The sequence below is a fragment of the Triticum urartu genome, chromosome 5A, assembly GCF_056163025.1.
Source record: "Triticum urartu cultivar PI428250 chromosome 5A, HENAU_Tu73, whole genome shotgun sequence".
Taxonomy (NCBI): Eukaryota; Viridiplantae; Streptophyta; class Magnoliopsida; order Poales; family Poaceae; genus Triticum; species Triticum urartu.
In genome coordinates this window covers 632,318,150-632,390,067 of record NC_141877.1, presented here as the reverse complement: position 1 = coordinate 632,390,067, position 71,918 = coordinate 632,318,150, and the positions used below count along the sequence as shown (strand labels likewise).

The 71,918-nt window shown below is 47.2% G+C and overlaps 3 protein-coding genes and 1 pseudogene across 3 annotated transcripts; 2 read left to right on the top strand and 2 right to left on the bottom strand.

The window, feature by feature from the left end:
• Positions 1-21,013: 21,013 nt before the first annotated feature.
• On the bottom strand, positions 21,014-22,434 carry LOC147973565 (uncharacterized). Its single transcript, XM_087525041.1, has 2 exons — positions 21,885-22,434; positions 21,014-21,647 (listed from the first exon to the last, which is right to left on the bottom strand). The coding sequence occupies exons 1-2, from the start codon at positions 22,080-22,082 to the stop codon at positions 21,216-21,218; spliced, it is 630 nt and encodes a 209-aa protein (XP_087381167.1). The 5' UTR covers positions 22,083-22,434; the 3' UTR covers positions 21,014-21,215.
• A 12,227-nt stretch (positions 22,435-34,661) lies between these two features.
• On the bottom strand, positions 34,662-37,139 carry LOC147973564 (protein FAR1-RELATED SEQUENCE 5-like; annotated as a pseudogene).
• A 1,002-nt stretch (positions 37,140-38,141) lies between these two features.
• On the top strand, positions 38,142-39,642 carry LOC147973563 (uncharacterized). Its single transcript, XM_087525040.1, has 2 exons — positions 38,142-38,753; positions 38,978-39,642. The coding sequence occupies exons 1-2, from the start codon at positions 38,517-38,519 to the stop codon at positions 39,407-39,409; spliced, it is 669 nt and encodes a 222-aa protein (XP_087381166.1). The 5' UTR covers positions 38,142-38,516; the 3' UTR covers positions 39,410-39,642.
• A 21,216-nt stretch (positions 39,643-60,858) lies between these two features.
• LOC125507533 (uncharacterized) lies at positions 60,859-62,309 on the top strand. The gene is made up of 2 exons (XM_087525039.1): positions 60,859-61,432; positions 61,686-62,309. Exons 1-2 carry the CDS (start codon positions 60,989-60,991, stop codon positions 62,109-62,111), a joined length of 870 nt encoding a protein of 289 aa, XP_087381165.1. The 5' UTR covers positions 60,859-60,988; the 3' UTR covers positions 62,112-62,309.
• The last annotated feature ends 9,609 nt before the right edge of the window (positions 62,310-71,918 follow it).

Here is a 71,918-nt window from a genome sequence, read left to right as displayed (position 1 = left end):
CTCTAAACCCAATCAGCGGAAAAAGCCATTCAAACGAAGCACTCCAGGCCTGTCCAGTTTGGACCGCATACTCGATCGCTCGTGTCAAATACATGGCACCCCCGACAAGCCAGCCAACCACACCAATAGGGATTGTTGGGTATTCAAGCAGGCCAACAAGTTAATTGCCGAAAACAAAGATAAGGGGCCACATAGCGACGACGAGGAAGAGCCCCGGCAGCCGAACATCGGAGGACAGAAGAGGTTCCCCCCGCAAGTGCGGACGGTGAACATGATATATGCAACCCACATCCACAAGAGGGAGCGGAAGCGTGCGCTCAGGGATGTATATGCGTTGGAGCCAGTCGCCCCAAAGTTCAACCCATGGTCCTCCTATCCGATCACCTTCGATCGCAGGGACCACCCCACTAGTATCCGTCATGGCGGATTCGCCGCACTGGTCCTAGACCCAATCATCGACGGATTTCACCTCACTCGAGTCCTTATGGATGGCGGGAGCAGCTTGAACCTGCTTTACCAGGACACAGTGTGCAAAATGGGTATAGACCCCTCAAGGATCAAACCCACAAAAACGACCTTTAAAGGCGTCATTCCAGGTGTAGAGGCCCATTGCACATGCTCAATTACAATGGAAGTGGTCTTCGGATCCCCGGATAACTTCCGAAGCGAAGAATTAATCTTCGATATAGTCCTGTTCCGCAGCGGCTATCATGCACTACTCGGACGAACCGCATTTGCGAGATTCAATGTGGTACCGCATTATGCATACCTCAAGCTCAAGATGCCAGGACCTCGGGGGGTCATCACAGTTAATGGAAACACAGAGCGCTCTCTCCACACGGAGAAGCACACTGCGGCCCTCGCAGCAGAAGTGCAAAGCAGCCTCTCAAGGCAATCCACCAGTTTGGTGTTTCAACACCCGGACACCTTCAAGCGCGCTCGGAGTAATCGGCAACTAGACCGCCTGGCACGATCTGAGCTCGCATAGCAATGCGCCCCCACCCCGGCCCAAGCCAAACGACGAAATTCGTGCCACGCGTACATAATTACGCATTAAAAATACCATGGGCACAGGCGGGGAGGGGGGCACAAGTACGACACACCCCAATACGCGGCTTAAACCGCACTAGGGGCTTCCCGCTTTGTTATTTTTCTCTCTTTCAGGACATTAATCTCTGGAAACCCTGTCCGGCAGCATGATTGCCGAACACATGATGCAGCAACCAAGGAGGCAGAAAGCTACATCACACCATGGAACTCCCAGGTGGATTACGATAACGAGTGAAATACTTGCTTCCTCAGCTTGCCCTTGGAGGGGACATAGTCCTACTTTTTGCTTATTGCACCACATGTATCATTTTGCTTTAACGCACCTTTTTGAATAAACAATAGATAGCATTAAGACTATTATTGCATTCTTCCCTTTTTTATATATATCTGTTCATTAATGATACCTTGCAGCCGTACACTTTGGTACGGTCAATACACCAGGGGCTTAAGTACCCCATAATATGGTGTGAGAAGTCCGAACACTTTCACAAGTGCGGCACCCCCAAACTTATAGCATTATATGCATCAGCTCTGAATCATGTCTTTGGTCAAATGTTGGGTTTGCTCGGCTCCTATGTTTTGGTACCTTACGTTCCGCTCTATCGGCTAAGGTAGCACTAGGAGAACTACTGCGATTTTGCCCCGGTTTTGCTGGGCTAAGCACCTCAGTAGAGAAAGCTAAAACTGACTGTCATGATAAGGCGAGAGACTGGTCGCTGTTCGGCGAGGTTTTGAGTCCCTAAAGACTTATGCCGCTTAGAGCGAGGAGCCGGTTCTGTCCGGCTTAAAGGCGTGTATCGCACCCTGAATTCGGCCTTCCGAATACCAGGGGCTTCACCGAAATTTAAAATTATAGAATTCTATGGCTAAGTGAGAGTGATAAAGCATTATTAGTCCGGTTGCCTTGTTCGCTGTGCTGAGCACCTCCCTCGAAGGACCCAAAAATGGGAACAAGAGTGCTCAGGCTTATCCCGAACACCCCAGCACTCGCGGCATGGGGGAATAAGCCGAGGACTAGCCATCTCTCAGATTGGATAAACAGCCAAACAAAAGGTAATATTTTAAATTCAAACAAGCGTAGCATAGCGCATATGAAACAACTTTTCATCTTACAGGATCACACGAGCAAGTTTACTCAAATATTACATCCTTTGGACATTCGTCCGCTACAAGACAGGCACCCTTCAGGACACTCTCATAATAAATTTCGGGGGTGCGATGCTCCTTGCCCTGCGGCGGTCCTTCCTTGATCAGCTTCACGGCGTCTAGCTTGGCCCATTGCACCTTCACACAGGCGAAAGCCCGGCGTGCACCTTTGATGCAGACGGACCGCTTGACGACTTCCAGCCGTGGGCAGGCATCCACAAGCCGCCTCCCCAGGCTGAAGTAGCTGTTCGGAAGGGCGTCGCCAGGCCACAGCCGGACTATAAGGCCCTTCATGGCCTGTTCGGCCACCTTGTGTAGCTCGACCAGCTGCTTGAGCTGGTCACTCAGAGGCATCGGGTGTTCGGTCCCAGTATACTAAGACCAGAACAGCTTCTCCGTTGAGCTTCCCTCCTCGGCCTAGTAAAACTGTGCGGCATCCGACACGCTGCGGGGCAAATCTGCGAATGCTCCTGGAGAGCTCTGGATCCGGGTAAGTAATAGGTAAATTACTCTCACATGCTTGCTTTGCATATAGAATGCCTTACCCGCCGCTATTTTCTTCATCATGTCAATCTCTTGGAGGGCCTTTTGGGCTTCGGCCTTGGCACTCTTTGCGCTCTTGAGGGCCGCGGCAAGCTCAAACTCTCGCGTCTTCGAGTCAAGCTCCAACGCCTCGTGCTTCGTCACAAGAGCCTGGAGCTCTTGCTGCACCTCGCCCACCCGAGCCTCTTGCCTTTCCCGCTCGGTGCGCTCCTTGGCCACTTTATCTTCGGCCTCAAACAATGCTTGCTTTAGGGTCGCCACTTCGGTCGTGGCCCCTGGCAAATTCATGATGATCCTGTCATTTTACAATCGCATTCTTTTTATACATATCCATAGACTAGGTACTACTTACCTTTGTTCTCCTCGAGCTGCCTCTTGGCAAGGCCGAGCTCGTCCTTGGACCCTTTAAGGTCCTGCTTCAGTGCGGCGACCTCCGCAGTCAGTGCGGCAGATGCCAGCAGCGAAGCCTGCATACGCATATTGACATACTTATATTAGACTCCTGCGATATTGTTTGATCCTCTGTTCGGCTTTTCTTTTTGAACACCGAACAGAGCATCAGGGGCTACTGTCTATGCGGTAATATTTTTCCTATATTTTAAACACTTACCTCAAAGCCTGTTAGAAGGCTAGCACAGGCTTCAGTCAATCCGCTCTTGGCGGACTGAACCTTCTGGACCACCGCACTCATAATAGTACGGTGCTCCTTGTCGATGGAAGCGCTGCGAAGCGCTCCCAGCAGATTGTTCAGCGCCTCTGGATAGACAGAGGTCACCGGCATAGGCGTCTTGCCCCTCTTGGAAGGAGGCCGCCTGCCCAAGTCCGGAACCACTGGAGGTTCCGGCGCAGTGTTCGGCTGAGGGCCGAACTCGGAGCCCTCAGGGGCCTTGTTCCCTCTGCTCCCGGAGTCCGAAAGGTCGCCTTGAGGCGCATCCGGGACTGTCTCCCCTCGACCTGGTGCCTCTTGAGACAATACCTCGGCGTCGTCCGCAAGGCAAGGGAAGGTGGCGGTCGGAAGTGGATTGCTATCCATATCCGACGAGCCCAGGGAGCCGTCCGATGATACATCGATACGGGCTCGTGGCGGCCTGCATAATCATATTCGGCGTTAGGGGAAGCAGTGCGACAAAGGAATGCTATGAGTTACTCTGGTATCCAAATACTTACGACTTCGCCAGGGGCTTGGCCCTGAGCAGCCACTCGTCTTCGCCTTCGGCGGCGGTGGTGGAACTGTCCGGAAGGAGAGTCGTTCCCTTCTTGGACCCTTTGGCCTCCCCAGTTGGGGCGGTCTTCCTTTTCTTGTCTCCCCCAACTGAAGGGGGAGCATCTTCTTCTTCCTCCTCGTCATCGGGGGAGGAGTGTGTCGCAGAGTTATCGGACGATGAGTCTGATGACGCCTGGCATCGGGAACTCTTTCGGGTTCCCTTGGCCTTCTTGGTCTTCTCCGGCACCTTATAAGGGCCCGGAGTCAGCATCTTCGTAAGGAGAGCGTCCGCAGTGTCTTCGGGCAGAGGGGCCGGACAGTTAATCTTCCCCGACGTCTCCACCCAGTCCTGTCACAGGCATGGATATTAGACCCCGCGCATAATTAAGCTAGGGGAAATAAAATATCCTACTGGATGTATAGAACTCATCGAATGCGCTCGGCGCTTCACGCTTAGCCCGCGGTCCTCGGTGAGGGAGGGAGGGACCTCGGCGCCCTTGAATAGCACCTTCCAGGCATCCTCGTGTGTTGTGTTGAAGAGCCTGTTCAGAGTTTGGTGCTGGGCTGGGTCGAACTCCCACAAGTTGAAAGCCCATCATTGACACGGGAGGATCCGGCGGATGAGCATGACCTGGACTATGTTGACGAGTTTGAGCTTCTTGCTCACCATGTTTTGGATACATGTTTGGAGTCCGGTCAGCTCTACCGAACTACCCCAGGACAGGCCCTTCTCTTGCTAGGAGGTGAACCGCGTGGGGATGCCAGATTGGAACTCGGGGGCCGCTGCCCATTCGGGGTCACGCGGCTCGGTGATATAGAACCACCCCGATTGCCACCCCTTTATGGTCTCCACGAAGGAGCCCTCGAGCTAGGTGACGTTGGGCATCTTGCCCAACATGGCGCCTCCGCACTCCGCCTGGCGGCCGCTCACTACCTTCGGCTTGACATTAAAGGTCTTCAACCATAAGCAGAAGTGGGGTTGGATGCGGAGGAAGGCCTCGCACACGACGATAAACACCGAGATATTGAGGATGAAGTTCGGGGCCAGATCGTGGAAATCCAGGCCGTAGTAGAACATGAGCCCCCAGACGAATGGGTGGAGAGGGAATCCCAGTCCACGGAGGAAATGGGTAAGGAACACTACCCTCTCATGGGGCCTAGGGGTGGGGATGAGCTGCCCCTCATCTGGGAGCCGGTGCGCGATGTCGTCGGACAGGTATCCGGCTCTCCTCAGCTTCTTGACGTGTCCCTCCGTAACGGATGAGACCATCCACCTGCCTCCCGCTCCGTACATGGTTGGAGAGGGTTGAGGGGGGAAGTGCGGACTTGGGCGCTGGAGCTCGAGTGTGCGAAAATGGATGAGCAAATGAGGAAGAAGGCGTGGATGAAAAGGTGAATCCTTATCCCTTTATATGGGCGGACGAAACTATGCGTCCCCACTAGCCTGGTAAAACTCGCTTATCCCCCAAGCGCCATAATCGATGGTCGATGGCGCGGTTGGGTTACCCACGCCCGTATTGATGAGAATCCCGTGATAAGGGGACACGATCTCTGCTTTGACGAGACGTGTCAAAAACCTGCCTCACGTTATGTGCGGGGCTAGTTAAAGGAAATGGTTTGAATAATCACCGGTCCATGACATAATGTCGTGTTGCCAAAACAAGTCAGCAAATTAGATTTTTGGAAATATTATTCTCTCTACGGTGGTATGTGGAACTTATTTTGCAGGGTCGGACACTATCCTTGTATTGAAATTCTTCCGTGATGTATTCGGAGGAGGAACCCGCCTTGCAATGCCGAAGACAACACTGCGCGCCAGACTCATCGTCATTGAAGCTTAGTTCAGGGGCTACTGAGGGAGTCCTGGATTAGGGGGTCTCCGGACAGCCAGATTATATCATTTGGCCGGACTGTTGGACTATGAAGATACAAGATTAAAGACTTCGTCTCGTGTCCGGATGGGACTCTACTTGGCGTGGAAGGCAAGCTAGGCAATACGGATATGTATATCTCCTCCTTTGTAACCGACCTTGTGTAACCCTAGCCCTTTCCGGTGTCTATATAAACCAGAGGGTTTTAGTCTGTAGGACAACAGACAATCATACCATAGGCTAGCTTCTAGGGTTTAGCCTCTCCGATCTCGTGGTAGATCAACTCTTGTAATACTCATATCATCAAGAATAAATCAAGCAGGACGTAGGGTTTTACCTCCATCAAGAGGGCCCGAACCTGGGTAAAACATCGTGTTCCCTGCCTCCTGTTACCATCCGCCTTAGACGCATAGTTCGGGACCCCCTACCCGAGATCCGCCGGTTTTGACACCGACAATTTCCCTTCAAAACATTTGCGTTAGTGCGACTCAGGTGAGTCCTCTTTCTATATGAAGCCTTTGGACCATATGAAGCCCGTGGTTTGGGGTTTGTCTTCTTCACTTGTGGTGTCATGACGACATACACAGGAAGATTTTCCAGACACTTTTTCGGCACCCAGACTTTCTTCATAGGTGGCCCATTCCTGCAGTTAGTACCAATATACCTGGAAAACACGTCACCATTCTGATTCTTAAACAGTTTATAGTTCGCATCAAAGGATTCATCAATAACAATGGGATTAGCACAAGTGAAGCCAGATAGGGTGGATGGATCCACTGAAGGTTCCTTTGCAGCAACCCATGTGGTTTTGGGGTACTGCTCAGGTTTTCAGTAAGATCCATTAGCATTCATTTTCCTTTCGAACCCAACACCCTCTTTCCTAGGGTTTCGGTTTAGGATCTGCCTTTTGAGGACATCACATAGTGTCTGATGCCCTTTGAGACTTTTGTACATCCCTGTTTCAAGCAGTGTCTTCAACCTAGCATTTTCATTAGCAATAGCAGTGGCATCCTCAGCAGAGGGGTTAGTTACCACATCAACAATTGAAGATATTGCAACAGTAGCAGCAGTAGAACATCTAGCAACAGAAGTAGCGTTGTCATGCTCAATGCATTTAAGACATGGTGGTTCAAATCCTTCCTGAGCGGAACTGATCTGTTTGGCGCTAAGTGACTCGTTTTCCTTTTGAAGATCTTCATGAGCCGCTCTCAATTTCTCAAGATCTTGCTTCCTTTGAAGATAATCATAGGAAAGCTTTTCATGAGTTGTTGAGAGCGTTTCATGACGACTTTCAAGTTCCTCATACTTAACATGAAGATTTTTTATGTCTTCAATTAAGGACTGAGATCGAGTCATTTCAGCGTCTAACATGTTATCGCTTTTGTCTAACAGTTTTTGAATATGTTCCATAGCTTTCTGTTGTTCAGTTGCAATTTTGGCAAGTGTTTTGTAGCTGGGTTTGGAATCACAATCAGAGTCATCTTCACTGGATGTTTGATAGTGAGTAATGCGTGAGTTTACCTTGGCACCGCGTGCCATGAAGTAGTAGGTGGGAGCGGAGTTGTCCTTGTCATTAGCATCAGCGTCGGTGATGAAGTCATTGTCTTCAATGCTGAAGATGGACTTGGCAACGTAGGATGTAGCCAGACTTGCAACGCCAGAATCGGACTCCTTCTCAGACTCCACCTCCGCCTCCTCAGAAGCAAACTCCTCCTTTGAATCCATTTCCTTGCCAACAAATGCACGAGCCTTGCCAGATGAGCTCTTCTTGTGTGATGAAGACTTTGATGAAGACTTTGAGTATTTCTTCTTCTTGTTGTTGTCAGAATCATATTCCTTGCTCTTCTTCTTCTTCTTGTTCTCATTGTCCCATTGCGGACACTCAGAGATGTAGTGACCAGGTTTCTTGCACTTGTGCCATGTTCTCTTCTTGTAGTCATGAGCAGAAGCTTCATCATTCCTTGAGCTGGATCGTGAGGACTTTTTGAAGCCTTTCTTCTTGGTGAATTTCTGAAACTTCTTCACAAGCATAGCAAGCTCCTTTCCAATCTCTTCAGGATCATCAGAACTGCAATCAGATTCTTCTTCAGATGAGGAAATAACTTTTGCCTTCAAAGCACGAGTTCGCCCATAGTTGGGACCGTAGATGTCTCTTTTCTCAGAAAGCTGAAACTCATGTGTGTTGAGCCTTTCAAGTATGTCAGACAGATCGAGTGTCTTGAAGTCAGGGCGTTCTTGAATCATCAGGGCTAGGGTGTCAAATGAGCTGTCAAGTGATCTCAGGAGTGACTTGACGACTTCATGCTTGGTGAACTCAGTAGCGCCGAGGGCTTGAAGCTCATTTGTGATGTCAGTGAGTCGATCAAACGTGAGCTGAACATTCTCATTGTTGTTTTTCTTGAAGCGGTTGAAGAGGTTGCAAAGGACACTGATTCTTTGATCTCTCTGGGTTGAGACGCCTTTGTTGACCTTGGAGAGCCAGTCCCAGACTAGTTTGGATGTTTCCAGAGCACTCAGACAACCATACTGTCCTTTGGTCAGATGACCACAGATGATGTTCTTGGCAGTGGAATCCAGTTGAACGAACTTCTTGACATCAGCAGCGGTGACACCTTCACCAGCCTTGGGGATGCCATTCTTGACGACATACCAGAGGTCGACATCAATGGTTTCCAGATGCATGCGCATCTTATTCTTCCAGTAGGGATATTCAGTTCCATCAAAGACTAGGCACGCAGCGGAGACTTTGATTATCCCTGCAGTCGACATAGCTAAAACTCTAGGTGGTTAAACCGAATCACACGGAACAAGGGAGTACCTTGCTCTGATACCAATTGAAAGTACTAGTGATCGACTAAAGGGGGGTGAATAGGCAATTTTTATGAAAGTCTTTAAAACATGGAAGTTTCGAAGACAAACGATAGAAATAAACCTATTACCATGCAGCGGAAGGTAGACTACACTAAGCAAGCCATAGTCAAGTATTCAATGAAATGAAAGCACAAAGACTAATAGCAGCTAGGCAGTATAGATCAGGATGGAAGATAGTATGAAGCCAATCAGAACAAACAGTCACACAGTGAAGACAAATAGATAATGCAAACAGGCAATGACTTCACAAGGACTGACGGTGTCCTGGACTAGGGGGTACTCACCACGTCGTCTCCCGATCTATTAGATTGGGCCGAGGACCCCCGTGGCCGTATACTCATGGGCCAGTTCGGACGGCTGCCGCATACAAGGAAGATTTCACAAGACTTGGCGATCAAGACAAGGACTTCTCCCCACCGGCGTATTCGGCTAGGACTCTTGTTATCCTAGGCCTCCGGTGCATTATATAAACCGAGGCCAGGCTAGTCGATAGAGATACAATATATACATACAATCATACCATAGGCTAGCTTCTAGGGTTTAGCCTCTCCGATCTCGTAGTAGATCTACTCTTATACTACCCATATCATCAATATTAATCGAGCAGGACGTAGGGTTTTACCTCCATCAAGAGGGCCCGAACCTGGGTAAAACATCGTGTCCCCTGCCTCCTATTACCATCCACCTTAGATGCACAGTTCGGGACCTCCTACCCGAGATCCGCCGGTTTTGACACCGACATTGGTGCTTTCATTGAGAATTCCGCTGTGTGATCGACAAAAGGATCGATGGCTCGCCTGTAGATCAACTGCGATTTCGGCATCTTCATCACCAGCTCGACTGGTCACCTTGGTTCGACCAAGAATTGCGCTCCGTGTTCGGATCACCATGTCCGGACGAGGGCCTTCATCAAACATCAACTCCGATCTCTATCAAGATCATGGAGGAATCATCTATGGAGCTCGGGGGCTCAATGTCAACATTGCTCTCAAGCGACCGTGCTGTTTTTCTGGACAGCGAACTCGTATCTGCCACCACCACCTCCTCGAGTATCGCTTTGACGATCGCTTTGGTGGAATTGTGCGGAATTGAGTCTACAACAACCCTGGAAAATTTTGTCGAATTCCGATGGAGGAATCTCTGGCAATCCACGATATATCGGAGCCCTGTCAAATCTGGACGGGAATTTGGATGAGTTTAGGGCGTGGTGTCCAGCTTCTAGCTCAAACGTCCTTTCGAAGATCCAACCGTTGATCGGCTGCGGAATTCCTATATCTACCACTTCTCAAAATTTCAGCTCGATCCGACCGTCCAAACTCCGGGAACCTTCCGATTAGTGCATCACTTTTCGGATCTGTTTTCTGCACGAAAACGAATCCGACCCGAGTTCATCTTTTTCATGAACGGGATTTTGAACATCCCTTTTGAAGGAAGTTTTGTATGGGGTATTTTTTTTGTTCCCGAACACATCCCACTAATTTTAAGATCTTTTGAACATGATCTTCAACATCATGCTGGTGTCAAACCAGTCCGGCAATATTACTCCACGGCTACCGACCTGCGCTAGACACGTCGTCACTTTAACCGAGCTCAACTTCTTCGGATCATTATCTCGGCAAGTCGAACAAGACTCCGGCATCGTGAAGGATAAATCATCATCAACATCGCCGCCCCACGGATTACACGGAGCGGGCATACCGGCATCGCCGCACGGTCGCTTCATCAAGCCGGCATCGACCACGTCACGACCTGCATCGACAGGGCCGCACTATTGCTTCTTCAAGCTGGTGTCCATCACGCCGACCTACTTCGACTCATCGGCTGACGTCGAGGCTTCGACATCTCGGCTGGACCGGGGGCTTCGCCATCTCTTCATCAACCTACTTCGGACACTTCGGCGTGACTAGCCGACCAGCTCCGTCACGTTAGCTGGGCCGAGGGCTTTGCCTCGGTGAGTCAACCTTTACCACCATTGCCATGCCGTCGTTTTATCGCCCATCAGGCAATGGGTGTGCGGAGCGAGTCCCTATTTTGGGAATCACCTTCCTTCGGATTGCTACAACAAATAAACCAGGTGCTATTAATCCTAGTATTTTTTGCTTGTTTGGGTTTATTTTTTTCCAAGGAATTATTACTCTGATTTGTCCATGATATGTACACAGGTCTATCAAATGGTGACCGCATTAACGACGGTCGCGTGGTGGTTCGATCAGTTTCCGTACATAGTCCGGCGAACGCCGCATCCGGAGCTCAGACCGACCTGTGAATTCAGGCTTTGCCACACCTTTACTGCATCACGCCGACGCCCTGCATCGACATTGACTTCGGCGCCAGGCCATATTTCTTCTATTCCTCACTTTGCATAAATTATTTATTATGCAACATTTTTTTAATTATCATTATTACTATTATCTCCGGTTTGCACTAGTTTTTGTGCACAGGAAAATGATCCGGGGACTTCGGCGTCACTCTGCCGGTCTGCATACCGTGCTATGTCACCACTTCGGCGTGTCGAGCTCTCCGCTCCGCCACCTCGGGACCAGCTTGGGGGATGGAACCTTGCCCCGCATCAAGCTCGGACCATGTCATCAATACCGCACACATTAACCAGCTAAGTCACTTTCATGCTCAAAGCTTTAATTTCTAACTTGTGTTCGGTTCGACCAAGTATTATACTTTTTTGGAAAAAAGTTGCTTGTAAAAAAATTTCCTTGTCCAAACTTTGTTTGTGACGCATAAATTCAAATACCCCGTTTACTTGGGGGCTTCTTTTATGAAGCTTTTCCTGTTGCATATGATTATACTTGTACGGCTTCGTTCCTTGTTCGTGTATTACGCCACAATATGCACCACATTGACTTAAGCGATTTGCAAGCTGGGTTGCCTCGCTCCTGTGTTTACCCCTATGTTCCCGATTGTTCGGCTAGGGAGTAAAGGGAGCACCTCTGCGATTGTCACGATCGGGTCACCCGAGCCGGACCTCAGACTGGGTGAAGCCGAAAGCTAGCACTCTTATAGTTATTCAATGATGGTCGGCACACAACGGAACTCATGAGTACAAAAAATCTATTGCACAAGTCTCATAATAACAATGAGCACCGAAGAAAGGTATCGGTGGGGGTACTATTTTCTCCGAAGATGCTTCTTACTCTTCGTAGTAATATAGCATAAGTTCCCTGAGCGCGCTTTGTCTGTTACAGCCTTATGGCCTGATTGCCTGGTTATTGGAAACACCATCGATATTCTCGACCGATGAAGTACATAACACTTTTTGGTCCTTAACCAAAGAGGGAGAAGCCGACGGTCGGTTAAGACGCGTTTAAAGTTCGGTTGAACATAGATATGATATAAGTACTTCGGTACATGCAATCATTCTTCTACCCAAGTCACTTGGGGGCTCTTAAGTTTATTCGAGCCGTTTTATAATAAGTGTTCTTCTTCTCAGTCGTTGCAAAGTTCTATTATTATTATTTATCACTCCTTTTTTCCACGCGAGCGTGCGGTCACTAGACGGGGAGCCTAATTTCTCTCTCAAAGCCGCTAGAGTTTAGTTTGCTAAACTGGCCTAATGAGAAGTACTCCGCCCTCGAGATAGGAGGTTGAAGCCGTAGGCTGACCCGCTCGAAGTCTTGAGATAGGATGTGTCATGTTAAAGGACGACAGAAGCACTTCTTTTTTCTAAGACCAATTTTTGGATTGGCACCGAACACTTGATCTTATTCGGACGTCATGTTTTTACTGACGTTTCTTGGTTTTCCAAGCTTTTTGGCACTTTTAAACTATTTGTGCTTTTCCAGCATTAGTCTCGCAGTGCAACGCCGGACACCTTTAGGGATTCGGCAAAAACATTCTCAGATATTGCTATATATGCATCGGTTTCGAATTGTGTCTTCGGTCAATAGTTGGGTTGCCCGGCTCCTGCACTTGCTTCCTACGTTTCGTTTTGTTCAGCTAGGCGTGCAAAGGGAGAACCACTGCGATTGTGCTTCCAGCTCACATGGTTAAGCACCTTAGTAGAGAAAGCCGAAAACTGACTGTCACAATAAGCGTAAACTGGTCAGCGATCCGATGACTATGACGGGCCATTCATAACATTGGCCGAAGTGTTTACGGCTTGACCTCGACTGTCGCCGAACACTACCGGGGGCTATTAACTGGCCTCCCAAACTAAATCCTCGATATTTTGCTCTTACATTCGAGCTGAGGTTTCATGATCATGCTTAGCATGACAACCCAAAGAAAGGAACCGATAGCGGGACTATTTTCTTTGGAATACATTTCTTCTGTTAAACAGTAATATAACATATCTCTCTGTGTACCTTTGTTTATAAAACCGTGTGGCCAGATTGCCTTGTTTGTCGTAAATCTTTGCCCTCATAAAGGCTTTATAAAGTAGGACAAACACTCCTCGGCTACTGGCCAAGGAGGTGGAAGCCGATGGTCGGTCAACAAAGTTTTGTACAATGCGGATCCGAGCATTAATGACGTAAAGTACTTGGATACATAGAGTCATTACACATAATTTGTGATTTTACTATGGATATTGATCCTTAATTCGCCCACCCGTGTCCGCATTAAGGCTCGGGGGCTACTGGGCTTCGGGCTTATTATTTACAAATATTAAAGGGGCACATCAATCCCCTGATCTGGTGTTGCCACCCGACCAGTGACTCGGGGGCTATTGCATTGCTTGTCTAATGCAGAAAATTTTATGTGCAATATAGTTTCCGAGGAGATTTTGATCCTCAGGTTGGTCAGCCGCACCCAACCTGAGTCTTGAGGACTGAGCACACCGCTTTTGTGTCCCAAAGTATTCTGCCGAGCTAGGACTTGATCCTCAGGCCGATTTTGCAAATCAACCTGAGTCTCAGCGGCTATTGGGATCAGCGGTCTTATGTCATCCTTCATGTGCATCTCGGGTTTCAGACTGATACACACCTTGAGGGCTACTGGCTATATATCTCGGCAGAGAATAAATTGCACCAATAAAAAATATTGACAAAAAATCGGCCCATAGTCGGGGTGGTGCACCACCTCGGAAGCAGTCCGGCATAAAACTCGGGCGCTAGTGGCTGGCTCCATAGAGGGCATTTCCAGCATTAAGCTCGGCTGAACTCCTTCAACTTTTTTGAACCAAGGTGATATGACACCTCGGATATAGTCCAGCATTGGAGCCTGGACACAGTCCGGCGTTGGAGCTCGGATATACAGTCCGGCGTTGGAGCTCGGATACATAGTCCGGCGTTGGAGCTCGGATACATTCCGGCGCTAGAGCTGGGAAGCGGTCCGGCGTTGGTGCTCGGCTGCAAAAGATACCTCGAATGCAGTCCGGCGTTGGAGCTCGGACGCAAGAGGACCCTGCCTCCCGGGAACAACTTCAAACCCGAGGTGTGGCATAAAAATAAACAAGGCATTGATAAAGGCCGGAAACTTAAAGGGGCTCCTCGGATACCCGACGTGTAAACTCGTCGAATGCATTTCGGCGATCCTCAAGATCGAAGATAAAGAAGATTTGTTGAACCAGTTTTCAAGACCGGCAACCGAAGATGAAGAACAGTTCGGAAGAATCGAGGAGCGTCCCTAACTTGAAGACCGGTTCAGGGGGCTACTGACGGTGTCCTGGACTAGGGGGTACTCACCACGTCGTCTCCCGATCTATTAGATTGGGCCGAGGACCCCTGTGGCCGTATACTCATGGGCCAGTTCGGACGGCTGCCGCATACAAGGAAGATTCCACAAGACTTGGCGATCAAGACAAGGACTTCTCCCCACCGGCGTATTCGGCTAGGACTCTTGTTATCCTAGGCCTCCGGTGCATTATATAAACCGAGGCCAGGCTAGTCGATAGAGATACAATATATACATACAATCATACCATAGGCTAGCTTCTAGGGTTTAGCCTCTCCGATCTCGTGGTAGATCTACTCTTGTACTACCCATATCATCAATATTAATCGAGCAGGACGTAGGGTTTTACCTCCATCAAGAGGGCCTGAACTTGGGTAAAACATCGTGTCCCCTGCCTCCTGTTACCATCCACCTTAGACGCACAGTTCGGGACCCCCTACCCGAGATCCGTCGGTTTTGACACCGACAAGGACCAATCTGCAAATAAAGAGATGGGAAGGATAGAACCAGTGGCTCGTTGAAGACAGTGATTTGTTGGACCAGTTCCAGTTGCTGTGACAACTGTACGTCTAGTTAGGGAGCTAAGATTCAACTCAGAAGACCGCGTCTTCACCTTATTCCCCTTGAGCTAAGGACACCCAGTCCTCGCCCAATTACTCTGGTAAGTCTTCAAGGTAGACTTCCAAACCTTCACAGACTTCGTTCACGGGCGATCCACAATGACTCTTGGATGCTCAGAACGCGACGCCTAACCAGCTGGAGGATTCACAGTCCTCAAGTGTAATAAGTCTTCAGATCACACAGACAAGAAGACTTAAGTGATGCCTAACACTCTTTGGCTCTGGGTGTTTAGGGCTTTGTCCTCACAAGGATTTCTCTCTCAAAGGCTTCGAGGTGGGTTGCTCTCAAACGACAAAAGCCGTGCACTAAATCTGAGCAACCGACCAATTTATGGTGTAGGGGGTGGACTATTTATAGCCACTAGGTAACCCGACCTGATTTGTCCGAAATGACCCTGGGTCACTAAGGAACTGACACGTGTTCCAACGGTCAGATTTCAAACACACACGGCAACTTTACTTGAGCTACAAGCAAAGCTGACTTATCCAGCTCTGGATAAGATTTGCTCTCATTGTCTTCGCTCGAAGACATAGAATTTTGGTTAAGCATCACTTCAGTCATTCTGACTGGTTTACTTGGACCCCACTTAACAGTACGGTGATTCCTATGACTCAACAAAGAAGAAAAAGAACGACGAAACAACTAAGTCTTCGCGCTCCATAGTCTTCACGCGATGTCTTCTCTTGTCATAGTCTTCAATGTGAATGTCTTCACATACCACCTTTGACTTCAATGTCTTCATACATTTTTAGAGGTCATCTCTGGTAGGAAAACGAATCAATGAGGGACTTCTACCTGTGTTATCCTGCAATTCTCACAAACACATTAGTCCCCTCAACCAGGTTTGTCGTCAATACTCCAAAACCAACTAGGGGTAGCACTAGATGCACTTACACCTTCACGTGGCCGCTGTCTGGAACTCCACTTTTAGTCCCGGATTAAAAAGGAAATTTTATGAAATCTTTTTTAAAATATTTTTTCCTGATTTTCTAATTTCTGAATTATTATACAATTTAATCTCTAATCACCCCTCATCACTGCTCAATTTAACCTTTAATCTCTAATCACCCCTCATCATTCCAAATCATCTAACTTCCCGGCCGATCACCCATACTCTCACTACTCCAGCCTGAGCACGCTTAACTTCCGGGTTCTAAGCCCCCTCGTTTCCAAGTCTGCACTTGTTGTTTTCCTAACAATAGTAAGGTGTCAATCCTATTAACCTTCAGGAGTTTAGCTTGAGCATGAAGTCACACGTTTCACTGTTTGAATTTGAAACTATTGTTCTAAAAAACAATAATTATTTTGTAACACTAATATTTCTTGAATAAGTAGTTTGACCATTGTTTGACCACAGTTTGACCAGATTTGATCAAAATTCCAAAAAATTGAAATAATTATTTAGTAACACTAATATTCTTGAATAATTATTTAGTAACACTAATACTTCTTGAATAAGTAGTTTGACCATAGTTTGACCAGATTTAACCAGAATTCAAAAAAACTGAAATTTGAGCATAACTTTTTTCCTTTTAGAATTTGAGGATTCTAAAAATTTGCAAACAGACCTATGGCTGTCAAAATCGGATGCGGATTTTCGTGCTGAACATTTTGATATATTATATGTTTTTTTCCGACATCGTATGCAAAAGTTATAGCCGTTTTACTTTTTCATAACACTTTTTTTGCAAAACATGTTCAAATTTAAGTTTTTTAATTTTCCTAACTAGTAGATGTAGTAATATAACTACATCTCGAAGGATTTTATTTTTTGAAGTTTTTATCATTTTCTTTTGTTTTTTTCAAAACTAAAATGGCGATACATGGGGTGGGGGGGTAGAGTTTGAGACACGAACCCCTTTAGTCCCGGTTTGAGACACGAACCGGGACTAAAGGGCATCACACCCTTTAGTCCCGGTTCGTGTCTCAATCCGGGACTAAAGGTCTACTCTCTAGTCCCAGTTTGAGATACGAACCGGGACTAAAGGGCATCGCACCCTTTTGTCCCGGTTTGAGGTCTCATTTGAACTGGGACTGATGCCTTTAGCCGCTCGAACCGGGAGTCCCGGTTCGTAATGCAACCGGGACTAATGTGTATATTGAGCTGTGACCAAAGCCCTGTTTTCTACTACTAGATGCAAGTTGCTGGTGGTACCCTATGGTCGTGTTCGCCTGACAGTGACTGGTCTAGACTGGGCGTCTGCACTCCTCCCCACACGATGTGTTCCTCTGTACGGATTTGGGTCGCAAGACCTATCAGTCCTCAATGCAGATGGAGCCGGAGGTGGGGATTCAGATCAAAAGAAATCCCTAGTTGACACTTATTGACTAAGATGGCGGCGACGCCCGAGGGCGCTGTTTTTCTGCATGAAGACATTAGTTAGATCTTCTCCCACCCGTCAACACACATCCAATGTCGAGACCCCGATACACCACATCGCTGAGATCCGCCGCCGCCGATGCGGTAATTGCCACATCGCACCACCTCCTGATCTAGGTCGTTGCCAACGCCAATACAATGATGTCCACTAGCCAACTATCTCCTAAGGTGGCGCATTCAAGAAGGGAACGACGCTAAAGGCACCGTCGCCGCCTACCATAGTTAGAGTTTTCACTCGGAAGACAAATGGCACGGACGAGGTAGAAGCAGATTTGGCGAACATCTCCATGGAGAAATGTCAGTCCCCGCATCATCTTTGTGGCCAACCAGTGCCGCCTAGGGATTTCTCCTGATTTGAATCCCCACCTCCAGCTCCAACTGCATCGAGGACCGTCATCTCCTGGCCCATCATCTCCGATCCATAGGGAGGAGCATACCGTCGGCTCCTGGCCCATCATCTCCGATGGAGGGATTGCTGTCGCCGTCATGACCGGAACTATCGCTCTGGGGGCCTTGCGTCGTAGATCACACCCCAGTCGAGTACGTCATCCCCACGTTGTCACTGGAGTGCCGCCGCACCACCAAGAGGAGTAGTTGTCGGAGAAAGATATCACGCCGCTGTGTACAGCCCCTCCAGGCAGCCATGCCACCCCACCGGACGCGAGATCCCCACTGTCCCCTTCATCGACGGTGCACAGGCTTTTCCGACGGCCACCTCTAGGGATGATGAGGGAGGATGGAGGAGGTGGCGGCGGCTAGGGTTAGCGCCCCCGGTCGCGCTGGAGGAGGTGACAGGTGGAGCGCCTAGGCGTCTTGCTCAAGGAGACGTCCACAACGGTCTAGTTGAAGACTTGGAGGGAACAGACTATTGGTTTTCAAGGCAAGAAGATGGGGAGAGGAGGATCTAGTTGGCTTTCTCACCGTGATCCGGCGAGCGTAGAGTAGTGAGGCCGTGATGGTCGAACTATTTGGTAATGAGAGGGTGTGGTGTGACGAGGTGTTTCCCTGTTGTTGGTTTTGCTGGAGGCAATAAGGTGGACGCCATCCGACCGAAAATGGCTACTGAACCCAACGGCACCATGTGGTCCTTCCTGGCCTGTCTGTTTCTTCGGTCACATATGCCAATAATCTTGATCATTGAGTTTTACTCATTTCTACACATCCATGAAAATAATAATATTATGAACTTGCAGCAAACGGAAAGCAATTTGTAAGCATGCCTCAAATGAGAATGTAAAGCTATTTAATTCAGCTATGTAATTTATGTATTTCAGTTATATGCTATATAATGGAAAGGGGCTAGCCCGGTTCAAGAAAAAAGCTTACGTTTGTAATTTATGAAGGCAATCAGGTTTCTTTCGTATAGATTGTGGAAGCTAAATTGTCTTGTTGCTATATATTCATACAAGATGCAGGTGACAGTAAATTTTTGGCCCAACGGGCCTTTTGAAATTTCAAGGAGCAGTCTACTACACAACTATTTCAATATGGCAGAAAGAATCAAACATGAATGCGCAATGTTCCTGACTACCAGCTCATTTGTGAGGTAGTAACATACAGTATACACATCCCGCCCCCTCTTGTCGACCATGCTCCATGCACACACTTCACAGTTGATATTTAGCCATATATATAGTTCTTGTCTAGAGAATGTATCACGAAGATCAGATCATTCGAAGGCAATACATGTTCACTGAATCTTGGCAAGAGCTCCTGAGATGTACGGTCTAGACCAAAAGCAGGAACTGAGGAACAGGGATTCACATGACATTTGAAGTTTATAAGTCCCTCGGCAATGGCATGACACCACCATGACTGCATATGAGTGATGCAACAAGGAAGCAAGTATGGAGCAAAAATATAAAGTTTGGATCCAAAAATTTTGTAGCATGCCAAAAATTAATTTCGCAAATTTTGGCGACTTTTAGACCTGTTTTTCTATGGCCTAGATTGCTAGTGCATTCTTTATGTCCCCATTTTTCATGTATCTGGATTCTTGCCTACCAAACGAGAACATAATCATAATATGGGCATACACATGGAAATAAGCATAAATGCATAATGTCCTACTTTCACCATTACCACAACAGTTCAAATATGATCTCTAAAATTATACATTGCAACTTTCCCTATCTGACTTCTTCACTGACATATAAGTAAAACCAATTGTATAAAACATCAGTAGAATGAGTGAGAGACAAAAAAAATTGCAGCTACTGTGGATTTTTGTTTTGCTGGAAGCCTGGAATAGCATGGCGTTTCAAAACCTGAACAGAGTTCCCAAGTGCCATCTTTAGAAGTCACCTGATCCTAACACTTTTACAAATGGCTGGCTAGAAAATGTCTGACTCTGAACAGGTAAACATGATGATACAAGCACATATAGAATCTGGCAACTTAGAAAGCAAAAATATATCATTAATATGCAGAGACACACTCATGTTGCAATGCATCAAAATCAAATTGATTCTCAAAGGGGCAATTATCAGAGGCGCACCAACACAACCAAGAGGTAAGAAAAAAATAGATCATCAATGCAGAGACACTCATGCTGCAATGCATCAAAATCAAATTGAGGGCAATTATCAAGGGGCACCAAGACAACCAAGGTAATGAAAGCAAAGCCGTTGCTGATCCTGTGAACTGTTACTTCAATCTTAACAGGGCTCGTAAGCCATAAACTACTGGTTGTCTCAGAATAATGGAGCTCAAGTTAACAACGATGCTACTAAAACGATGAAATACTGGCATGGAAATAAGCATGAATGCATAATATAATATCCTAATCTAACCATTACCACATCAGTTAAAATACGATCACTCAAATTATACACGGCTAGTTTCCCTATCTGATTTCATTGACACATAAGTAAAACCAATTGTATAAAACATCTGTAGAATGAATGAGACAAAAAAATGAGTTAATGTGGATTGCCCCTAATAGCATGACGATTCAAAAAAATGAACAGAGTTTCCAAGTGCAAACCATAGAAGCCAGCTGATCCTAACACATTTACAAATGTCTAGAACATAAGTCTGATCAGGTAAACCAGATGATACAGACATATATAGAATCTGGCAACTTACTAAGCAAAAAATAGATCGTTAATGCAGAGACACTCATGGTGCATGGCATCAAAATCAAATTGATTATCCAGGGAATAATTATCACAGGCGCACCAACAAAACTACAGTAAGATATAAGCAAAAATAGATGATTAATGTGCAGAGACAAACATGCTGCAATGCATCAAAATCATATTGATTCTCCAAAGGGGCAATTATGAGAGGCGCACCAGCACAACCAAGGGTAATGAAAGCAAGGCTGCTGTAACAAGCCGAATGTTGCTGATCATGAGAACTGTCACCTCAATCAATCTTAACAGCACGACCAAGTGGATTTTTGTTTTGCTGGAATAGCATGATGAACAGAGTTCCCAAATGTAAACCAGTACTGTATGCCATCTTTAGAAGTCACCTGATACTAACACATTTACAAATGGCTAGAACATGTCTGACTCTGACCAGGAAAACATGATGATGCAGGCACACAGAGAATCTGGCAACTTATAAAGCAACAATAGATGATTAATATGGAGAGACACACTTGCTGCAATGCATCAAAATCAAATTGATCCTCCAAAGGGCAATTATCAGAGGCGCACCAACACAAGCAAGGTAATGAAAGCAGAGCTGTAACAAGCCGAATGTTGCTGATCATGAGAAGTATCTATCACCTCAATCTTAACAGGGCTGCTTGTAAGCCATATACATACTACTGGTAGCCTCAGAATAATGGAGCTCAAGCAAACGAAAGATGCTACTTAGGACGATGGAATACTGCTAGGTAGTAGTCTGATCGAACTGAACTCTGGATTAAAACCAACATCTGCTTGCGCTCTTACGGGTAGTCGGTGAAATCGAAGACCTGCTCAGGGAGGAATGGATTGATAGCGTGTGAGGCCATCATCATGGAGTAGAGTAGCAGCTCCATGAGCGTGCCAGCGCGCTTGTTCTTGCTAGGGAGGCGGTAGCGCTGTCCGGTCGTGAGGAAGCCCGGCAGGTAGTGGTCGGGCTTGACACCGTCGATGTTGCCGGCCCATGCGACGACCCGGAGGTGCAGCCCGACCATGAGGTGGGCGACGCAGCGGCCTCCTCCGGGGACGGGGACGGGGACGTCCTGCGTCTCCAGCTTGCGCATCTCCTCCTTGATCAGGTGGTGCGATTCGTTGAGGATGTCGAGGCCATGGAGCTTGTCGAGCGGCGGACGCGCCCGGTTCAGCAGCCGACCCGTCTCCTCGTGGCAGATCATCACCAGCTCGTACAGGGTCATCTGCAGGCACGCATACAGATTATTACTTACTCCAGTTCGTAACCGCACCCGCTGGATCGAGCGAGTCGATCCACCCGGCTGGCGGCGGGGGAGGGACGTTCACCGCAGCCGCCGCGGGTGCGTCGAGCGCCGCCGTCAACCGAGCCGAAACAAATATATCGATCGATCATCCCCAAATCGTTCGACTTTGGATGTACGAGGGGTGCAGAGCAGGTGGCCCGAGAGCTCGAAACGTACCTCTGCGATGAACACCTCCCGGTTGCCGAAGCGGTAGAGCTCGCCAGCTTTCTCCTCCTGGCCGCCGGTGACGACGACGCGGTCCTTGTCCTCCTCGACGCCGGTGACGGCCACGCGGTCCTTGTCCTCCTGGCCGCCGGTGACGACGACGCGGTCCTCCACGTCGCCGCCGGTGAGGACCACGGCGTCGGCGTCCATGTCGTCGCTGCCGGCGGGGACGACGAAGATCACACCGCCCGCGTCCTTGTCGTCGTTGCCTTCGGGGACGATGTGGCCGTCGTCGCCGGAGCCCTTGGCGGCGCGCACGACGAACGACGGCGGAACGGGAGCCCGCGGCCGCCTCCGTTTCCGTTGGTGGCCTGCAGGGCGCCTCCAGTGGCGGCCTTGAGCGCCGCCGCGACGGCCTCGGCCCTGCGGCCAGCCGGGCAGACGACGAGGAGCGAGGCGACCGCCCTGGCGAGCGAGGCGAGCGCTCGGACGGTGGCGCGGGGGGTGGAGAGGAGGTGGGCCATGCTTGTTCTCGGCCTCTGCGGTTGGTGAAGAGAAGAGCGCAAGGGAAACGGATGGGGGCAAGGCAGGAGGGGTGCGGGGGGTTTTATGGACGGAGCGGGAGGTGGGAATGGGATGGCGGGCCCCGGCGTCCAGCCTCCGCGACCGCATGGAGAGGAGAGGGCTGGGTTTTGCTCCTGCGCTGCGTCTGGAATGCTCCGTCTGTCTGGTCTGCTTTCTTTTGAATTTGGAATCGAAAATCCTCCCCGATCGCATTCGGTCAAGCTGTCCATCGATCACCGGCCGGATCACCAAAAGCAAAAGCTTCTCCTCTGTTGCGCGAGAAGATGACGGAGGCCATGGACGGCGTGGTTTGGTTTGGTTTGGTTTGGGCTGCGTGTGAGAGAGGGAGCAAAATTTTTATGGAGAGTTGGAGTTGGGATGGCGGGCCCGGGCGTGGAGAGGGCTCGGTTTTCCTCCTGCGCTGCGTCTGGGATATGCACTAGTACTTGGTTTGAAATTAAGCTTGCTTTGTCCCTGAATTTTCAAACGAGTTTGTTATTTCACATCTAGATATGAAATAATTATCTCACATCTAACTTGTGCACCACACGATTAGGAGATGAGATATTCGTGCAAATTGTTTGATTAGGCCGTCATTGTGCATCCCGTTCGCTTTGTCTCGCGTAGGGAGGGGAGCGCCTGCGGGCCTTTTGTTTGTTCGCTTGTCCTTCGTCGGGCCATACTTTTGGTCCAGTTTTTCATGTGGGTTGCACATGTGCGTAATCGGAAGAGACGCATCCGTTCATTTCTGTACAAAAAATCGCGTGAGCCATCCATCAGTCCGTTTCCCATTCTTTCTTCTCACTCTCATTTCCCTTTTCCTCTAACCAAAACGTTTTTTTTTGTTTTTTTGTTTTAAAACCATGAACCTTTTTAGATTCATTAATTTTTTATTTTCTTGTTTCCATTTCTATTTTTTCTTTTCCTTTTTTATTAATTTGTTTTAAATTCAGTTACTTTATTTAACTTTTTTTGAGACAAGTTACTTTATTTAACTGATTTGCTAATTCTCATCTTGATAATGGGTTGTTTTGTTGCGTGTGTTCTATGTCGCCTCGTGCGTCCAATGTCCACTTGTCAGCCCATTCCTGAGTGCGTCTTTTGTTGGCCCGTTTTCGCATTGTGATCTAGGGTCCATTTCAATTTTGTTTATTCCTATTTTCATATTTTCTTTTATAAGCTGCGTGTGTTTCAGGATGTTTTTTGTTTATATTTTCTATTCCCTATTTATTTTTATTTTCTCTCTTCCCTTTTTCATTTTTATTTATTTATTTTAAATTCATGAACCTTTTCCATTCTATCATCTGTTCGCTTTAAATGTTGCGTAAAACTTGTTCACAGGTTGCTTTATCCGGGCGGCCCGTGCCACGCCGTGCGTTTGGTGTCTGCTTATGAGCTTGTACGCCCGTACATCTTTTGTTGGGCTATTTTCGTAGGGTTCTGGAGTCTTGATTCGGATAGATTTTGCTAATTCTCATCTAGATGTGAGTTAAAAATGTCTCATCTAACTCATATATCGTTAGATACGCGTGCTTCTGAGTCGTGTTTGTTGTCGTTGTGTCATCTTTTCTATTCGTCCCTCGTGAACCAGTGAGACCGGATTACCTTTTTTAGTGGGCCGTTTTCATGTTTTTGTGTATTGGGTTTATTTTGTGGGGTGCATCTTTTTTGTGGACGACTACAATTTTTTTTATTTCCTATTTTTTTGGCTACTTTGATCCGAACTAGATGGGATTTTGTGGACGACTACATTTCATCTAGATGGGATTTAGTGTTGTCTCATCTTAGTCTATAACCGTCTGATTTGTTTGCTTTAATGTCCGCACAAACTCATTCATGCATGCTCGTGTCAACTCGTTCTTTTTTTGTGACATGTCCTCTTCTCTCGTTTGTTTTTGTGTTGGCATGGTCTCGTCTTTATTTTTCGCATGGGCCCATATATGCGGTTGTTGGGGGTTATTTCTTTTTTGTTTGTTTTTGTTCTGCGTGTGGCATGGTGAAGAATTTGTAAAGTCTGCCCGAGACGAGGGCCATTTATACAATGAGAGCAGATATAGGGTTCTTTTTTGTCTAGATGAAGGGTAGAAATGTGTAGAGTTTAGATCGGTGGGAGAAGCGTCTGAACGCTTTATTGTCCTTATAATCCTTGACTCGCAACTGGGATCGTAGTTTCATAGTTGTTTCAATTGCAAGTTCACCACTGACTCGCAACTAGGCTCGTAGTTGTCTGAATTGAAAGCCCACCCTCAACTAGCAACTGGATCATGTGTTTTGTTTTCCAGCCCAGTTGCAAGTCCACACTTGACTGGCAACTGAGCCCATAATGTTTTCATCCCAGTTGCAATTCGATCCTTGACTTGCGACTAGGCTCGTAGTTTTGTAGTTGTCCTATTTGGAAGTACACTGTCGACTCACAATTAAGCTTGTTCTTGTCCGAGTTGCATACCAACCCTCGACTCGCAGCTGGAGCCTGTGGTTTGTTTTTCACCCCAGTTGCAAGTACATCCATGGCTCGCAATTGGGCTCGTAGTTTGTAGTTGTCCTAATTGCAAGTCCACCCTCGAGTCGCAACTCGTGTCGTAGTTTTGTGTAGTTGTTCTAGTTGCGAGCCCACCCTCGACTCACAACTCGTATATTAGTTTTGTGTAGTTGTCTCAGTTGCAAGTTCACCCTGGACTCGCAACTTGGCATGTAGTTTGTTTCATTCCAGTTGCAAGCCCACACTTGACTCGCAACTCAGCCTATGCTTTGTTTTTCATCTTGGTTGCAGGTCCACCTTTGAATCACAACTAGGCCCGTAGTTTGTTTCATCCCAGTTGCAAGTTGACTCTTGACTCACAACTAGACTTATAGTTTCATAGTTCTCCCAGTTGGCAAGTCCACACTCAAATCGCAACTGAGTTTGTAGTTGTCCAATTGCAAGTCCATTGTCAACTCGCAACTGGAGCTTTTATTTTATTTTTTTTCATCCCAATTGCAAGTTATCCCTTGACTCGCAGCCGGGTCCATGATTTGTTTCATCTGAATTGCAAGTCAACCCTTGACTCGCAACTAGGAGGTTGCACGTTCACCCACGACATGCAAATGGGTTCATAGTTGTCCCAATTACAAGTCTGCCCTCGACTCACATCTAGGAATGTGTTTTGTTTTTCATCTCAGTCGCAAGTCCACGCTGGACTCACAACTAGACTCGTAGTTTGTTATTATCGTAGTTGCAAGTCCACCCTTGACTTGTAAATGGTAACACAATTTTTTGTAGTTGTCCGAGCTGCAAGTCCATACTTAACTCAGTACTAGACTCATAGTTTGTTTCATCCCAGTTGCAAGTCCATCCTTGACACGCAACTGGGCTCATAGTTGTCCCAACTGCAAGTCCACCCTCGACTTGCAACTAGGCCCATAGTTTTGTTGTATACCAGTTGCAATTCGACCCTCGACTTGTAACCTATATCGTAGTTGTGTGTACTTGTCTCCGTTCCAAGTCCACCCTCGACTCGCAAATTGTATTGTAGTTTTGTGTGGTTGTCCCAGTTACAGGTCCACCCTCGACTTGTAATTAGGCACGTAGTTTGTTTCATCCAGTTGCAAGCTCACCCTTGGCTCGCAACTCGACATGTGTGTTTGTTTTACATCCTAGTTGAAGGTCCTCCCTTGACTTGCAACTGGGCCTACATTTTTTCATCCCAGTAGCAAGTCGATCCTTGACTCGTAACTGGGCCTTAAGTTTTGTAGTTGTTCTAGTTGCAACTACATCCTCGACTCATAGTTGAGATCATAGTTTTCTGAGTTGCAAGCCCATGACCGACTTGCAACTTTAGCCCGTGTTTTTGTTTTTCATCACAGTTGCAAGTCTACTTTTAACTTGCAACTGGGCCCATGGTAGGTTTCAACCCATTTGTAAGGCGAACCTTCACTCGCAACTGGGCTCATTGTTTCATAGTTGTCCTAGTTGCAAGCAATATGGTTGCAAGTCCACTCTCGACTCGCAAGTGGGCTCATAGTTGTCATATTTGCAAGTCTACCCTCTACTTGTAACTAGGCATGTGTTCTCTTTTTCATCCCAGTTAGAAGTCCGCGCTTAACTTGTAGCTGGGCTCATAGTTTGTTATTATCCTAGTTGCATGTCCACCCTTGACTCACAAATGGCATCACAGTTTTATGTAGTTATCCTAGTTGCAAGTCCACCCTTGACTCGCAACTAGGACCATAATTTGTTTCATCCTGGTTGCAGGTTCACCCTTGACTCGCAACAGGCCTTGTAGGTTCGTAGTTGTCCCAGTTGCAATTCCATCCTCGACTTACAACTGGGCCCCTAGTTTTGTTGTCACAATCGCAACTCCACCCTTGGCTCGCAACTCGTATCATAGTTTTCTGTAGTTTTCTTAGTTACTAGTCCACCCTTAACTTGCAACTCCTATTGTAATTTTGTGTAGTTGTCCCAGTTGCAAGTCCACCCTCAATTCATAACTAGGCTCGCAGTTATTTTATCCAGTTGCAAGCCCACCTTGACTCGCAGCTCGGCATGTGTTTTATTTTTAATCTGAGTTGTAGGTCCACCTTGGACTCGCAACTAGGCTCCTAGTTTATTTAATCCCAGTTGGAAGTCGACTCTTGATTCGTAATTGGGCTCATAGTTTTCCCAGTTGCTAGTCCACATTCGAGTCGCAATTAGGCTCGTTCGTAATTGTCCCAATTTCATGTCCACCCTTGACCCGAAACTCAACCGACCCAGTTGCATGTCAACCCTTGACCCAAAACTCAACCGACCTAGTTGCATGTCCACCGGAGACACACAACTTGCCCTGACACATGCGCATTTTCACACTTGACCCAAAACTCAACCGACCAAGTTGCATGTCCACCCTCGACATGCAATTTGATAATTTTAGTTTTTCCATTTTTTTATTTTTTGTCGATCGCCTGGCTTTTAAAATGTTCGTCGCGTTTAAAAAAGCATCATGTATTTACAAATTTTTCATCGTGTATTTAAAAAAAATCACCTCGTCCATAAATATTTTTTGCGTGCATGTGTTTTTTCTTTCTTTTTTGATTCTTTTCTCCACCTTGTGTCTTTTATAATGTTCACCACATTTAAAAAAAGCATCATTTTTTATAAAATGTTCATGATGTGTTTGTAAAATGTGCATGAAGTATCTTAAAAAATAATCATACATAAATATTTCTGTGTGTACGTGTTTCCTCTTTTTTTTGATTTTTTGTCTACACCATGTGAATCTTAAAATGTTCACCGGGTTTAAAAAAATTCATCGCACATTTATAATTTTTTCATCATGTGTTTATACAATGTTCATCGTGTATTTTCAAAAATCATATTCACCTCGTCCACAAATATTTTCGTGTGTGTCATATTTTCCATCTTCAACTTTGCCAAACAAACACTTGATTGATGCATGCAAGTTGATTTCTCATGTGTTAATAGAAAAGGAACAAAGCATAAAGGTGAGAGTGACAGGCAGACAGAGGTTTTACATTAACGGGTTTCTTTTCTCCGCGATGTGTCAGACTCATCCACATCGGCAGCCTACACACCTGCAGCAGAAGCGCATTATATTAGGCCTACAAATATTGACTTTTTTGCGGACGCTCACATGTTAGAAAAAAACAAGTCAGCAAAGAAGCACAAGCTGAATCGAGGCCCAGGCCCGTGAACAGGGGCGAGCTGACGAGAAACACACAGACAACAAAAATCGAACTGTTCTAAAAAAATCGAGACAAACAAACAAACAGGATGATGTCATACTTAAATGTGGGATATTATCTCACATCTAAATGAGATATAGTCAGACCCATTTTCAAAATCTCCCGATCCCATTCATGGCCACGCGGTCAAGCTGCCTGCGTTCTGTTCTCGATCATCAAAAGCAAAAGCTTCTTCTCTGTTAGGCCGCGCGCGATGACGTAGGCACGTGGGCCGCGCGAGGCTGTGGTTTGCTTTGGTGCGTGGCTGCGTGCCAGACCTTGGCATCCGATGTTGAGCTATCAATCCGTGGTTGAGTTGGTTAGGTGGACAGCGGTATCCCCAACCCACCAGGGTTCAAATCTTGGTGCTCGCATTGTTCCTGAATTTATTTCAGGATTTCCGGCGATGCACTTTCAGTGGGAGGAGACGTTCCCGTCGACGACGAGGCGCCTACGGTGACTTCGTAAATCTCAAGATGATATGACAGCTCAGTCTCTCGAAGGTGCTCATAGGGGTAGGGTGTGCGTGTGTGCGTTCATAGGGGTGAGTGTATGCGCGTGTATATGAGCGCTTGTGTCTGTACTGATGCTAAAAAAAACCGGAGGGAGTATCACAGAGGGGGTGGAGAGCTTGTCTTCCCCGCCAAGAAAAGCAAACCGGAGCCAAGGAAGGGCTGGGCTGGGTCCCACTAACTTCATTTCTCTTGTCCTCACCTGGTCAGCTCCTCCTCCTCCTTTGCTTCCGTCTATTCCAACCAAGAACCAAGACAAAGCATCTCCTCGCCAGCCGGCCTTTGGCCCGTTGGGATCAGCCGGGGACAGATATGGACGATCACACGTCGATCGCCCCGCCGCCTTGATCAAACGGTGCCCTATGTTCTTCAAACCAAATCAGGGCATCTTTTTTGGATTGTCTGCATTGCCTGGGTGGTTAGAGCATCTACAGTCGGACGCCTTATATTTATCTCAAACGCCTAAGCAGATTGCCCGGTCGCTAACCGGTCACAAAAAACCGACCTAGCCGGAGCTTTCAAATGGGCCTCAAACGCCGGCCTGGCCGGCACCCTCATATCCATCCGAAATGTAGGGTGGATATGAGGCGGCGCGTCCGTCACCTATGCCCGGCCCACTACTGGCCCACCTCGACCCTGCAAAATCCTTCGTTTGGAAGAAACCCTAGCACACTCCACTACACTCCTTGACGCTTCCATTTCCCCAATCCGTTCGATCCCTAGCGCCGGCAAGCATGTCCAGCATCAGCAACCACTCCGACGGCAACTCCGTAGACGAGGAGGAGCTGGCGCTCCGTATCGTGCTTGAGCGCTCGCGGGTCAATATGGGCGGCGACTCCGGGTCGCCGCAGCGCCGACGCCGGCGCCAGCCCTTCCAGCCCCGCGCACGGATCTGCGAGTCCTGTCTTATCTGCTCCTCCCGCCCGACGGCCTCATCCAGCTCCAACCGCTACTCCGTGCGGGTAGCGGTGGGTTCTAGTGCCCGCTCCACCGATGCCGCGGATGCAGACTCTAGAGTCGGAGGCACGTGCCACTCGCCACGAGAAGCAGAGGGCAAGGGAGTTGAGGACGGTCTGACATAGCTGCGCAGTTCGCCCGCCGCCGCCGCCGCGTGATGCCAGTGCCCAACGATGAGGACCATCTCCTCGAGTGGGTGTGCCATCGTTCACTTACTGAGGCGGAGACGAAGAAGGCCCGACGGCTCCGGACTATGTAGGGACTATGTGCCGGATCAAGGGACGTAGGGACTATGTAGTTACAATGTGCCGGATCGTTGAACTGTGTGACTTATGCCCGTTTGGTGATCTTTTGATGATGTTTATGTGAATTATGCCTGTTTGGTACTAGTTTATATGTCTGTTTTCTTGTCAATTTTGATCATTTGGTGATCTACTTAGTAAGTTGCATGAATTTGTATGGATATAGGGTTCCGAATATGAGATACACATGTGTGGAAGCGTCGATTTAGGAGTGCCTGGTCAGTGTCCGCGGGCATGGCCGGTCGCGTCCGTAGATGTATAGAAGGTCATATTTGCCAAGTCCGGTTGTACGATACTCTTAGAGCTTATTTGGATTGTCTGGATCGTTTTTGTGCCATTTTCTTATGTCGCTCAGCTGGGTCTGGTTGAATGGATACAAACTCTGGGCCATGTTCTACAACTAGTTTGGTTGCCCATATCGCACCGTTGAGGAGTTTTATGTGTGTTGTTTGGACGCTTATATGTGTGGTTTAAGGGTAAACAGATACAGACCATATATGTTGTTGTTCACCCCTATCAAAACTGGTGAACTTACCACCACTATGCACCACACTACCGAAGCAAGGCACATCTTAACACACATCACATAAACACGAAACATGCACACAATTAATACATCAAGAGTGCCTACATTATTGGTTATTGAGACGAGTTTTAAGACAAGAGAGGCATCACATCATGCACAACATCGGAATGTTGTTCCCTGATCAAAATATGGACAATTTTCACAACAAAATACATAATTTAGACTTCAGACAACTAATACTTAAATTCAGAATTTCATATGGCTTGGGCCAGGCATATAGCCCTTCACAAATGGACTTCTGGCATAGGTAGCGGCATAACGTGGAGGACTTCCTTTCGTAGATCTGGACCTTCAGGCTGAGGTTGGAGAGCTTCATGATAACAATGTCGTCATGACCACTACTTGCAAAAGGCTTCTAGGTGGCCTCAAATAAGTAGCGGGCTAAACCAGGTACCCGCCACGACTATTTTAGAGAGGAAGCAGTGGCGGGTAGCAAGTCGTGTCCGCCGTGGAATCAACACAGCAGTGGTGGGCATATATTCACACCCGCCACACATAAACTCTTCCCATTGAGCCTGCGTGATGAATGCTAGCAATGGCGGTTATGATTATTCGCCCGCCACTGGTTTAGAAGGCAACAGTGGCGGCCGATCGCTTGCTTGCCACGGATAAATATTTGTAATCCGCACAAAAAAATAAAATATCTACAAATTAGCTATGGCGGACACTAGTAAACGCCCGCCACACGTAAATTAGGTCCACATATAAGTCTTGTTTTACACATTGTGCATCAAGTTTTTGCTATAACGATCACAAATTTTTACCAAACCCTACATGTGTCCGATGAAGATAGAATGAAAATTTTCATCCCTTTCGAAGCTCGTTTACCCAACATTTCTTACCGAAGAGGGTCGTCCTCCCGTTTGTTGTTGTCGGAAAGTCATTTAATGCCTCAAGAAATGGAAAACCAATTAAAAAAGTGCTCAAATTTGAGCATAGGGATTTAGATGGTGTGTACTAATCACAGAAAAAGTCTGAATTTAAATTGGTTTAAAAAAATGTTGATCTCCTCGACATCCTCCAATCCTTTCCGGCCAAGCCTTCCTCTATGATGAAATACCTTGGGTTGCCTTTGTCTGACGTTGAAGAGAATTAACTACCAGCCCCTCAAGGACAAGGTGGCGGGCCAGCTCTCTCCTTGGGTGGGGAGGCATATTGCCTCAGCGGGTCGTGCGGTCTTAGTCAAGTCTGTCCTGATGACAATTGCTATCTACTACATGATAGTGTTAGATTTACCAATCGAGGTCAATAAGAAGATCGATATCCTTATATGTGCTTTTTTTTGTGCAGGTAGTGATAAGGCCACATGTGAGAAATGCGAGATAAAATGGGAGCAAGTGTGCAAGTCCAAGCTGCATGAGGCCTTGGAATCCTAAAACTCGACAAGTTTGCGATTGCCCTTTGCCTCCCATGGTTGTGGGCCGAGTGGCTTCACCCAGACAAGCCATGTGTTTTCTTGGGAATCCCTTGTGATGACAATGACCGAGATATCTTTGTCATGGCAACCAAGGTCCGGGTTGAGGATGGCCTGCGTGCCAAGATTTGGGAGTCTCCTCGGCTCGATATGATTAGGCCCAAAGACTTGGATCCTAATATCTTTGACTTGTTGAAGAAGAAGAATTGCTAAGTTCAAATGGCTACGCACGACAACTTCTGGACTTTCCAGGTGAACATTCTTTAGGACATCACCATCCAACACCTCTCCGAGTTTGTCATCCTTTGGGAGAGGGTCTCCCATGTCCACCTTGATGTTGACACGTCCGGCACCATAACTTGGAAATTCACTACTAACGGATGCTTCTCGGCGTCATTACCCTACAAGACGCAGTTCTTGGGTCAGACTGATAGGGCCATGATTCGGACCGTTTGAAAAATTTGAGTGCCTCCCAAATGTAAGTTCTTCACATGGCTAGCAACCAATAATAGAATTTGCGCGGCGGACCAGCTTCTATTTGGTTCTTCTGTCGATCGGCGTGGACGGACGGACGATGGTGAAGGAGTTTCGAGCGGTCGAGTGGTTCGAGAGGGAGACCAGCATCGATCGATCTGGACCTGATATGGAGCAAGGCCGGCGCGTGCACGCACTTCTACCCCGCTCGGTCCATCATCATCCATGTGCGGAGTGCATGCAGGAATCACTTCACCGGGAAGATTCTTCCATGGATAATAACCGCAACAGAATGCAAAAACAATTAAGATGGAAGTTCATATGTAGATGCTTAATTGCAACCAAATTAAACGTGCGTCCCGAAGCGCGATCAGATGCAACGTCAGCGCGGAGCACGGTGTATGCAGCTGCCCCGCCCGGCGCTGGCGCGTGACGTCTGCTAGCTTGCTTTTCTTGGCGACCAAGCGCACTGCTTCTATTTTGCTCCACCTCTCCCTCTCTCTGTATCTGATAGTGCTGACCGGACCAACATAGGATGCCTAGAGCTCTACGCAGGCACCAACCAAACCAAACCGAACCACGCCGTCCATGGCCTACGTCATCTTCTCGCCAACAGATTTTTGATGATCGATGGAGAGAGAGAAGGCAGCTTGACCAAATGAAATGGGATCGGGGAGGATTTTCGATTCGAAATTCAATACAAAGCAGACCAGTCGGAGCATTCCAGCGGCGTCGTATCCTGTGAATCCAGCCTCTTCGTCAATCCTTGTATCCACTCATCGTCAGTCGTTGGATCAAAATCTTGTGCGTGCTGTTCGTCGGCTGTCTTTTTGCACAAACACGCCCGCCTCCAGCCAAGTTTGCCATGTAAATTTTCCAAAAAGGACCCCAGTGAGGGCAGCTCTCCCTGTTCACACCACTCAATCGTTTTTTCGCCCAAATCCCCACTGACGCTGCAGCCTGCATCCCACCGGCGGCGACGGCCGCGGCGGCCACGACCACCACAGTCCAGCGACTATATCCTGGCATGAAACCAGTGATTGCCGGCACCATGTGGACGCTGTGATGGAGACACGCCGGGAGCCGGCCACCACATCCCAGCGACGGCCCATCTCTTGGGGAGAGATCCAAGTGGGAGGCCATCGCCTTCGTGGAGTTCTCCCCGACGGGCGCACCGAGGTCTCGCCCGACTACGATGTATGGAGCCCTCCCGCATGTGTCTTCTCGCTATGAATCCGAGCTGGACGTGTGCCTCCACAGTCAACTTATTCTGTCCAGCTGCTGCGCTGTCAGACTCTTCCCCCAAGTTCTTCAGGCAAAACCGTGCTGGAGCTCCTTCGACCACAACCCAAGACTATTACGACCCGACCACTGTTGCGACCATGTAGCTAGTTCTTATCAGACGACTTGCTATTGTGATTTCAATAAGAATATCATATGAGTTGCGGTTGGTTCCAATCGAGCTTGAAACTTCAGAAAGAAGTGCATGTAAAATTAAGAAACAGAGTGAGTACAAGGCATGCTCTAGGGAGAAGTAGCAAGAGCATGCGTTGGTGGTTTGGACCAGTTCCAGTGGGTTCAATTGGGAACAAGAGCATGTTCTTGTGACCCCGACAACTTGTAACTAAACTTTCTCTTGTACTTATTGAATATGACAGGGAGCATGCGCCGGAGCATGTTGTTGCTTGTTCTTGCAAAGAAATTCAGAAACAAGTTTGTAATCTAAGCTGCTCGTACATGATTCATGCTGCAGTTTGGTTTACAAGTTTCATTTAACACTGAACAATTATTACAGTATGACCAGTACTTCCGGTACTAAGTAGCTAACAACACAGATACATCAGATCATCAGCTACCTATGATTCCTGTACATCTAGTTCTCCTGGGTGACATCCATTGATGGATAAAGCTCATAAACAAGTGCTTCTAAGTTGTTTTGAATTAAAATTCAGACAGAAACACCTGATACATGCTAGCTACAACTAGCAGCCAAAGAATTGATGGATATAATAGTATACGGCTGCTCTGTCGAACATCTTATGCATTCAACTTTTTCTTCAACTACTCATAAAGAAGAACAAGCTTCCAAACCTTGATACATGAATCGAAACTCATGCATCTGCTCACCACTCACACTTAATTAAGCATAAATCAAATCTGATACAAATAAGATAAACAGTTGGACAAAGCACAAGTCGGAATCCATTACATAAATTCAAACATTCAATAAACTGAATAAATGGGATTAAACATCATCTATTTGTCGAAGACTTGTAGCTATCATGATGCACCATCTGGAAGCATTTGTTGCACATTCATGGCTTCTTTTCCATGGCCTTTTTTGCTAGGACAATTGCGACTGTCATGAAACACTATTTGGTTGCACGTCTTGCACAAGCGTGCGACCTTGGCCTTGGCTTCTTTTTCTTCTTCTTTTGTTTTTCCCCATTCATTTCCTTTCCTCTTTTTATTCTTTTACATCTCCCTACCGAATGGCCATCATTTGGCGGGTGTATGTCAACTTGAGTAGGAATGTTGCAACCAATAAACGCCTCATATTCCTCTTGCCTAGTGTGCTTGACTGCATTGGGAACCATTTGGTTCAGAGGCTCCTCAATGCTCAGAACACTTGATACTAAAAAGTCCATGCCTTCATCTGATTGCTTAGCTCTTTGAATTAGATCTTCCAACTTGTTACGTACTGTTGAAATCTTCTTCCTCGCAGCTGCATCCAAGGAATCGGTGGGATTTTCTTCTAGAAGGTTCCCTTGCTCATCGTAAACGCTCTCACTACAATTTTTTCTATGTCAATCATATGATTTTAAAAAAAAGAGCATTGATTTTTATAACTTTCATACCTTTTACACCGTTTCTTCCATCTTTCCATAATATAGAAGGTTGGAAGCTTCTTTTGATTTTCAATTCGCATCACTTGGATAATATGGCGGCATGGGATTCCATGTGACTCAAATAACCTGCATGAACAGTTAGCTATCATGGTTGTCGTGTCACAACGGACCTCCCTTACCCTACTGGCACCCGTTTTGAAGGTCACTATTTTTATTCCCTCATCTTGTGCAATTCCTTGAACACAACAATGATCTCTTGCTGAAATAACTTGTTCCTGAAATTTCCCAAACACTTCATATGTGAATACTTGACTACCTTGTTTCTCCATTGCCCACGGTGTCACTAGTTGGGGGGTCCTATGGATGCTTGAATTGTCGGCAATCAACTCCTCTTGACGTTGACATTCTAAAGCAGTTTCAAACCTAAGCCAGAACTCAACAAAAGTGAGTCTGCGATGAATGAATCGGTTAAAGAATGAATTTGCACTTTCAGACCTTGAGGTAGTTCGAAGAATGCCTGCCAGCGATATGTCCATAAAATAGGCTGGTATCCATGACTCTCTGAGGCTAAACCTTTTAGTCAACCACTCATTATCCTCCAACCCATACTCTGAAATTATAGAATTCCACTCTAACTCAAACTCGGTCACGGTTTCTGAACCCCATACACATGCATTCATCCTCTTCCAAAATTCAGATTCTTCTCTAATCACAAGTCCAAGCTTCTCGGGAAGTTTTTCCATTATATGCCACATGCACAACCTGTATACTGAGGTTGGAAAAACTTCATCAATTCCATTCTTGATGCTAGTAGCTTCATCGGTTATGATGAGTGTCGGCGCTACACCTCCCATTGCCTTCAGGAAGGTCTCAAACAACCAGACATATGACTCGGTCTTCTCATTTAGTAAGAACGCAGCACCAAAGAACACACTTTGTAAATGATGATTAACTCCCGTAAATGGTGCAAAGATCATGTCATACTGATTAGTAGTATATGTAGAATCAAAGGACACCACACTACCGAAATGTTTGTAGTTCTTCCTGCTTGTGGCATCTGCCCAGAACACATACATCAACTTTCCTTCAGCATTGACAACAAAATCATAGAAAAATGCTGAATTAACTTCCTGCTTTCTAGCTAGCTGGGCCACAAACATTTGAGCATCTGCATTCCTAATTTTTAATCTGAGGTCACGGTAGTAGTTTTGCAAGTCCCTTTTCATGCATCCAGCATTCGCAAATCCACCCTAGCTGACGTGTAGGAGCCTGTATGCCTGGCAGGTGCCTATGCTTGCTTTGCTGCATGTGTACAATGTGTTCTTTGCCCTCTCGCTAACTCACCGATTTGATCTGATCAAATGACGCTTATCAGGTGACACAAGACCATGACTGTGGTGCTCGACCCATGATTCTAGCTTGTAGGTATCATTAGCACATAACTTCACAAAGATGTGTGCATCACAACCACACCTTGTGTCCGTGTTCTTACGCCTCTTCTTTGATGGATCGTCAATTTTGTTACCATCTTCAAACTTGAATCCTTGTCTATTATACATGTATCGTTTAGTGCGAACTACCTCATTTTCTAACTTCTTCTGTTGCCCAATACGAACTCCAAAACCAGATTGATGTGCATAAGATTTGTAGAACTCCTCCACGGCCTTCAATCCTTCAAACGTCATCCCCACTTTAGGCTTCAAATCATCTTCACATTCAGGTATAAAGGACGAGCACTGCAACATAAACAATGAATCAATATGCACTTACATGTACAAATAAGTAAAATGAATACGCCTGTGTTCGGTGATATCAATTGACTTACACAGAGAGGAACACTTGCTTTCTTTATGGGTGTGTTAAAGCCTTCCTCGTTCATGTGAATCTGCCACATATTTGTAGATCCCATTGCTGCACCTGCACCAACAGATACATGATAAGCCTTTAGAACTAACCAGGAAACCGACACACAATTTGAGAGAAATACATCCCAATATGGATTTAGCTCAACGCTAACTGACAGACCTGGCCACTAATATTCAAATGACAATAAGTGTACAATATTACAGACCCTCGACAATGTAGATATATGTGCAGGTAAAATCTAGACCAGCGATTCCCAACTCTGTTTCATTCAGGATACATTTTGTACAACTCTGTTTCACTACCAAACTAGCATAATCTCGAACGTAAATATGCGTTAAATCGATGTACATCCCATTAAGTTCAATCACAACATATCCACCACAGAAACCTATGTTTGCATCAAGTTAACGGGAATTAAGTTTTGAAAAGTGATTTGGTTCATTGTTTTTCCCAATAATAAGTAGTGGATCAATGCAGAGCATTGTTTTTCCTAATATAATGCTCCTGAAGACCTGAAGCGAAGTGATCTGCTTTCAGCAGGAACAGGGCACCGCAAGGCAAGGGGCAGAAGAGATGGATTTGGGATGTTGTATTAACCTGTGCGTGTACGCGTGCAGCCAGGATCCAGTCTTCTGCAAGTTTAGAGCATACGAGAGTTCTTCGTCTCTAGCCGCAGGCCACCGCCATGGTGATCGGGAACGTGGGTTTTGCACGTCTGGTCTCTGGAGGGGTGCCCTTACAAATCTGCACAATTAACTTACGGCCGTCCAGGACCGGAGGCCGGCGGCTTAGTGCAAAAATTCCTACGACTGAGCAAACACATAGGATTTAAATCGGATGACTCGGAACGAGAGGATACAGGGGTGCACGAAGATGCCGATTCATAAGATACGACGCCCCATTCCAGAAGCAGCGCAGGAGCAAAACCCAGCCCTCTCGATGCGGTTGCGGAGGCTGGACGCCGGGGCCCGCCATCCCACCCCCCGCTCCGTCCATAAAACCCCCCGCACCCTTCCGCCCTTGCATCCATCCATTTCCCTTCCGCTCTTCTCTTCTCTTTTCTTCTCTTCACCAACCGCAGAGGCCGAGAACAAGCACGGCCCACCTCCTCTCCGCCCCCCGCGCCGCCGTCGGAGCGCTCGCGCACGGCCTCCCGACCGCCGCGACCAAGGCGGCCTCCTCGCTCCTTGTCGTCTGCCTGGCTGGCCGCAGGGCCGAGGCCGTCGCGCTGGCGCTCAAGGCCGCCACTGGAGGCACCCTGCAGGCCACCAACGGAGGCGGCCGCGGGCTCCCGTTCCGCGCGTCGTTCGTCGTGCGCGCCGCCAAGGGCTCCGACGACGACGGCCACATCGTACCCGAAGGCAACGACGACAAGGACGCGGGCGGTGTGATCTTCGTCGTCCCCGCCGGCAGCGACGACATGGACGCCGACGCCGTGGTCCTCACCGGCGGCGAGGAGGAGAAGGACCGGGTGGTCGTCACGGGCGGCGAGGAGGACAAGGACCGCGTCGTCATCACCGGCGGTCAGGAGGACAAGGACCACGTCGTCGTCACAGGCGGCCCGGAGGACAAGGACCGCGTCGTCGTCACCGGCGGCGAGGAGGAGAAAGCTGGCGAGCTCTACCGCTTCGGCAACCGGGAGGTGTTCATCCCAGAGGTACGTTTCGAGCTCTCGGGCCACCTGCACTGCACCATGCAAGGTCCAACGGTTGGGGGACGATCGATCGATATATTTGTTTCGGCTCGGTTGACGGCTCGACGCACCCGCGGCGGCTGCCGTGAACGTCCCTCCCCCGCCGCCAGCCGGGTGGATCGACTCGCTCGATCCAGCGGGTGCGGTTACGAACTAGCGTAAGTAATAATCGGTATGCGTGCCTGCAGATGACCCTGTACGAGCTGGTGATGATCTGCCACGAGGAGACGGGTCGGCTGCTGAACCGGGCGCGTCCGCCGCTCGACAAGCTCCATGGCCTCGACATCCTCAACGAATCGCACCACCTGATCAAGGAGGAGATGCGCAAGCTGGAGACGCAGGACGTCCCCGTCCCCGTCCCCGGAGGAGGCCGCCGCGTCGCCCACCTCATGGTCGGGCTGCACCTCCGCGTCGTCGCCTGGGCCGGCAACATCGACGGTGTCAAGCCCCACCACTACCTGCCGGGCTTCCTCACGACCGGACAGCGCTACCGCCTCCCTAGCAAGAAGAAGCGCACTGGCACGCTCATGGAGCTGCTACTCTACTCCATGATGATGGCGTCGAACGCTATCAATCCATTCCTCCCTGAGCAGGTCTTCGATTTCACCGACTACCCGTAAGAGCGCAAGCAGATGTTGGTTTTATTCAGAGTTCAGACTACTAGCTAGCAGTATTCCATCGTCCTAAGTAGCATCTTTTGTTTGCTTGAGCTCCATTATTCCGAGACTACCAGTAGTATGTACTCCCTGTTAAGATTGAGGTGATAGATACTTCTCATGATCAGCAACATTCGGCTTGTTACAGCTCTGCTTTCTTTACCTTGCTTGTATTTGGTGCCCCTCTGATAATTGCCCCTTGGAGAATCAATTTGATTTTGATGCATTGCAGCATGAGTGTGTCTCTGCATTGACAATCTATTTTTACTTAGTAGGTTGCCAGATTCTATATCTTGCCTGTATCATCATGTTTACCTGGTTAGACATATGGTCTACACATTTCTAAATGTGTTAGGATCAGCTGACTTCTAAAAGATTTCCTACAGTACTGGTTTGCACTTGGGAACTCTTTTCATGTTTTCGAATCGTCATGCTATTCGGGCAAAGAAAAATCCACATTAGCTCTATTTTTTTCTGTCTCTCATTCATTCTATGGATGTTTTATACAATTGGTTTTACTTATGTGTCAATGAAATCAGATAGGGAAACTAGCCGTGTATAATTTTTTTTGCCAGTAGCCGTGTATAAGTTGAGTGATCATATTTTTACTGATGTTGTAATGGTTAAATTAGGATATTATATTACGCATTCATGCTTATTTCCATGCCAGTATTTCATCGTTTTAGTAGCATGGTTGTTAACTTGAGCTCCATTATCCTGAGACAACCAGGATCAGCAACATTTCAGCTTGTTACAGCTTTGCTTTCATTACCTTGGTTGTCTTTGTGCCCCTCGATAATTGCCCCTTGGATAATCAATTTTATTTTGATGCATTGCAGCATGAGTGTCTCTGCATTAACGGTCTATTTTTTGCTTATCTCTTGGTTGTGTTGGTATGCCTCTGATAATTGCCCCTTTGGAGAATCAATTCGATGTTGATGCATTCTAGCATGTGTGTCTCTGTATGCTTTGTAAGTTGCCAGATTCTATATGTGCTTGTATCATCATGTTTACCTGGTCAGAGTCAGACATGTTCTAGCCATTTGTAAAGGTGCTAGGATCAGGTGACTTCTAAAGATGGCACACTGTACTTGTTTGCATTTGGGAACTCTGTTCATCGTGCTATTCCAGCAAAACAAAAATCGACATTAGCTCCAATCTTTTTTGCCTCTCATTCATTCTACTGATGTTTTATACAATTAGTTTTACTTATGTGTCAGTGAAGTCATAATTTTAGAGACCATATTTGAACTGATATGGTAATGGTGAAATTAGGACATTATGCATTTGTGCTTATTTCCATGTGTACGCCCATATTATGATTATGTTCTCATTCGGTAGGCAAGAATCCAGATACATGAAAAATGGGGACATAAGGCCTTGTACAATGGGAGGTGCTTAGGGGAATAAATCAGACTTTTCTTAAGCACCGATGCTTATTTGTACAGGGTAGACGCTTAACTAAGCGTCTCTCCTGTAGAAATAGGCACCGGTGCTTCAGAAAATCTCGGTTTATTTTTCTAAGTACCCCTCTAAGCATCTCCCATTGTACAAGGCCTAAAGAATGCACCAGCAGTCTAGGCCACAGAAAAAACAGGTCTAAAAGTCGCCAAAATTTGTGAAATGGATTTTTGGCATAAAGATAGGTCACATGCATCTACCATGCTACAGAATTTTGGATCCAAACTTTGTAAACAAAAAAAAAGACACAGAAGGTTTTGAATAGTACTCATCGTTTTAGTAGCATCATTGGTAGCTTGAGGCTTGAGCCCCATTATTCTGAGACTACCAGTAGTACTCCCTTCGGTCCTTTTTAGTTCGCATATAAGATTTGTCTGAAGTCAAACCTCGTAAATTTGACCAAGTTTATAGAAAAAAATACAAACATTTAGAATGTGAAATCAACAATATTAGATGCGTCATGACTTTACTTTTCATATTGTATAAATTTAACATTATAGATGTTAATATTATTTCATATAAATATGGTCAAATTTTACGAAGTTTGACTTCAGACAATCCTTATATGCAGAGTAAAAAGGACCGGAGGGAGTATATGGCTTCCTGTTAAGATTGAGGTAATAGTTCTCATTATCAGCAAGTTTCAGCTTGTTATAGCAGCCTTGCTTTCATTACCTTGGTTATGTTGGTGTGCCTCTCTGGTAATTGCCCCCTTGGAGAATCAATTTGATTTTGATGCGGACTGAACATGTGTCTGTCCAGGTGCTTCCCCTCCCCCTCCCACGAGATGCTCCCGCGAGCGCCCTCGGGGGGATCCCTAGCCGCCGCCCCCAACCCTCCCCTTCGGCCTTCTCCCCCCTCGCCGCCGCCCCGAATCGCCGCCGGGCAAAGCCTGGCCGGCGGTGGGGTCATCCCTCCCCTTTCTCGCGGATCCTCGGCGGCGCGGGACGGCTGCCGCTGGAGGCGCCGGGCTACGGCGGGGCCTGGTGGCACTGCTCCGAGTGCGCGTGGTGGCGGCGGTTCGGCGGCCCTGTGGGGCCTCGGTGTGGCACGACGGCTGCCAGGTGGTGCGTGCGTGGGTGCGGATAGGCAGCGTTGGGCGGCGGATCTGAAGCCAGGCGACGCGAACTGCGGGCGGCGTGGGCGGCGGCTGGGGTCCGGCTTTGGGCTCCCGGCGGCGGTGAATAGTTCTTCCCATCGCAGGCGTGCGGCGGGTCTACTCGAGCGATGGCGGTTTTGGCAGCGGCACAGCCCCAGGTGGTGACGGAGCGGTGGCGCGGCCACTTGGTGGTGGGCTGGCGGCGGCGCCCTCCCGGCCCATATTTGGGCCATTTGGGGCCCCATCTGGGTCTGGGCGGCCCTAGCTCGGCCCTCGGCCGTGACGGCTTGTGCAGGGGGTTGTGGAGACGGTGGCACGCCTACTGCAGCGCGGCCACGGGAGCTTCACGAGCGATTTCAAGCTCGGTCGGGCCTTCGTGCCTGGTGTGCTCCTCTTGCTGTGTCCGGTCGGTGACCACCGATGGCGGTGGAGGTGGTTCCCTCCCGCGTGGCAGCGGACTCTACCGCTCCTTGTTCCCGGCAGCTTCCTCTGAAACCGTTGGCCCCGCTTCGATCCCCATGGAGAGATGGCGGTGGTGGCTCCAAGACCGTGGTGGCGCATGTTGGATGGGCGACGAGTTTGGTGGAACATGACGGATCGGTCGGGGTGGTGTATGTGTGGTGGACGGGAGAAATCCATGTCGGCTTGGCCGGCACCGACGCAGCGACGCCCGTGGGCGCCGTCGTTCCTTCCTGAAGGGCGTCGAGTATCCCCCTCACCCACTCCCTCTCACGTACCGAGGGAAACCCTAGGACCTGTCCGGGCAGCAGCGTCGTCATCGTCGCATTTCTTCTTGAAGGTGTTTCTTGGTATGTGTGGGTCCAATGCGCTAGGAGTGGTGGATTTCTTCGGAGGGCCCAACGGTTGCGGATTATCGTTGTTTTCGATGATCCAACTGTGCTGTCATTCCTTTCTTTTGTGTTTTCTCTTCTGTTTCTTTTGGGCGTGTCTGTGCTGCTTCCGCCCCAGCACCTATCGTTGGATGTATCGGTCAGTTACTTTGGTGTAACACCCCGGATGTAACTTTCCCAATTTGTACTCCAACTCTTGCCGTTTTCGGCGTTAAGTTATTTTATTTTCTCGGGTTCGGGTCTTTGTCTCCGTGTGTTGTTATCGTTGTCATGCATCTCATATCATGTCATCATGTGCATCGCATTTGCATACGTGTTCATCTCATGCATTCGAGCATTTTTCCCGTTGTCCGTTTTGCATTCCGGCGCTCCGTTCTCCTCCGGTGGTCATTTCTAGCTTTCTTTCGTGTGTGGGGATTAAACATTTACGGATTGAACCAAGACTTGCCAAGCGGCCTTGGTTTACTACCGGTAGACCGCCTGTCAAGTTTCGTATCATTTGGACTTCGGTTGATACTCCAACGGTTAACCGAGGAACCGAAAAGGCCTCGTGTGTGTTGCAGCCCAACACCCTTCCAATTTGGCCCAAAACCCACCTAAACCTGCTCCATCATCTAGATCGTTCGATCACGATCGCGTGGCCGAAAACCGCACCTCATTTGGACTCTCCTAGCTCCCTCTATGCCTATATAAAGGCCTCTCCCCGAAATTCCGGATCCCCCTCGTCCAAAACCCTAAAAATTCGTCTCCGCGCCGGCCGGACACGTCCGTCCGGGCCGGACGCTTCCGCCGCCGCCAACCGGGAGCTGCCACGTGGAGCCTCCGGACCACATCCTCCTGAGCCGGCGCCGCGCCCCGCCGCCTCCGCCGCGAGCTCCGCCGCCCCACCATCGTCGCCCCGCTGCCGCAGTTCGCCGGCGACCGCGGCCACCATCGCCGCCCCGGGCCCGCGCCCCTCGCCGCCCCTCGGGTCCCGCGCCCGGCCGCGCCTCCCCGGATCCCTTCTCCGGCGAGTACCTCATCGCCGGATCTCCTCTCCGGCGAGCTCTCCTTGCGACTCCGGCGAGAGTCCGGCCGACCTCGGATTGCGTGCCCCGATCCAGATCTGGAAATATTAGGGTTGACCCCCTTTTTTCCCTAAGTCCCTAATCCATGTGCTCATGTTCGTCATGCTATATCTTTGCATCCGTAGCTCCGTTTTGGGCATATAGCATATCAAAATGTTCATCTCAGAGAGTACATCATTTCATTCCATTGCATCATTTTTATTTGAGTTTATCTTGATGCCCGAAATGCTGTTAGAAGAGGGCTACTTGAGATATTTGTCAGATCTGCTACTCCATTTAGGTTTATGTCATTTTTGCCATGATTATTGTGTGCATGATATGGCCTGATGCTCTACATATAATTTGCTAAGGGCTTTGTCATCTTTCCAGAGGTGCAACCCATGTATTTTTGTGATGTGTGTGGTGACTAGCACAAGCTTGCCAAGTGAGGCACTTGGTAATGCTGATTTCAGAGACTTAGCATTTCCACTAAGTCCTTGAGCTGTTTATCTCATGTTGTCATATGTTCATGTTGTTTCCGAGTGATACGTGCCTCTTTTGAGGATGATCAGTAAGGATGTTTTATTAATCTTGTAGTGCTCTATCCATCCATGTCTTTGTTTGCAATTTTGGAGCACCTTAGCTTGAGTCAATCGAGCTCTACTTTTGCTACTTTGTGAATCCGGGCAGATTGTCAACTTGTTTGCAATTTTGCCGATGATGTTGTAGTCGATACCTGCATGCTATGCTATTGTTCTTGCCATGTCTGGCTTGTATTTTGTGTGTTCTTGATAGATGTATGCTTAGCTTTTCATGACTTACACCGTAGTGAGTGCATCGAGCTTGTAAACATGCCTACTTGAGTTATATTTCAGCATGTGCCAGTTTTCACCAACTCTCAAAACTGATTGTGCTTTTGCTATGTTCACCTCCTTGCTAATGTGTTTTCTGATCCCTTTTGGCTCAATGTCACTAAGGGAATTTTGTTAAGATTTTTGAGAAGCTCCATGCCATGTTTTACTTTGCCTTGTTCAGATCCTGTAGCATGTAGTTTTGTTGCTCCGAAGAGTGCTACCTGATCTGAAATTCCAGACAAGTGTTAATTTCACTAAGTCTGAGATCTGTTTACCATATGCATTTTTGCCATGCTTGTTTGAACCTGTTAATGGATGAATTGGCCGTAGCTCAGTGCTAGACTTTTGTTAAGCATATTGAATGCATCCCTGCCATGTATTTTGTTGCCATGTTTGGGTGCTGTAGCATGTTCATCTCATTGCATTTAGATGGGTACTTGCTGTAAATGGCAGACCGATGTCATATTTGAATCGCTTGCCATTTCCAAACCGTAACTCCGATTCCGGCGTTCTTTATATCGTTTTCAAGCGATTTCATCTCATCTTTCCAGTGGCACACTTGGATTACCAAGTTGAGGCCAGGTTCATGCATTCCCTGTCACATCTTGCATATGCATCCGCATCGCATCCCGCACAGCATGTCATCATTGCATCTTATTGTTTGATCCTTGCACGTGGTTGATTGTGTCCTTGTTGCTTGTTTGTCTTGTTTGGGTAGAGCAGGGAGACGAGTTCGATAACGAGGAGCCCATTGAGTTTGCTTTCGAGGATCCAGTCAACTCTGACAACTTTGCAGGCAAGATGATCATACCCTCGAAATCACTACTATCTTTGCTATGCTAGATTGCTCGCTCTTTTGCTATGCCAATGCTACGATGCCTACCATTTGCTTTCAAGCCTCCTAAATTGCCATGTCAAACCTCTAACCCACCTTGTCCTAGCAAACCGTTGATTGGCTATGTTACCGCTTTGCTCAGCCCCTCTTATAGCGTTGCTAGTTGCAGGTGAAGATTGAAGGCCGTTCCTTGTTGGAACATTTATTACTTGTTGGGATATCATTATATTATCTTGTTATCTTAATGCATCTATATACTTGGTAAAGGGTGGAAGGCTTGGCCTCTCGCCTAGTGTTTTGTTCCACTCTTGCCGCCCTAGTTTCCGTCATATCGGTGTTATGTTTCCGGATTTTGCGTTCCTTACGTGGTTGGGTTATAATGGGAACCCCTTGATAGTTCGCCTTGATTAAAGCTTTTCCAGCAATGCCCAACCTTGGTTTTACCATTTGCCACCTAGCCTCTTTTTCCCTTGGGTTTCCGGAGCCCGAGGGTCATCTTATTTAACCCCCCCCTCCCCGGGCCAGTGCTCCTCTGAGTGTTGGTCCAACTCGTCAGCCGCCGGTGGCTACCAGGGGCAACTCTGGGCTGGCCTACCGGAAGTTTAGACAATCTGAGTGTGCCCTGAGAAAGAGATATGTGCAGCTCCTATCGGGATTTGTCGGCACATTCGGGCGGTGTTGCTGGTCTTGTTTTAACCTGTTGAAGTGTCTTGAAGAACCGAGGTACCGAGTCTGATCGGAACGTCTCGGGAGGAGGTCTATTCCTTCGTTGACCGTGAGAGCTTGTCATGGGCTAAGTTGGGACTCCCCTGCAAGGTTTTGAACTTTCAAAAGCCGTGCCCGCGATTATGGGCAGATGGGAATTTGTTAATGTCCGGTTGTAGATAACTTGACCCTTAACTTAATTAAAATGAATCAACTGAGTGTGTTACCGTGATGGACTCTTCTCGGCGGAGTCCGGGAAGTGGACACGGTGTTGGAGTAATGCTTGCGCAGGTTGTTCTCTAGTTTCTCGCTCGCGCTTTGCCTCCTCTTCTCGCTCTCTTTTGCGAATAGGATAGCCACCATATATGCTAGTCGCTTGCTGCAGCTCCACTTATATTTACCTTGCTTTACCTATAAGCTTAAATAGTCTTGATTGCGAGGGTGCGAGATTGCTGAGTCCCTGTGGCTCACATATTACTATTACACCAGATGCAGGGCCTGATGATTCCGCTCCAGGTGACGCGCTCGAGGTCAAGTGGGAGTTCGACGAGGACTCTCAACGTTACTATGTTTCCTTTCCTGACGATCAGTAGTGGTGCCCAGTTGGGGGTGATCGGGACCGTGTCGCATGTTGGGTTATCTTTCATTTTGGCGCCGTAGTCGGGCCATGAGTGTTTGGATGATGTAATGTTATTTATGTACCTTGATTGACGTGGCGAGTGTAAGCCAACTATGTTATCTCCCCTTTATTATTATATTACATGGGATGTGTAAAGATTACCTTACTTGCGACATATGCCTTCAATGCGATTATGTCTCTAAGTCGTGCCTCAACACGTGGGAGCTATAGTCGCATCGAGGGTGTTACAAGTTGGTATCAGAGCCTTCCCCGACCTTAGGAGCCCCATTGCTTGATCGTTTTTAGCGGCCGAGTTGTGTCTAGAAAAAATGTTTTGAGTCATTTAGGAATTATATATCGGAGAGTTTAGGAATTCTTTTTACTTCCAGTCTCCTCATCGCTCTGGTAAGGCATCCTGACGTAGAGTTTTGACTTTTCACTTCTCAAATTTCACTAATTTTTTTAGGATCACGCGGGTATCTTGGAATCGTTCCGATGGTTTTATGATGAGAACATTGTCTTGGTGCCTCCTGTCAGGGGTTTAGTGGAAGTGTCCCGGGGAGTTGAGCTCTGAGGTGTTGTCGTCATAATTTTATCGTTGCAGTTCTGGAATATCTGAGTTTAGTACGCCGACATCGAAAATCTCTTTTATGCAGTTCGTTGGTGAGATAACCTCGACGCCACCTAGTACTGGGGCGGGAGTTCGGGAGTATCGCCATAACTTGTATAATGGATGCTTTTCGAAGGTTGAGGTAGATGGTTTCCGAAGTTTTTCTCGGTTATGTGTTGAAGGATGGATACAGCTAGATGTAGGATTTGCTAGATTTGGGTGAGATATTATGCTTCCCCTGTATCCCCAACACCTGATTGCATAACCGGAAAGGTTCGGGAGTTTCATAGGTGGGAATTCTCGTAGCTCTAGTTCTTCTTCCACGGATATTGGTTTGAGATTGGGATTTCTTACCGATTATTCGTTCTTGATCCGTACCTTGTTGATTTATTTCTCTACCTTAATTCTACGTGGCTTCTCAATTTATGGATATGTGACCATTTCAAGAGGAATGCATTCGTTCATTTTGTTCGGATGTGAAGACTATATGTTGCAATTTTCATTCCGTTGGTTTCAGCTTCAATATTTGTCTATCAATGTGCTAATGGATGTCAACCTCTTCAGGATGGCTCCTCCAACGCGCACGACTCCGAATCCTGATCCGCCACCACCTCCACCTCCTCCGGAGGCATGGCAAGCTGTGATGGCCGCAACCAATGCAAACACACAGTTGATAATGCAAATTCTCCAAGAACGCAATCAAGGCAACCAAGGGAATCAAGGCAACAATCAGAATCATTTTGCTACACTCAACCAGTTCCTTGCTAATGGGCCAAAGACTTTCAGCAATTGTGTTGAGGCAACCGATGCTGACGATTGGCTTGTGGATCTGTGCAAGCATTTCGAGTGCAGTAACGTCAGGCCTGAGGACTTTGTCAAGTTCGCTTCCTTCCAACTCAAAGATCAAGCTACAGAATGGTTCCAGCAGTACAAGGACTCCAGAGGTGGACGTGTTATCACTTGGGATGAATTCCGTCAAGATTTCAGAGCTCACCATATCCCTCAGAGCATGGTTGAAAGCAAGCGTAAGGAATTCCGTAATCTGAAGCAAGGCTCTTTGTCTGTCTATGACTACAACAAGTTGTTTCAGAAGCTCGCCCGCTTTGCCAAGTAGGACGTCCCTGATGAGAAGAGCATGATATACCAGTTCAGAGGTGGTCTCAGAGAAGAAATCCAGCTAGCTCTTGTTGTCTTTGAGCCCTTGAGGTACGATGAGTTCTACAACATGGCACTAAAGCAAGAGGCTGCTCAGCTGAGGTGTGATGCTTCCAAGAAGCGAGTCAGAGATGCTACTCCTTCTTCCTCTACTCAAGTGACCAAGCAGCAGAAGTATTGGCTTCCTCCTCCTCCGTTCCGTCAGCCGTATCAGCAGAAGAGCAAAGGTGGCAGTGATTCTTCCCACCCACCCAACCCTCGCTTTCAGAACAAGAGTTCGTCTCAAGCTCCAAGATCGAGTGCTCCGTACCACCGTCTGCTTTCAGAGGTCACGTGCAACAAGTGCCAACAGAAGGGTCACTATGCCAACAAGTGTTTCAAACAAAGACGTCTTCCTCCTCCTCCTCCTGTCAGATCGGCAAGTACAGCTGTGGTCAAGCATAACCCCAAGTACGCCAAGGTTAATATGGTGAATGCAGCTCAGGCAGAGGATTCATCAGATGTCATCATGGGTAACCTTCCTGTTAACGATGTTTCTGCAAAAGTTCTCTTTGACACTGGTGCATCGCATTGTTTTATCTCGAGACCTTTTGCATCTAAGCATGGGTGGTTTTCGCAAGTTATGCATAAGCCATTAGCAGTTGTCTCTCCGAGTAGATTTTTGCTCGCTAACTACGAGGTTACGGATATTTCTATCTCGATGGGTGATTTCAAGTTTCTGGCTTCTCCAATGATCCTTGGTAATTCGGATATTGATCTTATTCTCGGAATGGATTGGCTTTCTAAGCACAAGGCTCAGCTTGATTGTGCAGCCAGGCAGATTCAATTAACTCATTCATCTGAGGATGTAATTGTCTTTGCTGCTCGGGATAATACCATCCATCTATTTTCTCTCAATGAGAAGGGTGAACTCGATGCCATCTCGCAAATTCCAGTCATTTGCGAATATCAAGACGTCTTTCCAGAAGAGCTTCCAGGAATGCCTCCGCACCGGCCAGTTGAATTCGTTATTGATCTTGAGCTCGGCACGGAACCTATTTGCAAGCGTCCTTACAAGCTCGGACCTGACGAGTTGAAGGAGCTGAAGAAGCAACTCGATATTCAAGAGAAAATGGGTCTCATCCGGCCTAGTTCTTCTCCGTGGGGTTGTGGTGTTCTTTTTGTGAAGAAGAAGGATGGAACGGACCGACTTTGTGTTGATTACCGTCCATTGAACAAGAAGATCATCAAGAACAAATACTCACTTCCCAACATCAACGAGTTGTTCGAACAACTCAAAGGTGCCCAAGTATTCTCCAAGCTTGATCTCCGTATGGGTTATCATCAGATTCGAATCCGTGAGCAAGATATTCCCAAGACGGCTTTCAGAACAAGCTATGGTTCATACGAATACACTGTCATGTCTTTTGGCCTCGTCAACGCTCCTCCGACTTTCTCTCGCATGATGAACTTCATCTTCAACGCCTACACCAATGACTTCGTTTTGGTCTATCTCGACGACATTCTGCTTTTCTCAAAGAACAAGGAAGATCATGCCAAACACTTGCGTTTGGTTCTTGATAAGCTGAGGGAACATCAGTTCTACGCCAAGTTCTCCAAGTGTGAATTTTGGCTCGATGAGGTTCTTTATCTTGGTCATATCATCTCTGCCAAGGGCATTGCCGTGAATCCTGAGAAGGTGTCTGCAATTGTGAATTGGGAACCTCCTCAGAACGTGAAGCAACTCCGTAGCTTCCTCGGTCTCGCAAGCTATTGCCGAAGATTCGTTGAAAACTTTTCTAAGATCGCGAAGCCTCTCTCTAATCTTCTCCAGAAGCACGTCAAGTACGTTTGGTCTCCGGAGTGTGACATTGCTTTCAACACTTTGAAAGAGAAATTGATCATTGCTCCAGTTCTGACTTCGCCTGATGAATCCAAACCGTACGAGGTCTTTTGTGATGCCTCTCTCCAAGGTCTTGGCGCAGTGTTGATGCAAGAGAAGAAAGTTGTTGCTTATACCTCTCGCCAGTTGAAGCCTAATGAGAAGAACTACCCCACTCATGATCTCGAGTTGGCGGCAGTTGTGCATGCTCTTTTGACTTGGAGAAATCTCCTGTTGGGAAGAAAAGTGGACATTTTCACTGATCACAAGAGTCTCAAGTACATCTTCACTCAGCCTAATCTCAACCTCAGGCAGACTCGATGAGTCGAAATGATTCAAGAGTATAATCCGAGTATCGAGTATACTCCAGGCAAGGCCAATGTGATTGCTGACGCTTTGAGCAGGAAGGCTTACTGCAACAGTCTGATTCTTAAGCCTTATCAACCCGAGCTTTGTGAAGCTTTCTGCAAACTTAATCTGCAAGTTGTTCCTCAAGGTTTCCTCGCCAACCTTCAAGTCTCTCCTACCTTGGAAGACTAGATTCGCCAAGCCCAGCTTCTTGATGCTGTGGTGAAAAAGGTGAAGATTGGGATTGCCAAGAGTCAACCCAAGTACAAGTGCTACCGCCTTGATGACAAGGATACTCTCTTCTTTGAGGATCGTATTGTTGTGCCCAAAGGTGAACTTCGTAAAGTGATCATGAACGAGGCTCACAATTCTCTCCTCTCCATCCACCCTGGGAGCACGAAGATGTATCAGGACCTCAAGCAGGCTTATTGGTGGACTCGAATGAAGCACGAGATTGCTCAATTCGTGAATGAATGTGATGTCTGCAGAAGAGTGAAGGCAGAACACCAAAGGCCAGCTGGTCTCCTCCAACCTCTTGCCATTCCAGAATGGAAGTTTGACCACATTGAAATGGACTTCGTGACTGGGTTTCCAAAGTCCAAGCATGGCAATGATGCTATATTCGTTGTCATCGACAAACTCACTAAAGTGGCTCACTTTCTACCTATCAAAGAGTCGATCACTGCAGCTCAATTGGCGGAACTCTATACCTCTCGGATTGTCTCTCTGCACGGTATTCCACAAGTGATCTCTTCAGACCGTGGCAGCATCTTTACCTCCAAGTTTTGGGATTCTTTTCAGAAGGCCATGGGCACCAACATCCGCTTCAGCACAGCTTTCCATCCTCAAACTAGCGGTCAAGTCGAGCGTGTCAACCAGATTCTTGAAGATATGCTCAGGGCTTGTGTGATCTCCTTCGGCATGAAGTGGGAGGATTGTCTTCCTTATGCTGAATTCTCCTATAACAACAGTTTTCAAGCAAGTTCGGGCAAGGCCCCATTTAAAATTCTGTATGGCAGGAAGTGTCGTACCCCTCTCAACTGGTCTAAAACCGGTGAACGTCAGCTTCTCGGAAATGACTTAATCATAGAGGCAGAAGAAATGTGCAAAGTCATTCGTGATAACCTCAAAGCAGCCCAATCCCGCCAGAAGAGCTACTATGATAGTAAGCACCGTGATTTGGCTTTCGAGATCGGAGATCATGTTTACCTCCGCGTCTCTCCTATGAAAGGTACTCGTTGCTTCAGTATCAAAGGGAAGCTTGCCCTAGATACGTGGGACCTTTCAAGATTGTGAGCAAGAGAGGCGATCTCGCCTATCAACTCGAGCTTCCTTCAAACTTTGCAAATGTTCATGATGTGTTCCATGTTTCTCAGCTCTGAAAGTGCTTCAAGACTCCTGACCGCACAGTCAACTTCGAGGACACTGAGCTCCAAGAAGATCTCTCCTATCGTGAGCACCCAGTTGCTATTCTTGAAGAGACTGAACGCAAGACTCACAACAAGTCGATCAAATTCCTCAAAGTCAAGTGGTCACACCATTCCGACCGTGAAGCTACCTGGGAACGCGAGGATCACCTCCGTTCTGAGTACCCGGCGTTCTTTCAGTCCTAGATCTCGGGACGAGATCCTTTCGTAGTGGTGGAGTGTTGTAACACCCCGGATGTAACTTTCCCAATTTGTACTCCAACTCTTGCCGTTTCCGGCGTTAAGTTATTTTATTTTCTCGGATTCGGGTATTTTTCTCCATGTGTTGTTATCGTTGTCATGCATCTCATATCATGTCATCATGTGCATTGCATTTGCATACGTGTTCATCTCATGCATTCGAGCATTTTTCCCGTTGTCCGTTTTGCATTCCGTCGCTCCGTTCTCCTCCGGTGATCATTTCTAGCTTTTTTTTGTGTGTGGGGATTAAACATTTCCGGATTGGACCGAGACTTGCCAAGCGGCCTTGGTTTACTACCGGTAGACCGCCTGTCAAGTTTTGTATCATTTGGATTTCGGTTGATACTCCAACGGTTAACCGAGGGACCGAAAAGGCCTCGTGTGTGTTGCAGCCCAACACCCTTCCAATTTGGCCCAAAACCCACCTAAACCTGCTCCATCATCTAGATCGTTCGATCACGATCGCGTGGCCGAAAACCGCACCTCATTTGGACTCTCCTAGCTCCCTCTATGCCTATATAAAGGCCTCTCCCCGAAATTCCGGATCCCCCTCGTCCAAAACCCTAAAAATTCGTCTCCGCGCCGGCCGGACACGTCCGTCCGGGCCGGACGCTTCTGCCGCCGCCAACCGGGAGCTGCCACGTGGCGCCCCCGGACCACATCATCGCCCCGCGCCGCCAGGCCCGCTCGGGCCCGTCCCCGGCTCTCCCGGCCCGACTCGGGGCACAGCCGCCCGCCGCCCTTCTCCTCCTGAGCCGGCGCCGCGCCCCGCCGCCTCCGCCGCGAGCTCCGCCGCCCCACCATCGCCGCCCCGCTGCCGCAGTTCGTCGGCGACCGCGGCCACCATCCCCGCCCCGGGCCCGCGCCCCTCGCCGCCCCTCGGGCCCCGCGCCCGGCCGCACCTTCCCGGATCCCTTCTCCGGCAAGTACCTCGTCACCGGATCTCCTCTCCGGCGAGCTCTCCTTGCGACTCCGACGAGAGTCCGTCCGACCTCGGATTGCGTGCCCCGATCCAGATCTGGAAATATTAGGGTTGACCCCATTTTTTTCCCTAAGTCCCTAATCCATGTGCTCATGTTCGTCATGCTATATCTTTGCATCCGTAGCTCCGTTTTGGGCATATAGCATATCAAAATGTTCATCTCAACGAGTACATCATTTCATTCCATTGCATCATTTTTATTTGAGTTCATCTTGATGCCCGAAATGCTGTTAGAAGAGGGCTACTTGAGATATTTGTCAGATCTGCTACTCCATTTAGGTTTCTGTCATTTTTTCCATGATTATTGTGTGCATGATATGCCCTGATGCTCTACATATGTTTTGTTAAGGGATTTGTCATCTTTCCAGAGGTGCAACCCATGTATTTTTGTGATGTGTGTGGTGACTAGCACAAGCTTTTCAAGTGAGGCACTTGGTAATGCTGATTTCAGGGACGTAGCATTTCCACCAAGTCCTTGAGCTGTTTATCTCATGTTGTCATATGTTCATGTTGTTTCCGAGTGATCCTTGCCTCTTTTAAGGATGATCAGTAAGGATGTTTTATTAATCTTGTAGTGCTCTATCCATCCATGTCTTTGTTTGCAATTTTGGAGTACCTTAGTTTGAGTCAATCGAGCTCTACTTTTGCTACTTTGTGAATCCGGGCAGATTGTTAACTTGTTTGCAATTTTGCCGATGATGTTGTAGTTGATCCGTGCATGCTATACTATTGTTCTTGCCATGTCTGGCTTGCATTTTGTGTGTTCTTGATAGATGTATGCGTATCTTTTCATGGCTTGCACCGTAGTGAGTGCATCGAGCTCGTAAACATGCCTATTTGAGTTATGTTTCAGCATGTGCCAGTTTTCACTAAGTCTGAAAACTGATTGTGCTTTTGCTATGTTCACATGCTTGCTAATGTGTTTTCTGATCCCTTTTGGCTCAAGGTCACTAAGGGATTTTTGTTAAGCTTTTTGAGAAGCTCCATGCCATGTTTTACTTTGCCTTGTTCAGATCCTGTAGCATGTAGTTTTGTTGCTCCGAAGAGTGCTACCTGATCTGAAATTCCAGACAAGTGTTAATTTCACTAAGTCTGAGATCTGTTTACCATATGCATTTTTACCATGCTTGTTTGAACTTGTTAATGGATGAATTGGCCGTAGCTCAGTGCTAGACTTTTGTTAAGCATCTTGAATGCATCCCTTCCATATATTTTGTTGCCATGTTTGGGTGCTGTAGCATGTTCCTCTCATTGCATTTAGATGGCTACTTGCTGTAAATGGCAGACCGATGTCATATTTGAATCGCTTGCCATTTTCAAACCGTAACTCCGATTCCGGCGTTCTTTATATCGTTTTCAAGCGATTTCATCTCATCTTTCCAGTGGCACACTTGGATTCCCAAGTTGAGGCCAGGTTCATGCATTCCCTGTCACATCTTGCATATGCATCCCGCATCGCATCCCGCATAGCATATCATCATTGCATCTTATTGTTTGATCCTTGCACGTGGTTGATTGTGTCCTTGTTGCTTGTTTATCTTGTTTGGGTAGAGCAGGGAGACGAGTTCGATAACGAGGAGCACGTTGAGTTTGCTTTCAAGGATTCAGTCAACTCTGACAACTTTGCAGGCAAGATGATCATACCCTCGAAATCACTACTATCTTTGCTATGCTAGATTGCTCGCTCTTTTGCTATGCCAATGCTACGATGCCTACCATTTGCTTTCAAGCCTCCTAAATTGCCATGTCAAACCTCTAACCCACCTTGTCCTAGCAAACCGTTGATTGGCTATGTTACCGCTTTGCTCAGCCCCTCTTATAGCGTTGCTAGTTGCAGGTGAAGATTGAAGGTCGTTCCTTGTTGGAACATTTATTACTTGTTGGGATATCATTATATTATCTTATTATCTTAATGCATCTATATACTTGGTAAAGGGTGGAAGGCTTGGCCTCTCGCCTAGTGTTTTGTTCCACTCTTGCCGCCCTAGTTTCCGTCATATCGGTGTTATGTTTCCGGATTTTGCGTTCCTTACGTGGTTGGGTTATAATGGGAACCCCTTGATAGTTCGCCTTGATTAAAGCTTTTCCAGCAATGCCCAACCTTGGTTTTACCATTTGCCACCTAGCCTCTTTTTCCCTTGGGTTTCCGGAGCCCGAGGGTCATCTTATTTAACCCCCCCCTCCCCGGGCCAGTGCTCCTCTGAGTGTTGGTCCAACTCGTCAGCCGCCGGTGGCTACCAGGGGCAACTCTGGGCTGGCCTACCGGAAGTTTAGACAATCTGAGTGTGCCCTGAGAAAGAGATATGTGCAGCTCCTATCGGGATTTGTCGGCACATTCGAGCGGTGTTGCTGGTCTTGTTTTAACCTGTCGAAGTGTCTTGAAGAACCGAGGTACCGAGTCTGATCGGAACGTCTCGGGAGGAGGTCTATTCCTTCATTGACCATGAGAGCTTGTCATGGGCTAAGTTGGGACTCCCTTGCAGGGTTTTGAACTTTTGAAAGCCGTGCCCGCGGTTATGGGCAGATGGGAATTTGTTAATGTTCGGTTGTAGATAACTTGACCCTTAACTTAATTAAAATGAATCAACTGAGTGTGTTACCGTGATGGCCTCTTCTCGGCGGAGTCCGGGAAGTGGACACGGTGTTGGAGTAATGCTTGCGCAGGTTGTTCTCTAGTTTTTCGCTCGCGCTTTGCCTCCTCTTCTCGCTCTCTTTTGTGAACAGGATAGCCACCATATATGCTAGTCGCTTGCTGCAGCTCCACTTATATTTACCTTGCTTTACCTATAAGCTTAAATAGTCTTGATCGCGAGGGTGCGAGATTGCTGAGTCCCTGTGGCTCGCAGATTACTATTACACCAGATGCAGGGCCTGATGATTCCGCTCCAGGTGACGCACTCGAGCTCAAGTGGGAGTTCGATGAGGACTCTCAACGTTACTATGTTTCCTTTCCTGACGATCAGTAGTGGTGCCCAGTTGGGGGTGATCGGGACCGTGTCGCATGTTGGGTTATCTTTTATTTTGATGCCGTAGTCGGGCCATGAGTGTTTGGATGATGTAATGTTATTTATGTACCTTGATTGACGTGGCGAGTGTAAGCCAACTATGTTATCTCCCCTTTATTATTATATTACATGAGATGTGTAAAGATTACCTTACTTGCGACATATGCCTTCAATGCGATTATGTCTCTAAGTCGTGCCTCGACACGTGGGAGCTATAGTCGTATCGAGGGTGTTACATTTGGACTACGTACAAAGCGGGGGAAACCCTTTTTCGAAGATTTTGATGCGTTGCAGCATGTGTGTCTCTGCATTAATGTTATAGTTTTGCTTAGTAAGTTGATGATCTAGTTTTGCTTAGTAAGTTGTCCATGTGCAGGCATGTTCTATCCATTTGTAATTTTTCTTAGTAAGTTGCGGGACATCTGCATGCATGGACCAGAGCGGCTATAACGGCATCTCTCTACATGCAACTAATGTTGTCTTGTTCATCATTTTCTTGAAATCGTACAAACCGGTAAGTACATCGACTTCTTTTCGAAACCATTCAAAGGCGGGCTCCTATTTTCAGACATGAAGGAGGTTGTGTACTTAGTATAACTATATACACTTCGCTTGTTGCAGATGTACACTGCAAGGCCTGTTATGAGAGGTGGTTGTAGAAGAATGTAATTACCACGATCTGCGAGATGTTGGTTATAGGAAAAGTCGAGGAAGACTCAACAATCTCCATTGATGCCACCGACAACGACAAGAGACTTTTTTTTTCTTTCGTGAATATGCAAATTGCGTATCATACCATCAGTAGGTAGGAGAGAAATAATGAGAGTTGGGTTATAAGGTAATGTCTTGCTACGTGCATATATACATAGAGAGAGAGAGAGAGCCGTGGCGAGAGGCTACAAGATCATAAGAGAGAAGGGGTTGCTCAGCCCCAACGCTAAGGTACTACCTCAGCAGTTGTTAAACCCTTTGCCCCAGCCTTTGCACAGGAGCAAGCATCATCTTTGATGGTTTGTAGCAGGGTGGAAGTGGAGGGTCGGGCATTGTCGAAGATGCAGGCATTCCGATGCTTCCAGATAAACCATGTCGTGAGAAGCATGAGGGAGGCAAGGCATTTCCTCATGTTTGTTGGCGCTTTGGAAGTGGATGATGCCCACCAACTTAGGAAGGAATCGTCGAGTAGTAGGAGCTCCATACCATGCCAGGATTTCATGCATGCCAGATAGTCTTGGAGGAAGGGCGGTGAAGAAGGAGGTGATGCATGGTTTCCATCACCTGATCGCAGAGCGCACACTTGGCATTGTATGGTAGGCCATGCCTCGTCAGTCAGAGGAGAAGCTGGCGAAGGCTCAACAATCTCCATTGATGCACACACACACGCACACACACAATATATATATATATATATATATATATATATATATATATATGGAATTTTGGATGTTCATACACACTGCACAAGAATAATCGATCATCAAAATAGTACATTCTTTTCTGTACAAGATGGGTTTCATTTTCCCTCGCACAAGAAGATCCAACCGATGCTAACTTCATCCGAGTGTATGAACATTAACCCATGACGAGCGTATAGCTTTTGGTTAGGCGGCAAAAAGTATTTTCTTACAGCATGAGCAAATATATTGTGTTGGATTGTGAAATGATGCGACAACCCGATGGGAACGGAGCATCGTGTGTTGTTCTCAAGAAAGCGGCCGCATACACACCAAGGTGGGAGAAATACATAACATGTACATTTATGCGGGTTTTCTATTGTCTAGGAGTATTTTGTATCATATTCATAGGGACGTTACAACGACCCCCGTGAATCCAGTGGTTGTTGGGTTAAAATGTCTCCTCAGTACTGCTAGGTAAGTGTCGTTCATTATTTTGTACAGTAGGTGAGCCAAATATGTACTCCTACGGTCCTGCCTCGAATTTGTGTATATATGGACTAGTGGTTCTACTGGACCTAATAAAATAGTGAACACTTCGATAGGAAGTCATGGTACGAAGTTCATCTATCTACTCTTCTCCCCTATTGTAATCAATTTTACCTCTTTTTTATCCATTTTCTGTACCTAATCCAGGTCTATTTCAAATCACCGGGCAGGCTTTTCTTCTCGATTGATTGGGACACTGCATAGCAATATATACTCGATCACCCAAGTGGCACCTTCTAGCACACAACGTCAACGGGATTTGTTAATCAAAGTCCAGCACTACTTCTGTTTACTGAACCCATATATAACTACCATCTTGTCACGCCAGTCTCTACCGTTGACATGACTTACTGAACCTTGCTTCTCTTCTCCCACAAGGACGACCTCAGTTTCATCGCGTTGCCGCTTCTTTTCCGTGCCAACTTGTAGAAACGACTCAGTGTATGACCTGAAACTACCAACCATGTCTTCACATGACATGATGCATGCGTACTAAATACATTTTCTGATGCAGGGCCTGACATGATGCAGGGCCGCAAGCTAACGGGTGTGTGTCATGCTAGTTCCTGCTACCTTCTCACCGGTTGCATGGACACACGATACACATATCATCACCCGTCACGTCATGGACACACGATACACATATCATCACCCGTCAATCTTCACGTCTTCTATTTGTTGTCTGTGCTGTGACATAGCTTACCGAGTGACACTCCATGTCCATCGACAACACAACTGCCGCATAAACTCAAACACACAAGATCTTGCACGCATTTTACAAGAACACATGTGCACAACTCGATGATAGCTTACAACTTTGCCATTTCAAAAATTCAAAAAAAAATCAAAAAAACTTTGCCATTTCTTACTCACTCCCTCAAGGATGATCTCGATGAACTTCTAAGCACCACAACTTCGACACCTCCATAACCATCATCGTTCACCAACATCTTGCTCACAACAACATGTCCGCCGAACAATGATCGCCACCCCAGGGCGCTAGTAGGGATTGCATCCCCAAGGAAAGTGTGGCTTTAAGTTTTGGGTCTTGCTCTGATTTTGACCGAAAGGTGCGCCTTGTAGGGGGGGAAAATTTCGTGCACACGGGTCTACCTTGCCATCCGACGATTCACTCCTCAACCTACATGATCCAAGCGAGCATCCGACCGCGGCGTTGTCCACGTGTCGGTCATCCGCGGCGGGGCTGCACAGCCACGGGTTTGCACCCCATCTCCATAGAATTTTTTTTTTCCGATAGGGGATGGTTGATTCCTGTAGACGACGCGCGCGCTGTGGATGTGATGGGTGGCCACCAATTGGCGGAGGCAGACCGACGATCATGATGGGGTTTCAATCGGCGTGGCAATTCGAGAGGGAGACCAGCATCTGATATGTAGCAAGGCAGGCGCGTGCACGCACCTCTACCGATTGATCCATCGTCCATGCCCTGCTTTAGCTATTAGTCCCGAAATGTAAGATAAACATCTTACGGACGGATGAAGTATTATACAGTACTATTCCTGATTTGATTGGGACGTAGCGTACGCGCCATATGCATATGGACAATGACAAAGAAGGCTGAGTGTCCCCGCAAAAAAAAAGAAGGCTGAGTGAGTGAAGGGAAATATACTCTCTCCTTTCTAAAATATAGTGCATCCTTGATTTCCGTGCTTCAATTTTGATCATAAATTTAACCAATGAGACCGACTGCGATAGGAGCAAAAGTTATACCAATGAATTTCTATTGAAAAGAAATTTTCAATTATATAATTTTTGCTCTCGTCGTAGTCGGTCTCGTTGGTTAAATTTATGGTCAAAGTTAAACCTGGGAAAATGCGGACGCACTCTATTTTAGAACAAAGGGAGTACACCACTAGCCACTAGACTAGGGTGCAAGCAAATCTTGCTCCGGTCAGGTGCAGAGTGCAAGCAGGAATCACTTAACCGGCCGGGGAGATTCTTCCATGAATAGCAGTAACCGCAACAGACTGCACAATTAATTGAGATGGAAGTTCACTGTAGATGCGTAATTGCATGCAACCAAACTAAACGTCCCAAAGCAATATAGTAATCAGATGCAACGTCATGCTAGCTTGCTTTGCTTGGCGACCAAGCGCTCTCTCTCTCTCTCTCTCTCTCTCTCTCTCTCTCTCTCTCTCTCTCTCTGAATCTACGTCATCTCGCGCGCGCAACAGAAGAAGCTTTTGCTTTTGATCCGGCCGGTGATCGATGGAGAGCACGCAGCTTGACCGCATGGAATATATCGGGGAGGATTTTCGAGTCGAAATTCAAACTCTAGTCTATCTAGTCTAGTGAAAAACAAACCAGACGCAGCAGGAAAACCCAACCCTCCGTGCGGAGGCTGCACGCCGGGGCTCACGTCCCACTCCGTCCATAAAAAACCCCCAACCCCCTCCTGCCTTGCCCCCATCCGTTTCCCTTGCGCTCTTCTCTTCTCTTCTCTTCTCTTCACCAACCGCCGACGCCGGCCGGCCGAGAACAAGCATGGCCCTCCTCCTCTCCACCCCCCGCGCCACCGTCGGCCTCCCGACCGCCGCGCTCAGGGCGCCCGCCTCGCTCCTCGTCGTCTCCCGGGCTGGCCGCAGGGCCACTGGAGGCGCCGTGCAGCTGCAGCTGCAGGCGACGAACGGAGGCGGTCGCGGGCTCGCGCTCCGGGCGTTGTTCGTCGTGCGCGCCGCCAAGGGCTCCGACTACGACGGCCACATCGTCCCCGCAGGCAACGATGACTACAAGGACGCTGACGCCGTCATCTTCGTCGTTCCCGCCGGCAGCGACGACATGGACGCCGGCGACGAGGAGCAGGACCGGGTCCTCGTCACCGACCGCCGGCGCCAGGAGGACAAGGACCGCGTGGTCGTCCCCGGCGGCGAGGAGGACAAAGCTGGCGAGCTCTACCGCTTCGGCAACCGGGAGGTGTTCATCCCAGAGGTACGCTTCGAGCTCTCGGGCCACCTGCACCACCCGTGCTACATGCAAGGTCGAACGGTTGGGGGATGATCGATCAATATATATATTTGTTTCGGTTCGGTCGACGGCTCGACGCACCGGCGGCGGTTGCGGTGAAGGTCCCTCCGCCGGCCGGGTCGATCGACTCGCTCGATCCAGCGGCTGCTGTTACAAACAGGACACCAGCTACTAGAGTAAATAATACGTATGTAATCTGTATGCTGCATGCCTGCAGATGACCCTGTACGAGCTGCTGATGATCTGCGACAAGGAGACGAGTCGGCTGCTGAACCGGGCGCGTCCGCGGCTCGACAAGCTCCATGGCCTCAACATCCTCAAGGAATCGCACCAGCTGATCAAGGACGAGATGCGCAAGCTCGAGATGCAGGACGCCCCCGTCCCCGGAGGAGGCCGCCGCGTCGCCCACCTCATGGTCGGGCTGCACCTCCGCGTCGTCGCCTGGGCCGGCAAAGTCGAGGGTCTCCAGCCCCACCACTACCTGCCGGGGTTCCTCAGGACCGAAGAGCGCTACCGCCTCCCTAGCAAGAGCAAGCTCGCTGGCACGCTCATGGAGCTGCTGCTCTACTCCATGATGATGGCGTCAAACGCTATCACCCCTTTCCTTCCCGAGCAGGTCTTTGATTTCACCAACTACCCGTAAGAACATATCTTGGTTTTATTGCAAAGTTGCATCTTTTGTTTGCTTGAGCTCCATTGTTCTGACTTCTGAGACAACCACTAGTGCGTATATGGCTTACGATGGAGCCCTGTTAAGATTCATGTAACAGTTCTCATGATCAGCAACATTCAGCTGCTTGTTACAGCTTTGCTTTCATTACCCTTGTTGTGCTGGTGCGCCTCTGATAATTGCCCCTTGGTGAATCAATTCGATTTTGATGCGTTGCAGTGTGTCTCTGCACATTAATCATCTATTGTTGCTTTATAAGTTGTTAGATTCTACGTGTGCCTATACCATCATGTTTACCTGGTCAGAGTCAGACATTTTTTAGCCATTTGTAAATGTGTTAGGATCGGGTGACTTCTAAAGATGGCACACTGTACTGGTTTGCACTTGGAAACTCTGTTCATGTTTTGAATCGTCATGCTATTCCAGCAAAACAAAAATCCACATTAGCTCCAATTTTTTTTGTCTCATTCATTCTACTGATGCTTAATACAATTGGTTTTACTTGTATGTCAGTAAAGTCAGATAGGAAAGTAACAGTGTACAATTTTACAGATCATATTTGAACTGATGTCGTAATGGTGAAATTAGGACACTATGCATTCTTGCTTATTTCCATGTGTACGCCCATCCTCTATAACACTAAGCTCCCTAGTTTTAAAGAGTCCACCTTCAATTGAGGTCTTCAATTAAGATTGGGTCACCCGATTTTGACTGGCTCAACAATTTCTTAAAGTTTTCCCATTCAATTCTTTTATACTACACACTATGCTCCTTAATTTCTAAGGCCTCACAATTAATTGATGTCTTCAATTTAGAATTGGTTCAACTCAATTTTGATCGGGTCAACAATAGTAAGCTCCCCAAATTCTAAGGCCTCACAATCAATTGAGGTCTCCAATTGGAATTGGTTCACCCGATTTTGACCGAGTCAACAATTTCTCAAAGCTCTCTATTCATTTCTTTTATACTATACACTATGCTTCCTAATTTTTAAGACATCACAATTAATTGATGTGTTCAATTTAGAATTGGGTCACTCGATTTTGACCGGGCCAACAATTTCTCGAGGAGCTCTCCCATTCAATTTTTTTTGATAAAAGAGAGCTCACTCTCCGATTTCCATTAAAAGAAATCACCAAGTCTTACAGCAAAATCAAAAGCTACCATGGCTATCTCCCTGGCGAGCACTGGTTGTTGAGAAGGAAGGGGAGCCATCCCTCCCACCCCCTCCCCCCCTCATTTTGCCCCAACGTAGTAGACCCAGGAAGATCTAAGGCCTGGGCTCAAAGCAAGTCCCAGCACCAGAATTTAACAACAAAGTTCCAGAACGACATAGAGGTATCTAAAAGCGACATATAATTTGCTTATCATATAGAAATGTATTCCTCCCACAAATAAGCCAGAAGATTGAAGGAAAAGTAGGGAAGCAGGATGATCTTGAAGCTTCTTTAAGCATCTGTTGCAGCAACACGGTCCAGGAAAGACTTGAAAGTCACCCCATGATTATTCTAGTCTCCAGGCGCCATCCATGTGCTGCTATGAATACTTCTTCAGCTACATCACCAACCTGCTTCACTCCAGCCTTCATCATCTCACTTCTTGCGGGGTTTTTCTGCAAAATGTTCCAATCATGTAAATTTTTAAGCAGCAGATTAACAGGTATGTAGGGATCATTCACCCTGTTATTATCAAAAACCACACTATTTCTCAATTTCCATAAAGTCCAACAAATAGCAGAAATCCCTATCATGACTAATCCCCTCTCTTCTTTTCTAAATGTCCCGACCCAGGTTCTCATCACCAGGTCAAGATCATGTGGAATGTCAGTTAGATTGAAAACACATTTCAAAATATTCCACAATAACCTAGCTACAGAGTAGGATAGAAATAGATGGTTTATGCTTTCTTCACGCCCATAAAATGGACATTTCTCATCTCCTTTTCATCCCCTGCGCGGTAGGTTATCTTTAGTAAGAATACTATTTCTAAGAGCCAACCACATGAAAACCTTGAATCTAGGTGGCATTTTGATTTTCCACATGTATAGGTGTGGGTATTTGATCCCATTTTCTATCAAGTGTCTATAAAAGGATTTTATAGTATAGACCCCTTTTTTAGTCTGTGTCCATTTCACCTTATCCTTGTCCTCACTCAATATCATCGAGCTACATGCTTCTTTTATATGCTCCCACAATTCTCTTGAATTCCCTGTCAGGGTCCTTCTAAAATGCACATTTTCAATCCCCTCATTTGTGACTTCCTTAACAGTTTTCTTTTTATCAAAACAAATATTGTACAGCCTAGGAATTTTTTTACTTAAAGGTGCGGATCCAATCCACCAATCCTCCCAGAATCTAACACTTTCCCCATTCCCCACTATGAATTTACACAGAGAAGTAAAATGGTCTCTATGTTTCAGAAGTTCCCTCCAAAATTGGGAGTCCCCTTGTTTAGCAGAAATATTACCCAGAGTTTTATTTCCCTGGTATTTTTTCAAGACAATCTCTTGCCACAGCCCTTCTATGTTATAGATTTTCCACCACCACTTACAGAGTGATAACCCACAAGTATAGGGGATCGCAACAGTTTTCGAGGGTAGAGTATTCAACCCAAATTTATTGATTCGGCACAAGGGGAGCCAAAGAATATTCTCAAGTATTAGCAGCTGAGTTGTCAATTCAACCACACCTGGAAACTTAATATCTGCAGCAAAGTATTTAGTAGCAAAGTAATATGATAGTAGCGGTAACGGTAGCAAAAGTAATAGTTTTGGTTTTATAGTGATTGTAACAGTAGCAACGAAAAAGTAAATAAGCGAGAACAATATATGAAAAGCTCATAGGCAATGGATCAGTGATGGATAATTATGTCGGATGCGATCAATCATGCAATAGTTATAACATAGGGTGACACAGAACTAGCTCCAGTTCATCAATTTAATGTAGGCATGTATTCCGAATATAGTCATACGTGCTTATGGAAAAGGACTTGCATGCCATCTTTTGTCCTACCCTCCCGTGGCAGCGGGGTCCTATTGGAAACTAAGGGATATTAAGGCCTTCTTTTAATAGAGTACCGGACCAAAGCATTAACACATAGCGAATACATGAACTCCTCAAACTACGGCCATCACCGGTATGTATCCCGATTATTGTCACTTCGGGGTTAACGGATCATAACACATAATAGGTGACTATAGACTTGCAAGATAGGATCAAGAACTCGCATATATTCATGAAAACATAATAGTTTCTGATCTGAAATCATGGCACTCGGGCCCTAGTGACAAGCATTAAGCATAGAAAAGTCACAACAACATCAATCTCATAACATGATGGATACTAGGGATCAAACCCTAACAAAACTAACTCGATTACATGATAAATCTCATCCAACCCATCACCGTCCAGCAAGCCTACGATGGAATTACTCACGCACGGCGGTGAGCATCATGAAATTGGTGATGGAGGAAGGTTGATGATGACGATGGCGACGGACTCCCCTCTCAGGAGCCCCGAACGGACTCTAGATCAGCCCTCCCGAGAGAGTTTAGGTCTTAGCGGCGGCTCCGTATCGTAAAACGCGATGAATCCTTCTCTCTGATTTTTTTCTCCCCGAACACGAATATATGGAGTTGGAGTTGAGGTCGGTGGAGCATCAGGGGGCCCACGAGGCAGGGGCGCGCCCAGGGGGGTAGGCGCGCCCCCACCCTCGTGGACAGGGTGTGGGCCCCTGGCCTTGATTCTTTCGCCAGTATTTTTTATATATTTCAAAAATATTCTCCATTGATTTTCAGGTCATTCCGAGATCTTTTATTTATGCAGAAAAATAACACCGTGGTAATTCTGCTGAAAACAACATCAGTCCGGGTTAGTTCCATTCATATCATGCAAGTTAGAGTCCAAAACAAGGGCAAAAGTGTTTGGAAAAGTAGATACGACAGAGACGTATCAACTCCCCCAAGCTTAAACCTTTGCTTGTCCTCAAGCAATTCAGTTGATAAACTGAAAGTGATAAAGAAAAACTTTTACAAACTCTGTTTGCTCTTGTTGTTGTAAATATATAAAGCCAGTATTCATGTTTTCAGCAAAGATTATGAACTAACCATATTCACAATAACATTTAGGTCTCATGTTTACTCATATCAATGGCATAATCAACTAGCGAGCAATAATAATAAATCTCGGATGACAACACTTTCTCAAAACAATCATAATATGATATAACAAGATGGTATCTCGCTAGCCTTTTCTGAGACCGCAAAACATAAATGCAGAGCACCTTTAAAGATCAAGGACTGACTAAACATTGTAATTCATGGTAAAAGAGATCAGTCAAGTCATACTCAATGTAACCTAATAGTAATGGATGCAAATGACAGCGGTGCTCTCCAACTAGTGCTTTTTAATAAGAGGATGATGACTCGACATAAAAGTAAATGGATAGGCCCTTCGCAGAGGGAAGCAGGGATTTGTAGAGGTGCCAGAGCTCGGTTTTGAAATAGATATGAATAATATTTTGAGCGGTATACTTTCATTGTCAACATAACAACCGAGAGATCTCGATATCTTACATGCTACACACATTATAGGCGGTTCCCAAGCAGAATGGTAAAGTTTATACTCCCCCCTCCACCAACAAGCATCAATCCATGGCTTGCCCGAAACAACGGGTGCCTCCAACTAACAACAATCTTTGGGGAGTTTTGTTTGCAATTATTTTGATTTGATTTGAGCATGGGACTGGGCATCCCGGTGACCAGCCATTTTCTCGTGAGTGAGGAGCGGAGTCCACTCCTCTTGAGAATAACCCGCCTAGCATGGAAGATATAGACACCCCTAGTTGATACATGAGCTATTCAAGCATACACAACAGAATTTCATTTGAAGGTTTGGCGTTTGGCACATACAAATTTACTTGGAACGGCAGGTAGATACCGCATATAGGAAGGTATGGTGGACTCATATGGAAGAACTTTGGGGTTTATGGAATTGGATGCACAAGAAGTATTCCCGCTCAGTACAAGTGAGGGCTAGAAAGAGACTGGGAAGCGACCAGCTAGAGAGCGACAATAGTCATGAACATGCATTAAAATTAATCAACACTAAATGCAAGCATGAGTAGGATATAAATCACCATGAACATAAATATCGTGGAGGCTATGTTGATTTTATTTCAACTACATGCATGAACACGTGCCAAGTCAAGCCACTCGAATTGTTCAAAGGAGGATACCACCCTATCATACCACATCACAACCATTTTAATAGCATGTTGGCACGCAAGGTAAACCATTATAAACTCCTACTAATTAAGCATGGCATAAGCAACTATAATCTATAATTGTCATTGCAAACATGTTTCATTCATAATAGGCTGAATCAGGAACGATGAACTAATCATATTTACAAAAACAAGAGAGGTCGAGTTCATACCAGCTTCTCTCATCTCAATCAGTTCATCATATATCGTCATTATTGTCTTTCACTTGCACAACCGAATAGTGTGGATAATAATAATAGTGCACGTGCATTGGACTAAGCTGGAATCTGCAAGCATTCAATTCAAGGGAGAAGACAAGGTAATATGGGCTCTTTGTTAGATAAACAATAATGCATAAGAGAGCCACTCAACATTTCCATCATGGTCTTCTCCTCTCGCCCCAAAGAAAAGAAAAGAAACAAAACTATTTACATGGGAAAGCTCCCAATAAGCAAAAGAAGAACAAGAAATCATTTTGGGTTTTCTTTTTAATTATTACTACAGGCATGGAAATGAAGGAAATATGCCCTAGAGGCAATAATAAAGTTCTTATTTATATTTCCTTATATCATGATAAATGTTTATTGTTCATGCTAGAATTGTATTAACCAGAAACTTAATACATGTGTGAATACATAGACATACAGATTGTCACTAGTATGCCTCTACTTGACTAGCTCGTTGAATCAATGATGGTTATGTTTCCTAACCATAGACATGAGTTGTCATTTCATTAACGGGATCACATCATTAGAGAATGATGTGATTGACTTGACCCATCCGTTAGCTTAGCACGATGATCGTTTAGTTTGTTGCTATTGCTTTCTTCATGACTTATACATGTTCCTATGACTATGAGATTATGCAACTCCCGAATACCGGAGGAACAATTTTTGTGCTACCAAAGGTCAAAACGTAACTGGGTGATTATAAAGGTGCTATACAGGTGTCTCTGATGGTACTTGTTGAGTTGGCATAGATCAAGATTAGGATTTGTCACTCCGATTGTCGTAGAGGTATCTCTGGGCCCTCTCGGTAATGCACATCACTATAAACCTTGCAATCAATGTGACTAATGAGTTAGTTACGGGATGATGCATTACAGAATGAGTAAAGAGACTTGCCGGTAATGAGATTGAGCTAGGTATTGAGATACCGACGATCGAATCTCGGGCAAGTAACATACCGATGACAAAGGGAACAACGTATGTTGTTATGCGGTTCGACCGATAAAGATCTTCGTAGAATATGTAGGAGCCAATATGGGCATCCATGTTACACTATTGGTTATTGACCAGAGAAGTGTCTCGGTCATGTCTACATAGTTCTCGAACCCGTAGGGTCCGCACGCTTAAACATTCATTGATGATATAGTATTATATGAGTTATGTATGTTGGTCACCGAATGTTGTTCGGAGTTCCGGATAAGATCACGTACATGACGAGGAACTCCGGAATGGTCCGGAGATAAAGATTGATATATGGGATGGTAGTGTTTGGTCTTCGGAAGGGTTCCGGAATTCACCGGAAGGGGTTCCGGATGTTTCCCGAAATGTTTGGGTACGAGAACACTTTATTTGGGCCAAAGGGGAAAGCCCACAAGGTTTTTGGAAAGCGCAAAAGGAAGTTTTGCAGAGTTCAGGGGCCAGACGCCGGGAACCCTGGCGTCTGGCCCTAGAGTCCGAGAAGGACTCTTGCCTTTCGGGTGAAACCAACTTTGTGGAGGCTTTTACTCCAAGTTTCGACCCTAAGGCTCAACATATAAATAGAGGGGTAGGGCTAGCACCCAAGAGACATTAAGAAACACCAAGCCGTGTGCCGGCAACCCCGTCCCCTCTAGTTTATCCTCCGTAATAGTTTTCATAGTGCTTAGGCGAAGCCCTGCGGAGATTGTTCTTCACCAACACCGTCACCATGCCGTCGTGCTGTCGGAACTCATCTACTACTTCGCCCCTCTTGCTGGATCAAGAAGGCGAGGACGTCATCGAGCTGAACGTGTGCTGAACACGGAGGTGCCGTACATTTGGTACTTGATCGGGACGGATCGTGAAGGTGCTTCAAAGATGTTTTGAACGCCATGGAGCATATGAGATGTTCCAAGAGTTGAAATTAGTATTTCAGACTCATTCCCATGTCAAAAGGTATGAGACCTTTGACAAGCACTTTGCCTACAAGATGGAGGAGAATAGCTCAGCTAGTGAGCATGTGCTCAGAATGTTTGAGTACTACAATCACTTGAATCAAGTGGGAGTTAATCTTCCAGATAAGATAGTGATTGACAGAGTTCTCTAGTCACTATCACCAAGTTACCGGAACTTCGTGATGAACTATAATATGCAAGGGATAACGGAAACGATTCCCAAGCTCTTTGTGATGCTGAAATCCACGAAGGTAGAAATCAAGAAAAGCATCAAGTGTTGATGGTTGACAAGACCACTAGTTTCAAGAAAATGGCAAAGGAAAGAAAGGGAACTTCAAGTATAATGGTGTGACGCCCCGAGACCGATGTGCTAGGTGTCATCCAGTTATTCGCTGTTGTTGCCTTGTCATTGCTTGCATGTCATGCATTGCATATCATGTCATCATGTGCATTTCTTTTGCATACATGTTCGTCTCATGCATCCGAGCATTTTCCCCGTTGTCCGTTTTGCAATCCGGCGTTCCGTTCTCCTCCGGTGGTCATTTCTACCTTCTTCTCGTGTGTGGGGATTAAACATTTCCGGATTTGACCGAGACTTGCCAAGCGGCCTTGGTTTACTACCGGTAGACCGCCTGTCAAGTTTCATGCCATTTGGACCGAGAAGGCCTCGTGTGTGTTGCAGCCCAACACCCCTTCAATTTGGCCCAAAACCCACCTAAACCTCTTCCATCATCTCGGTCGTTCGATCACGATCGCATGGCCGCAAAACGCACCTCATTTGGACTCTCCTGGCTCCATCTACCTATAAATATGTGATCCCCTCCCCAAAAATCGCGGTACAAACCCTAGACCTTACCTCTCTTCGCGCCGCCGGACATGTCCGCCCGCCGGCGGACGCGTCCACCTAGCCGACCACCTTACTCCGCCCAATGGCAAGCCGCCACGTCACCCCGCCGCCGATCTCCTCCAACCACGCGCCGCCACCTCAGCAGCATCCTCCCTCTCTCTCCTCCGCGCCCGCAGCCGACCCATGGGGCCCGCAGCCCGCCCGCGCGGCCCGCGCGTTGCCCGCCGCCGCTCGCGCGCCCGGCCGCCTCCGAACGCCGCCTCCTCGCCTCTTCGCCAGGTCGCCGCCCACCGCCTGGCGCCGCCGCGTGCTCCGGCGACCACCGCGCGCTCCGGCGACCACCACCCTGCACCGCGCCACTCCACCGCGCCGGCGCTGCGCCTCCTCGTCGGCGCCACATCGCCCGCACCGTGCCGGCCTCTTCTTCCAGTGGCTCCGGCGAGCCCAACTCCGGCCGTCCCCCGCATCAAGTCCGGCCACCGCCGCCCCTACCTTCTCCGGCGCGGATCCGGTGAGATCCGCCGCCTCGGTTCGCGCGCTGCCAAACCCTAGATCTGGAGGTGGTAATTTAGAATTGGGTCACTCGATTTTGACCGGCCAACAATTTCTCGAGGAGCTCTCCCATTCAATTTTTTTTGATAAAAGAGAGCTCACTCTTCGATTTCCATTAAAAGAAATCACCAAGTCTTACAGCAAAATCAAAAGCTACCATGGCTATCTCCCTGGCGAGCACTGGTTGTTGAGAAGGAAGGGGAGCCATCCCTCCCACCCCCTCCCCCCCTCATTTTGCCCCAACGTAGTAGACCCAGGAAGATCTAAGGCCTGGGCTCAAAGCAAGTCCCAGCACCAGAATTTAACAGCAAAGTTCCAGAACGACATAGAGGTATCTAAAAGCGACATATAATTTGCTTATCATATAGAAATGTATTCCTCCCACAAATAAGCCAGAAGATCGAAGGAAAAGTAGGGAAGCAGGATGATCTTGAAGCTTCTTTAAGCATTTGTTGCAGCAACACGGTCCAGGAAAGACTTGAAAGTCACCCCATGATTATTCTAGTCTCCAGGCGCCATCCATGTGCTGCTATGAATACTTCTTCACCTACATCACCAACCTGCTTCACTCCAGCCTTCATCATCTCACTTCTTGCGGGGTTTTTCTGCAAAATGTTCCAATCATGTAAATTTTTAAGCAGCAGATTAACAGGTATGTAGGGATCATTCACCCTGTTATTATCAAAAACCACACTATTTCTCAATTTCCATAAAGTCCAACAAATAGCAGAAATCCCTATCATGACTAATCCCCTCTCTTCTTTTCTAAATGTCCCGACCCAGGTTCTCATCACCAGGTCAAGATCATGTGGAATGTCAGTTAGATTGAAAACACATTTCAAAATATTCCACAATAACCTAGCTACAGAGTAGGATAGAAATAGATGGTTTATGCTTTCTTCACGCCCATAAAATGGACATTTCTCATCTCCTTTTCATCCCCTGCGCGGTAGGTTATCTTTAGTAAGAATACTATTTC

Coding starts and splice junctions, on each gene's coding strand:
- LOC147973565 (XM_087525041.1), bottom strand. CDS start 22,082: ATGGACGCCGACGCCGTGGTCCTCACCGGCGGCGACGTGGAGGACCGC. Junction 21,648..21,884: donor GGGAGGTGTTCATCGCAGAG/GTACGTTTCGAG, acceptor GCGTGCCTGCAG/ATGACCCTGTACGAGCTGGT.
- LOC147973563 (XM_087525040.1), top strand. CDS start 38,517: ATGGACGCCGACGCCGTGGTCCTCACCGGCGGCGAGGAGGAGAAGGAC. Junction 38,754..38,977: donor GGGAGGTGTTCATCCCAGAG/GTACGTTTCGAG, acceptor GCGTGCCTGCAG/ATGACCCTGTACGAGCTGGT.
- LOC125507533 (XM_087525039.1), top strand. CDS start 60,989: ATGGCCCTCCTCCTCTCCACCCCCCGCGCCACCGTCGGCCTCCCGACC. Junction 61,433..61,685: donor GGGAGGTGTTCATCCCAGAG/GTACGCTTCGAG, acceptor GCATGCCTGCAG/ATGACCCTGTACGAGCTGCT.